This window comes from Sorex fumeus, unplaced genomic scaffold (genome assembly GCF_029834395.1).
Source record: "Sorex fumeus unplaced genomic scaffold, SorFum_2.1 ptg000044l, whole genome shotgun sequence".
Classification (NCBI taxonomy): domain Eukaryota; kingdom Metazoa; phylum Chordata; class Mammalia; order Eulipotyphla; family Soricidae; genus Sorex; species Sorex fumeus.
Window position 1 is genome coordinate 52,510,942 of NW_026606101.1, and position 66,568 is coordinate 52,577,509.

General features: G+C 41.7%; 2 protein-coding genes and 1 long non-coding RNA gene across 3 annotated transcripts; 1 reads left to right on the forward strand and 2 right to left on the reverse strand.

The window, feature by feature from the left end:
- Nucleotides 1-309: 309 nt before the first annotated feature.
- Nucleotides 310-8,443, reverse strand: LOC130030044 (uncharacterized). The gene is made up of 3 exons (XR_008793451.1): nucleotides 8,407-8,443; nucleotides 3,368-3,577; nucleotides 310-419 (listed from the first exon to the last, which is right to left on the reverse strand). It is a non-coding gene; the product is annotated as an uncharacterized LOC130030044 (long non-coding RNA).
- Nucleotides 8,444-8,686: 243 nt separating this feature from the next.
- Nucleotides 8,687-18,338, forward strand: AHSG (alpha 2-HS glycoprotein). The gene is made up of 7 exons (XM_056122079.1): nucleotides 8,687-9,005; nucleotides 12,034-12,144; nucleotides 12,582-12,666; nucleotides 13,565-13,728; nucleotides 15,086-15,187; nucleotides 16,510-16,593; nucleotides 17,696-18,338. The coding sequence occupies exons 1-7, from the start codon at nucleotides 8,778-8,780 to the stop codon at nucleotides 17,981-17,983; spliced, it is 1,062 nt and encodes a 353-aa protein (XP_055978054.1). The 5' UTR covers nucleotides 8,687-8,777; the 3' UTR covers nucleotides 17,984-18,338.
- Nucleotides 18,339-43,767: 25,429 nt separating this feature from the next.
- Nucleotides 43,768-54,751, reverse strand: LOC130030393 (fetuin-B-like). The gene is made up of 7 exons (XM_056121650.1): nucleotides 54,465-54,751; nucleotides 54,042-54,158; nucleotides 52,198-52,285; nucleotides 50,437-50,606; nucleotides 49,384-49,491; nucleotides 46,462-46,545; nucleotides 43,768-44,228 (listed from the first exon to the last, which is right to left on the reverse strand). The coding sequence occupies exons 1-7, from the start codon at nucleotides 54,690-54,692 to the stop codon at nucleotides 43,914-43,916; spliced, it is 1,110 nt and encodes a 369-aa protein (XP_055977625.1). The 5' UTR covers nucleotides 54,693-54,751; the 3' UTR covers nucleotides 43,768-43,913.
- Nucleotides 54,752-66,568: the final 11,817 nt, after the last annotated feature.

Consider the following 66,568-nt stretch of genomic DNA (forward strand, 5'->3'; position numbering starts at 1 on the left):
ATCCATGCCCATAATGTACTTTTGAAGTGGATGAATGTGTGTTCAGAGAATAAAGTCAATAAATGAATCCACAGAATCAACAACATTGATTCACTATTTGAAGGACCTATTCCAATCTCAGTAATCTAGTTGGTGGATTAAAAATTTGCCACATTTATCAAGGTGCAGTGAGTCACTTTTCTTTAGGGGTCTCCAAAGAGCCACTGGCCCTTTGAAGAGAAGACCACAGCTTTTATGAACATCTCCATGTCCAAAGACCCAAGAAGCCTTCTGGGGTTCATTGACGTGATGTTTTTACCTCTTCTTTTCCTTCTTGTTTGAAAAGTGCCACTCACCTGGTTTTGAAGACATCAATTTTTTTTAGAGAAACCAGCAGGAGGGATGGAATGGATGTGATTCTCTGTACTGACTAGCACCTCCTAGAAAATATTTTACCAGAAATAATGTAATCATTTACCTTTTATTTACTGTCTAAACCTGAGGTACAAATAATTTCAACACCAGCTGTTATCATTAAAGTCAACAGGTGAAAGTCTCTCTTGAAAAATTGATTTCCAGGGTTTTTCTACTGGCTAAATTTATATACATAAGTGCATGTCTAAGTTTTATTTTCTATACAAACTCTCATTCCTTTTGTTATTTTTCACCTACAGCATAAGATCCTGCTTTCTTTTGTTTACAATAATCACATTCACATTTATAGGCAATGTGTTAAAGCTAATAGCCTCTGTTTCTTCTGAGTTCTGTATTCTTTTGATATCACTTCCTCCTTTTGGTTTGGAATTAATATAGAAATAAAGTAACAAGATGAAAACAAGCTGTACAAACCTATGTGGTAAAGTTCCAGAGTCTCTCTGGCCCTCAGCTTTATCCTTATTAAAGGAGGGAAGATGAGAACAGTGCAGTTGCCACAGATAATTAAAACATTGCCTTTTACAGAATAAGGAGTTAATATCTTCAGTAATGATACTGATGTTTTCCTGAGGAGTAACTCTGCCCCCTTCAGAAAATGTCGATGTCCTCATATTTTCTTTGATCCTAAGGTAATTCTTTTGTGACATCCAATGTCTGCGAGTGTATCAAGGCAGCACTGAAGAGAAAATGGAAGTTTTCTTCTAATCAAAAGATAACAGAAGGAATCCCATGGTTTCTTATGTGATCATGAAGAGCTCATGAAGTTCTTGAGGCTGATTTCACACATGGGATCACCAACCAAAAAATAAATTTCCATGGAAGAACAGGAAGACAACATTCTACTCTGGGTCTGTTTTATGCAGCTTTCCCAAGGCTGGGACTAGGGTACTTCAAGGGAGAGGCCAGAAGCATATATAAAGAAGTGCCACCATGAGGATGAGCATCTTCTTAAATCTGGAGCCTTCATCTGCTCCCCTACTACTCCACTTACCACCTCTAATGCATTTCTTTTCTGGGTCATGGTTGAAGGAAAGCACTGGAAGAAAGCCTGGACAGCCCAAAGACAGAAGTCATCTCAGACAGAAGTCATCTCCTCTGATTATTACAGTTTAATATTTTTAATCATCTCATGGCCAGAATCTATAATTCCCAAACTTTGTTGCACTGGTGCTGAGTACAGTTTGCTCCAAAATTACTTCCCAGGCAGCTGCTACTAAGTTATCATCACAAGACACCTGGCAGGTCTTTGGATAAGTTCCACTGACTGTTTCCATTGACTGTTTTATTTTATAATGTTGGAGAAATAATTCTCAATCTGTATTCATAGGATAACATCCTATATATGTATATATATGCATATGTGTATATATATTTCACAGTTTTTGGTTGAGATGTTGCTGACCAAATGCATGAAGATGAGTTCCCTAAAGGCAGATAGTGCCTCTTTATCAGTCAGCCCTAATATCACAGAAACATCACAGAGAGTAGGGTGTTTTGGGATGCTGGGGATTGAACCCAGATCATCCATGTGTAAGGCAAACGCCAATCAGCTGTACTATCTCTCCAGCCCTGAGATTAGGGTTATGAGTGAAGAAACATCTGCTTATCAAAAATAAATACTTGGCCTCCTGGAACCTGGGCCCTTTCAGGCCCAAAAAAGGCAGAGCCAGGAACTGGCCCAAGATTTAAACACCAGCCATTTGTCACTTTCTACCTGAAGAGACCAGTTGTTCTTCTGGCTTTTGCTGACATACACATGTGGGTGTTTTGTGTTGTGAGAGACTGGCTTTCTCGCTCTGGCTTGTTGATTTCCCTCTTTTGCTCTTTCAACTAAGACCTACGCCCACTTCACAAGCAGAGCTGTCAGATCCAGTTCTCAGCAACTATGACCATGGGTTTACCCCATCCTTGTCCTTGCTCCTGGCTGGCAGCTATAAACACTTACTTCTGTCCTAAAAAATTGTTTGCATCTAGCATTACCCTCATGGAGAGGCCTGTTGACATTCAGAGGACTTCGCACCATCCTCAGCCGTCTTCTTGAATTTTGGTGGAAATTCTGCCATCTGCCTGGGAAATTCACCAGTCAGCACTGCCCAACTGTGAAGGTTGTAGATCCTTTCCAGTTTCATAGACCCTTAGATCTGTGATTCTTAACTCTCTCCAACAAGCCCATGATCTCCTCAATATATTATTAGGCGTGGTGTGAATAGAAACTACTGTTTCAATATTGTGGATAGAGATAGAATGTCCTGACTCTGTGCCAGGCTCTCTTCACTGGGGTATCTCAGAGGGCGGCGGGTTGAGTTTCCCTCCACACGCCAGCAGAACCCTGGCAGCTGAAAACCTCCAGAACCTAACCACACAGCCATGCTCAAGGTTGTTCTCCATAGGCTCAGACGAGCCTCACCTATGAGGGAACCTGCAGAAAAACTCAGGTATGCAGGACCTGTTACTGAGATCTCCACACTCACTTGGAATGGCACTGAGCCTCCTCCCCCAGCTCCCTAGTCTTCCAGTAGCTTGGCAATCGCACCCACAAACTGCCCCTGGCACCATATAATCTCATCAACAGCCAAAATCCAGAGACTATGAAATAAAGCTCCTGGAAAAGAGCAACATAGAACGTCCTGGATCATATGACCTCATTCGTGGCCATGCTTCCTCTTATACTCTAGCCCATTGATGTACCAAAAGTAGCACACATTTGTTTGGGTTTAACATACATGCTTGTAATCTCTTATACAAGGACTTAAAATGGCTCCAGGATGAAATACAACAATCTTCACACTCTTTTCTCTTGTGGTGGTGGGAAGGTCCACAGTGGTGGGAATAGGTGTTTGAATATTAAATGTAATGAACTATTATAAAAATAAAATTAAGAAATATATAGTGAATAGGGTCTCATATGAGATGAATGGCTGGAAAATGGAACAAATGCCAACCTTCTACTGACCTGCAAAGAAGTTGAGCCCACACAGAAGAAATGGATGAAGGTTACACTTCTGGGCAATTGAAGTCTTTCAAACTTTGAAATTGGTGCCTTTAGGACCAGTGAAATTTCTGCACCATCCCATTGGAAACTGCTGCAACTCTCTTGGATAACGGACCAAAGTTTCATCTGTTTTTGTTCCCACATTAAGTAAGTACATGTCTATGTTTCTTTCTAAGGAAACAAAAGTAATAAATAAATAAGGAGAGAGAATACAGTGGGTAAGGTTCCTGTCTTGCATGTGACTGACCCAGGTGGGATACTTGGCACCAAATCTGGTTCCCTGAGCCTTACCAAGAGTGATTCCTGAGCACAACCAGATGAGTCCCTACCAAAAACCAAAAATTAAGTATGGAACCATTTAATCTAACTTGATATAAAAGTTAGTGTATAGGAATTGGATATATCTAACAGTTTAGATGAAGAATATATTAATAAAATATATTTAAAATTAATATGTATTGAAGTTTAGGCCACATGGTTATAATAGTGTTTACTTTCATGGTTTTGATGTATGGTCACTGAACTTCCACTGCCACCGGAGTGCTCAAGACCATCAAAAACTGTTCTTATGCCATTTTGAGCCTGACTCTTCCTTTCACCTCACACTGCTTAGTAATCTCAGGTCTGCAAACAAAGGCTAAGGGTTTGTCACAGTTCAATATTATCTATTCCCTTGTTTTGTTTCTTTATAATTCAGAGATGAATAAGGACACCCTGTATTTATCTTTGTCTCTCTTACTTATTCTGCTTTACATGATGTCCTCAGGTCCCATGATGTATATATATTATAGTTTCTTTATTCATTCATCTGTCATTCAGCATATGGGTTGTTTACATATCCTGGCTTAGCGTTGCAAAGAACATAGGTGTGTATACGTCTTTTTGAATTCATATTATTGCATTCTTGGGCTAGACATAAGGAAGTGGAATTGCTGACTCATATGGAAGCTCTGTTCTTACTTTTTTGGGACTTCTTCATACTGTTTTCCATAGAGGCTGAACTGGAGGATATTCCCACTAAAGATGAATGAGGGTTCCTCTGTTTCCACATTCCCACCAATGCTGGTTTTTTCCAGTCTTTTTGATATAAATCTTTCTCTCTGGTGTGAGATAGTATCTCATCATCATTTTGATTTGCATTTCCCTAATAGTAAGTGATGATAAACATTTGGCATATGTGTTAAAAAACTTCTGATGCTATTCCCATGCTTAATATCCCACAAAAGCTATCAAGCAAGCAGAAGAGAAGAAAAAACATCTGAACTGATATATCACATTGGCTAAATAGTACAGATATAAACTGTTATAGTTGTGATAAGAACTTATCCAGGGAAATTGAGTTTTTTAAATGTCCAAATTATTTAAATCTTTCATTTCACAATAAGATTTTGTCTTGAAAGAGTTCTGAATAACAGTACATTTGCCTAGTCAGAGTGATAATACAATGGGTAGGGTGCTTGCCTTGTAGGTGACCAACCTGGGTTCGATCTCCAACATCCTACGAGGCTCCCTGAACCTGCTGGGAGACCCTTAGAGCAGAATCAGGAGTAAGCCTTGAACACTGCTGGGTGTGGGCCTCCCAAAAAAAGTAAATTGCAAGCAGTTGGTAATGACTTTATGGTTAAAAGTGCCTGCCTTGCATGTGTGAGGCCACAAGTTCTATTTCTTGTGTGCTGAGACCAGCACGAGCAACTTTATTACCAGGGGCTTCTGGCAATTCAACAGAGTCTGTGATCTCTACTGCACAACCAGGTATGCATAAGCACAAACATGTGCACAACACTGTTTTCCCTCCCCAAGCAATGCAACTTAATATATGCCAGTATCTCAGCAAGGAGTACAACCCTTGGTGAGCATTCTGACTAGAATGGGTGAGAGTCCCAGAGTTAAAGGAATGCTACTCCCAGCGAACATGTGTGAAGCATTGCAACTAAAAAGTGTGACCACCAGGGAGTACCAAAACAACGTGGTGTGCAATTCATTGTCAGCACAACTGCAGCAACGAAGGAAGGGATGGAGTAAATATTTGCTTCATTTTTGTTTATGATAATGATCAATGGAGAGAAAATTAAATGCCCAACCATACGAGAAAGATTAGATTAACAATGATAGACACAAACAAGCAAAAATCCACGACCCAATCGAGTCACCACAAACATGTTCTTAAATCTATTTAATGATATGGGAAATATTTAGGTTATATGGGGGAGGGAAAGGAGAACACAAAGTTATATATGCAATGTGTTCTAAATCAAATTTAAATTATTCTTTGCATAAAAATATTCTTTTGAGCAATAATAGAAATGCAGCAAGACATTCAACACTGTTTATAGATGATGAGCTTGTGGCTGAATTTTGTTTCTTGGTTTCTATGCTGCAGGAGAATAAGTGAGTTATTATTACTGCATTTTTTTAACCAGAGGCTTTGTTTTCCTAGCATCAGAGAATGCTTTGGAAATGTTTACTCATGGAATATCCAAGAACAAAGATAGTATCTCAGCAAGGAGTACAACCCTTGGTGAGCACTCTGACTAGAATGGGTGAGAGCCCCAGAGTTAAAGGAATGCTACTCCCAGCGAACATGTGTGAAGCATTGCAATAAATAAATTAAAAAGCTCCAAATCTAAGAGATGACTAGAAAGGATGATGAAACTTTGATTTTCTCCCTCACTCTCATGTTGAGATGGCAATAGAACCTCCCCAAGAACATTGGGAATCCCCAAACAGAGGAAACCTAAGCCTCACTTGCTGGGCAAGGGTGGGAAAGATGCAGAGGTCATGCAGAGACACTCACAATGCAGGGAGAAACCCTCATGTAGCAGTCTGGCTCTGGAGACATAGGGGATCATGGCTACAGAAGGTGTCAAGGCAGATGAGTTTGCAGAGCTTTATGATTCTGCTCACGTCCTTAGTGGGCACACAGCCGAATTTTTCCATGCCTCTTTTTTTGTGTAGAGTTGGACACACCTGATGGTATTTGGCGCTGCTCCTGGTTTGGTGCTCAGGGGCTCTCCTGATGATGCTTGGGAAACCATTTGGTACTGGGGATTAAACCTGAGTCTCTTGCATGCAAAGTCTGGGTTCAGTCTGTTGAGCTATCTCTCTGGCCCCAAATTTCCATGCTTAAAGGAAGGGATAGTACTTATCTGAGAGATGCCAGTAGTAAGGAAGTCTTGGTCCAAAGCTGAAATAAAGGGAGCAACACAAAAGAGTGTGTAATCCTTTTTCCCAGAGGATGAAGGGAGAACAGTCTTGCCATGGGTAAGACAGGGACAAGAATGCCATGTACATAGGTGGGCATGGAAGGTGCCTGAGGATGCAATGTGACAGGTTATCTGGCAGAGATACCAGCAGAGGCCAAGTGGCCAAGGTATGTGAGAACTGCCCCCTGCCATCCCCCTTTACACACACACACACACACACACACACACACACACACACACACACACACTTTTGACTACTACACCAGTGTTTGCCTAAGTCCTCACATACCTCCAGATTTTTTTCTAATTCCAGCAGGGGGAAAAGATTATAATGGATAAACTCAAAAGAGCTGGGTTTCAACCAAAGCATCTGGGAAATCAGGTTTCCCAGAAGACACTGGATTTAAAGGTGATCAAAGACAGCCCTGAATCATGGCCAGTGAAGTCATATTTCACACACCCGAGTTTATGCTGTATGAAATAGATCCTCGCTGCATTTAGTTTTGTGTCAGATTTTCAGTCACAACCACACTTTCATGATAAATGTTGTTTTAAAGAAAAACACAGCACCCCCAAAACTTTGCCTAGGAGTTGGTATTTTACTCAGTGAAGAGAATGAAGTATATAAAAGTTGCCCTGGGCTTGGGGGCCATTTTGAGAGCTGGTTTCTTGCTTTAGGGCCAAGAGCCCCCTCTGGGGCAAGACCTAGGACTCCTGACCATAATTCTGAGCCTCAGCAAAGAGATGCTGTATCAGCATGTGAGAGTGGGAGCAAATATGTAATCAGCCCCGGAAGCGCCCTTCTCTCCCTTATCACCCTGCTGCTGCCTTCCTCCTCCAAGAAAATCAATGTCATCAAGCTCTTGGTGGATCTCCCCCTCCCTTTTTTTGTTTGACCCAAATTTTGTTCTCAGAAGCAACATCAAACACCGGGACATCTCCGCCCCCACCCAAAGGTGACCTCTGAATGTTTGAAGAACGTGTTGGTCTCCATGTTAGAACGTCTTTGCTTCAGGCTAATCTAAAGCCGCCAACTCTAAGGATGTATCCCACCCCTTTCGCTCTCTTGCCCATCCTCTTTACACCTCTCATCTGGGATTGTCAAGGCCCACTGAAAATCAGTGCCCGGACCCTGACACAGTAGCCTGGACTGTCTGCTCAGGCAGTTCCCCCAGTCCTGCATTGGCTGTAAAGGGTGCTCAGGCAGTATCTTGTGTCCTTAGCTGACCCTGCAGTGCCCTCTGCAGTTTCCAGACCCAGAGCTCAGGCCAGAACAGGATATTAGACCAGGACTCATGCCTGCTGCACTGGTGCACTGGCTTCAGGATGGGGTGTCTGGGAAACTGGGGGGCCCTGGAATCACTGGCACCAATCACAGTCACCAAGGAAGTGCCAGTCAATACCCATCTGGAGAGTTATCATAAATGAGGCTTGGAGAAAGGATAATGAGAGAGTTGCGAACACTGCTCTGTACACCTTAGCCTTGCCTGCCTGTCTGGTGGGAGCTCCTTCCCAAACCCCCATTACCTACTGCCAGCAGAAATGCCTTCCTTCCTTTCTGCCTCTAAGGAGCTTACTCAAGATTCTGGTCTCTCCCAGAACTACGCTCCTTTTTCTGCATGTTCTTTACTTTTGTAGCGTCTGTGGGCTTCTCCCTAAACCCCTCTCATGGGAGAGATAATCCTCTTGACATTGGAGGAGTTGATCTAATGGCTGAGTGCTCCCCCCCCCCCCATTTCCCCATGGCATACTGGAGTCACTGTAGCACCAATACTGTGAAATTCATCACCCCCTCACCTCTGTCACACAGTTTCCTTCCATCACCTCCTCTCTGGTCTGCCATGGCCATGTCTCAAGCTGACTTTGGAGCATCTCCCTGCTCTCCCCTGCTCCGCCCCCTCACCCCCAGTAGCATTGACTTTGGCAAATGTCTTGGGGACCAGCAATGTCCTAACCTGTTTGCTTTTCCAGGGCTAATGTTTGCAGGGGTTTTCTTGGAACAAGAACAGAAACTATCCCATGTCCTTATGCAATTTTTCAGGCAGACTCTGACTGATAAATAAAACCCTTAGTCCCTTTATCCATCCACCTTTCCCAGAGCAACACTTGGGCTGGTCCTGAAGCTTCCAGCCACCAACCACTTGCCAGGGAGCCTTTCTGGAGTGACCATGAAGTCGCTCTTCCTGCTCTTGTGCCTTCCTCTGCTCACAGACTGCAGGTCTGTCCCGCTGAGCGTAAGGAATCCCACTGAGCTAGCAGGCTCTAGGGAACTGGACTGTGATGACCCAGAATCAGAGCAAGCAGCCCAGGTGGCCGTGGACTACATCAACAGCAACCGTCAGCTGGGCTACAAGCACACTCTGAACCAGATCGACAAAGTGAGAGTGTGGCCTCGGGTAAGTGAAGCTGCTGAGCAGGAGCTAAAAGATAACCTCTCTCTCCTCCAGCACAACCTCAGAAAGATGAACGCTCTGATGCCCAGGAGGGCAGGAGGTAGAAGGAAGAGGTTAAGAAAGGAAACATTCAGTTCTGTGTCCCTGAATGGGTCTCTGGAGGGCGCTGGATGGACATTAGAGAGGGAGGTAGACAAAAACACTTTTAATGATATTTTTGAAGATCACAGCGTTTTTGAATCTATGACATTGCTAGAAAAACTAGGGCTCAAAAGATTGAAATCTAGTTGCTTAATTACCAATGACTAGAAATCACTTGCATTTCTCTGCTTCTGTGTCTCTGGATCATGATTGAGAATGAATGAAATTAAAATTAGCCTTTGACCTGCTATGTGCCAGGCCCTTCAAATATGTCATTTTCTTAACCCTATTTACACCCTGGAACCCTGTGGGTATAGGTATTACCTCTGACTTACCTAAGAGGAAATCAAAGCTCTGGCATGACAAAAGAAGAGAGAGAATGAGAGAGAGAAAGAGAGAAAAAGAGAGAGACAGATACAGATACAGAAAGAGACAGAGACAGAGGGAGAGAGAGAAGGAGAGGAAGAGGGTGAGGGAGAGGGAGAGGGAGAAGGAGAGGGAGGAGAGAAGAAAGGTGCCTGCCATAGAGGCAGACTGGGGCTGGCATGGGGGGGGGCAGAACTGGAGATATTGGTGCTGGGAAATGTACACTGGTGTAGGGATGGGTGTTGGAACACTGTATGACTGAAACCCAATCATGAACAGCTTTGTAATGGGGTATCTCATAGTGATTCAGTTAAAATAAAGAAAGCTCTGACATATTGGGGCATTGTGGGGACACAAGAAAATATAATTGGTAACTGTTAGACTGGAATTTTTGATTTGCTTTGTTTGGGGGCTATTGCATCAGTGCTAATGGCTAACTCCTGGCTCTGCACTCAGTGGTCACCCCTGGTGGGGCTTGAGGGAACAGATGGGATGCGGGGATCAAACTGAGATTGGCTGTGTGTAAGGTAAGTGGCTTTCCCACTGTATTAGCTCTCAGGCCCCCTGGCTAGAATCTTTAATTCCAGATCTATGTCCCCTTTTCTATCCAAACTGCCTCCCAAAGATACCCACTTCCAGGCAGAAAACTGTCACAAAGAGGATTCAATAAATATCAGACTTGAAAAACATGTCTAGCGAATCACTGGGAGATTGGAGGTGAGGGTAGATTTCTTTTAATGCATTTTGCATTCTTATTTTGGAATTAGATTTTTGGAGGAAGTGAACCAGCTGTACTCAGGGTTGACTCCTGGCTCGGCACCTAGGTATCACTTCTAGCAGTGTTCAGGGAATGGTGCCAGGGATTGAACTCCAGTTGGCTGTGCACAGTAAAGTAGCCTACACACTATACTATCTCTCTGAGCCCCGAATTTGACTTTATTTCTGATGCAGGATAATTCTTTCAGCATTCATTCTAAGGTACGAACTAGTGTCGAGTGTTATGAGAGATAATAGATTGAACCATATGAAATTGCATTTTTAAATATCAAAAGTGGTCCAACTCATGGCGTTTTTATGGTTCAATATAAATCTAAGGTAGCAAAGGTATAGGTGTTGAAGTTTATAATCTAAGAAGTAAAACAAACATTAGGGTGTCTACTCTGATTGACATGGGTCTCACAATGCAACCAAATATTTGAAATTAGGGTTATCCCAGATGAGTTTTAGAAGTGCTACAACCGTAATGAAGAGAGTGGTGGTTTTGAAGAAATACTGGCCAATTAAAGAAGAATACTATTGGAAAAACAGCATGTGTATTTGGGGGGGGGAGAGAGATGGAGAGAGAGAGAGAGAGAGAGAGAGAGAGAGAGAGAGAGAAGGAGAGATCTGGATTAGATATTGTGATTGTCAACAAAGGATGAGTTGATGAGGTCTTTCCTTGAGAAATCTAGGGACACCTTGCTCTTATTCAACACAGGTGTGAGACTTAGGGTATTAAATGAGGCACATCTGTACCTCATAGAACAGCTGTTTCCAGGAGAGCAGATGTTAAGGAGTTCAGTGATTCAGCCTTTGCTGAACTGAAAGGAAGAGAGTAAAATGCACATGGCACCTTCTGAATTTTCTGGGATTTGAAGAAAGGATTCAGAAAGAGGAGAATTGGCAAAAACAAGCACAAAGAGAGTTGCAAGCTCCCACTCCCACCCCCCATCCCCCAACCCACCTCCTGACTGCCTTCACTTCATTTGTCACATGGAGGCAGAAGCTTTGCTCTGTGTCCAGCAGGGAGCTTTAGAGAGCAGCAACTTTCTGTCCAGGAATAGACAAGTCCATGGACAAAATCCAAAGGACAGCCTTTTCTTTTAGGAAGAAAATAGATAAGGAGAGAGAAAGAAGGAGTAGGTGGAAGGACAGAGAAGAGAATTTAGGGACACTATAATATTATCTGGCAACAACTTTATATTGTTGCACCACTGAAAAATATCCCAAACTGACTTTCTCGTAGCACCACTGAAAAGGGTGAAAGTTCAAAAACTAGGGTAGGAATGCTACTACAGCAGGGAGGGCGTTTGCCTTGCACACGGCCATCTCAAGTTGTGTCCTCAGCATCCGATATGTCCACTGAGTCAGCCAGGATTGATCCCTGAGCATAAGCCCTGTGCACTGCTGGGTGTAGCCCAACCCCTCCCCCCAAGAAAAAAATCAAATGGGCATCCATATTCATGGTTTGCCTCCCAACAGAGCTCGGAGTAAGAACTGGCCCCTCCACCCATCCAAGCTTAAATCCATTTCCTTCTGCAAATACCACTGAGAAAAAATGCAAGAAATGCAGCTCAAGTTTCTATCCTCAGGTCAGGCCTGGAGTTAGGCTGAGTTACAGGCTAACCAACAATATGGCTGTCTTTCCCCCAACCGCTTGCAAAGAAGGCTGCTGGGGTTTCCAGTCCAAGGCAGGCTCGTGCAGTAGCCTGCTCTGCCGGATGGGAAAAGAGGCAACTCACCTCTTCATTCCATATCTCCACAGAGGCCCAAAGGGGAGATCTACGAGCTGGAACTAGACACGCTGGAAACCACATGCCACGCACTGGACCCCACCCCACTGGCCAACTGCTCTGTGAGGCAACTGGCACAGCACGTGAGTATGACCCTCTCAGGTCACGGGTATGTGTATGTGTATGTGTGTGTGTGTGTGTTGGGGGCAAGCTGACCTGGCCTGTCATGGTTCTCACAGAGCTAGCCCACTGTTTCTGCTTCCCAGTGTGTTCCCAACATCCAATCATGTTCTCCCAGCAACCATCATGTTCCCAACATCCATCAAGTTCTCCCAGCAAGCAGATTTTTCAAGTGCATTGGATACCTCCCTTGGAGGTGGTTGTTAAATTTGGGTTCACTTTCTTGTTTTGAAGTCCCCCATTGTAACCAAAGGGTATAAGGTTTTGACATAAGCCCCCTGCCCCCTCCATGATCATGGCTTTGTGATGCTCGCCTTTGACAACCCGGGAAGGTCCTTCCAGCATGGAAAGTGGAACAGCCAGTGCTTCTCTCTGGCCCTCACTGAGTTTCTGTCTCCAGGCTGTGGAAGGGGACTGTGACATGCAGTTGCTGAAACAGGACGGCCAGTTTTCTGTGATTTTTGCAAAATGTGATTCCACTCCAGGTAAAATCTGATCCTGATTTCTTGGTAGAGAGAGTAAGGAAGGAATTGAAATTGTTTTCAATAGAAGTAGTTTATATTGCTTGTTTGGTAAGGAAAAGCCAAATGCCCTGGATCTGGGAAACTAGTTTAATTGATTTTTAAAAATTTTTATTGAGATTCTATAGTTTACAATGCTATTAATAATGGTTTCTCAGTAGATAAAAGAACAAACATGATAGCCTCTCAGTACCTATATTGCAAACCATAATGCCCAAATGTAGAGAGAGAGTATGGGGGAAATTGTCTGCCATAGAAGCAGGGGAGGGTTGAGATGGGGAGGGCGGGGATACTGGGGACATTGGTGGTGGAAAATGTGCCCTGGTGCAGGGATGGGAGTTCGATCATTGTATGACTGAAACTCAGACATGAATGTTTGAGTTTTAACTGTATCTCATGGTGATTTAATAAAAAAATAATAATGGTTTCTCATGCACATAATATCCAACACTATATCCATCACCTGTGAACTCCCTCCCTCTCCCAAAGACCCCAACATCATTCCCTCCCACCAATGCCCCTTAACTCAATTGTGCAGCTCAGTTCTCCCATTATGTAGCCTTTGGAACTTTGCTGCTACCTTGCAAAGTTAAAGGGTCTTTAAACCCCACCTATGAGAAATCATTCTGTATCTACCTCTTTGAGAAACCATTTTAAGGAGCTGTTCTCAATGAGGGTGAAAAGTGCCCCCAGACAAGAAGAGGCTCCTGCAGAAATGTCCACAGGACAGGAGCCCACGGAGGGGTCAGCAGAGAAAATGCCAGAAGTCATTTGATGTGCTTCTGGGCCTTGTGACACAGGCATAGCAGGGGAGAATGCCACAGAACGTTGGTGAGTGAGCAGGCTGCCTCTCTGTGCTTAGACTCTGCCGAGGATGTGCGCAAGGTGTGCCCGAACTGCCCACTGCTGGCCCAGCTCAATGACACCAGGGTGGTGCACGCTGTGGATGCTGCACTGGCCGCCTTCAACGGGCAGAGCAACGGCTCCTATTTTCAGCTGGTGGAGGCTTCCCGGGCTCAACTTGTGGTAAGATGGAGACCTGTGTGACTTAGGGGCCAGTTTGGTGACTCTTCTGGAATGTTTGTGATGGAACAGGGCTGAGGGAACAGAACGAGGGCAGGGGCAGCGACGGTGGGGTGGTGGGAGAAACGCGAAAAAAAAGGGGGGGGGCGGGGTCTCAAGGGCTATGAGTGCCCTGAGAGAGACTTTGTCTCCTTTCCCAGGTGAATGACTGTAACAGGCCAGCAGGCATCTCCCCAGGGCCCCTCCCTGTGAAAAGTGGGCTCCTTGTTTGGAATAAGAAATTCCCACATTGGGGCTGGAGCAATAGCACAGCGGATACAGCGTTTGCCTTGCACACAGCCGACCCGGGTTCAATTCCCAGCATCCCATGTAGTTCCCGGGCATCACCAGGAGTAATTCCTGAGTGCATGAGCCAGGTGTAACCCCTGTGCATTGCCGGGTGTGACCCAAAAGCAAAAAAAAAAAAAAAAAAATAGAAAAGAAAAAGAAAAAAAAGAAGAAAGAAATGCCCACATTATCCAGAGCATCCCCTGTGGTTCTCTGGTGTGCATCCCTACCACATCCACCCCTCCCCTCTTCACCCTTGCGCACTGGCATTGTCCTAGACGTCAAAGTCACAGGCCTACTTATACCTAGAGGCACATAACAAAGAATCCTTAAGTGCCTCTTTACTCACTAAAATATATCTGTACTATAGAAAGTTCTGCATGTTGAAATGCTGCAGCTTTCTAATGCGATATTCTGGATACAGCTATAGTGTCCTTGGAAGTATATTGGGTAGGTGGTAGTCCTGTTCACTGATTCATAGATTCTTAAACACCCCACCCCAGACTCTCCATAGTTTCCAGGAATGACTTAGCGCAAGGAAAAGAAAAATGCACGCATCTTCCATAACCTAAACGTTTTCCCCCTTTCCTTGCCACTTTCTGTTTTGTTCTGCTCTGTAAAGTAGAAAAGAGAACTATATCTTTTCTTTCCTGCCCCATCTTGGATGTTAAAGGAAGGCAGCCCCAAGAAAGAGAAAGGATGTGGGAGGTCTAGGGCTCCCACACAGCTCAGTGTGGTCTGAATTCCTGTCTTGCTTAAAAACTCACTCCTGCCCTGAATAGTAGCCAGTAAATACTTACACCAGCTTCAGGGAAATAACCACCTAACTCAACAAACACTTCAGATTGCATTCTACAGTTGCCCTGCGGAAGCCATCAGAGCTGTGCTCCTGGCCCCACGCTCTGGGCTGTGTGCATGAACTCCTTAGCATTGTGCAGTGTTGTGGCCTTCTGTGCTTCTCTTCAGCTTCCCTTCTTCCCTTTTTCGAACTAAGTTGTGTTGCCTCACAAATATTCTCATTTATTCTCATCAGACTGTTCCACCCTCTACCTATGTGGAGTTTGCTGTGGCTGCCACTGACTGTGTTGCAAAGGATGTCACAAACCCAGCCACGTGTAACATGCTGGCAGAGAGGGTGAGTAAGTAGACCAGGACCAGGGGACAGCAGAGCTGTCTTAGAGCAACTTAGCATCCTGAGGCTGCAGAAAAGAGAGAACAGTGCAAAATACCAGGTCCCGATGCCACTGGGTCACAAGGAGCCTTCCACTGATTCATCTCCTTTAGGTCAATGAATAATCTCACCCCTTGAGAGCCCTGGAGTTAAGAGAGAGTCCGAGGTTATTTTTGGATCAAGCCAACTCATGTCCAGCTGCCGGCAGTGTGAAGTGTGGGCTGCCAAATATACTGCTATAAATATGTTCAAGTCCTTGAGTCAGATATTTCAAGTTCTAGAAATTTATCCTATTAAAAAAATCAGATATGTTTGACAGAAAAACAGTCTATAAAGAAGATTTCTATCTCTCTAAATATGATACAAAGTGATTGCTCTGCAAAGGATCTGAATGCCCAACAGAAAGGGATCATTCAATAAAGAATGGCTCATTGAAAAATAAAAAATGATGCACTCTAAAAATTACATTTCAGAGAAAATATACATGAACAATGTAAGAAAATATTAACATAGTGAGGTAAAAAAAAGATATAAATGATAGAGTCACAAATATCTGAATTTTGGAATTATGTTTAATAATATTTCAAAATAAGAAAAAATATATGCTACTAACACCGATTCTCCACAGTTGCCGCCATATTTTGAATTATGGGGGTGATCTCTCTCTCTTAAAACCTTCCTATATTTGGGGTTGGAGTGATAGCACAGTGGGTAGGGCATTTGCCTTGCACGCGGCTGACCTGGGTTCGATTCCCAGCATCCCATATGGTCTCCCGAGCACCACCAGGAGTAATTCCTGAGTGTAGAGCCATGAGTAACCCCTCAGCATCGCTGTGTGTGACTCAAGAAGCAAACAACAACAACAACAACAACAACAAAAAACCAACTTCCTATATTTTCTACAAGATATGTATAATGGTATATTATAAATATATATATTTTTGCTTTTTGGGTCATACCCGGTGATGCTCAGGGGTTACTCCTGGCTCTGCACTCAGGAATTACCCCTAGCAGTGCTCGGGGGATCATATGGGATGCTGGGAATCGAATCCAAGTTGACCGCGTGCAAGGTAAACGCCCTACCCACTGTGCTATTGCTGCAGCCTCTATATATGTTTTATAAAAATCTATCAAAAAAAGAGGAACTGGAATTTGTGAGGAACATTATCATAAAGAGGAACTGGAATTTCCGTCTCATGCTTTGACATGTGAGGAAGAATCAGTGAATTGGAAGAGAATGCCACATTTTGAATAAGTTCATTTAACTCCTCTTTCCCTATGGGCAGCAATATGGCTTCTGTAAGGCCACAGTCACTGAGAAGGTCAACGGGGAAGATGTTGCTGTAACCTGCACAGTGTTCCAAGCACAGGTAATGGCATCTGAATATCCTCATCCTCCTCTGCAGAATTCATGACCCTTAAAATTCATGCAGTGTCTCTGTAACTACTGGTAATTTGCTGCCTCTCATAGGCACCTACTATGAAAGTTTGTGCTGGGTATGAGAATCAGCAACACTTGGAAGAGTGTGAAGACCATGACTTCCTCTCCCATAAGCTGGTGTCTAAGGGCAGAACTATAATGTGTGTGCCAAAGGCCCTTTGAGCTGTAGGCCTAGCAGCTCCTAGGGGCTGCAGATGCAAATGACAAAGAGGGACATGCTCCTGGCTCCAGGTTAGCCAGGAGTTGGAGTGTTTTTGCTGGTGGGGGTTTTATGTATACAACTCCAATATCCCCTATACCATGGATGGGAAACATCCAGCCTGCAGACCATATAAGACTAGTGAAATCATGTGCTCTGAACCTTGTGCAAGACAGGACAGAAATATGCTTTTTATTGGCTGCCTGTGGTCCACCTGCCTATATTATGTGGCCCACAAATGATGCTATTAATATCCAAATGGCACTTGGCATTAAGAGTATTCCTTAGCCCTGCAATACAATAGACTTTTGGTGAGTCTAGAACCACAAGAAGCCAGATGCATCTCTTCTGTAACTCTGATAACAATCTTTTGCATCCAAGTAGTTTTTCTTAAAAAAAAGTTCTGGAGAGAGAGAGAGAGAGAGAGAAAGAGAGAGAGAGAGAGAGAGAGAGAGAGAGAGAGAGAGAGAGAGAGAGAGAAGTACCTCTAGAGGCAGGGCTATTGGCAGGAGGGGAATTGGGTACATTGGTGCATTGGTGGTGGGAAATGTAAACTGGTAAACAGATGGGTATTGGAATATTGACTGAAACCCAATCATGAACAACTTTGTAACTGTGTATCTCATGGTGATCCAGTTTAAAAAAAAGATCACAGGCTAAAACTAAATTATTCAAGCAGTGGTAACAATTTTTTTAAAAAATGTTTTCTTTACTCATAAAAACTATTACTGTTAGAGAATTGGGTGAGTGTCAGGTGTGTGGGTCCTCTAGGCTAAGATGAGGAAGGGAGAAGTCTAAGGAAATGTTTCTTCTTCTTCATGTGTTTCTGCAGCCCCAAGCAGATGCAGGGGCCTCCAACCCAGTGAACTCAGCTTCGCCCGCACCTTCTCCAGCTGACCCAGCCCCGGCTGCCATTGTGGTAGGACCCGTGGTGATGTCAGTTCCCCCAGGACCTCCACTGAATCGGGAACACTATGACCTGCGCCATTCCTTCTCAGGTTTCACGTCAGTGGAGTCAGCATCAGGAGAAACATTCCCCAAAATGAAAAAACCCAAGTCAGCTCCTGTTGGTCCAGTGGTTCGCCCGTGCCCTGGGAGAATCAGATACTTTAAGGTCTAAATGAAGGTCACTGTCACTGTCACTGTCCTCCCGTTCAGAGATAAGAATTTTGGGCACTCAGAACACAATCCCTATGTGCCCAAGTACCAGGAACCTTGTCTAATGCTAGGGCAAGTGCTAACTGACTCAGAGGACAGAAGCAAAGGGCAGAATGGTGAGTTTGATGGAAAGCATTAGGCTGACAACTTAGTTCTCATTGTTTGGATGCTCACTCAATATTGTTGTGGTCTCTTTCTTCTGGGTGACCTGAACTGATAATTGGAACTGTAACTTTTAGAGGTGCTATTTTCAAGTTTATACCTGCTTATTAATAAAAGTGCCTGAGGAACCTTCCTTAAAAAGGTTCTAAGCTCTACATGGTCATAATTATTCACTACTTTATCCAAGATCATTTGTGCAGTGTCTTTTCCTAATAATCACACAAATCTCCTTAAAAACAGAGGCTATTTTCTGATCGCACCAAGTCACATCTGGCCACTATAAGCGTGAAGTGTAGGCTCTCAAATACATTTCATACAGACAATGCCTGATTTCACAGTTCCAGTTCAGGCCTGTTTCTTGATTCCACCTTTGCATTTCCAAATGTCTCCAGGATTTCCTCATTTGAATTTATTTAGAATAACTTCCTATGGGATTTATCTAAGAAATGTGTACCCGAAGGCTCAAGATTAATCAAAATGTGCATACTCAGGGCTGGAGTATGGCACAGCAGGTAGGGTGTTTGCCTTGCACATGGCTGAATCTGGTTCGATTCCCAGCATCCCATATGGTCCCCCAGCACCTCCAGGAGTAATTCCTGAGTGCATGAGCCAGGAGTAACCCCTGTGCATCACTGGGTGTGACCCCCCCAAAAAAACTCAAAACATGCATACTCTAGAAATATTTCTTCCTAAGAAAAACTATATGTTAGGATGAGTTATAAAATCATTAAATACACTGTACTTCTAGTACATTTTATTAATTATACTCTATATTTTCTCAACAGCATCTTTAATACTTCATCTTTAGTATTTTGCAAAATGCTTTCTTCTAAGTTAGCACCCTTGCATGTCTCAATTATTTGATTTTTTTCAGCTTTTGCATGACATCTAACACATCTTTCAAATTTATCAAGTTTCAAGTGTACTTGTCAATACTTGTACCACCAATACTAATGAATACAAGGTTTGGATGGGCCTCCTGCACACTTGTTGTCACCCTAGGGGTCACGGAGGCAGTGTCACTGAAATCACACTCAATAGCGTGGCTGGTTATTGAACTCACAGCCACACATCTGCAAGGCAGAAACTCTTACATTGAGCCACACTTCCCACATCTTCATCCTCAGCTTTTACCTTCCAAGTAAATGTTTCAGTATATCATGGAAGTTACCCATCTTTAACCTCCTTCTCTCTTGTTTAAGGGGACTGAGTTTCTACCAGGGGCTACAGTGCCCCCTTCAGCTTTCACTCTCCCTAATCATTTTCGTCTACAGATTGTTTTCCACACCAGCAACAGCTTTCTTTTCCCCACTGACCACAAACTCTTTAAGATAATCCTCAATGCCTCCCACTTTTTTCGTCTTTTTTATTTGGATTGCTTTGTCTGTTGAGGGAGCATTATGGTTCTATATATATTTCAGTAGATTCGTTTCATGTTTTTGAAAAAACATCACTGGAATTTTCATGGTTACTACATTGAATCTGTATAATACTTTGGGTAGGGCAATCATTTTAACAATATTGATTCTTCTGACCCATTAACAAGGAACGTCTTTCCATTTCCTGGTGTCTTCTATTTCTCGCAGCAGTAATTTATAAGTTTCACCCTATAAGTCTTTCACCTCTCTTGTTAAGTTGACTCCTAGGTATCTGATGCTTTGGGGCACAAATTTGAAGAGAAAAGTCTTTTCAGTTTCTTTTGCTTCTAGTTCATTATTAGCAACACAAGCATTTTCTGTTTACTACATAAGCCACAAATTTTCAATTTTCAGCCAATGCACCTACTAAGATTAGCTGATCAATTTTTTATTGTGGACATGGAAATAGTTATCATTTTTTTGTTTTTGTAAACAGAATGGCTATAAAGTTACTATGCTAAAAGTTTACAAGTCATGATTGTGTTTAAAAGGTAAAACCTCAGAAATATCCCTAATACTCCAATTGTTAGGGCGCAGATCGAAATCTCCATTTAACGACAAAGAGACTCCAGAGACTGCAAACAGCAAGCAGGGTTTATTGCAAGATTGGCTAGCCAGGGTCCCACCGCCTACACAGACACGCAGGTCCAGCAGGTTGGGTAAAGACCCTGAGCTTCTCCAAAGGAGATCTTATATAGGCCTTCATCGACCGTTAGAGCATGTGTGGCGCGGATGTGGTGAGAAAGGGACCCTCCTTCACTGCTGGTGGGAATGCCGGCTGGTCCAACCCTTTTGGAAAACAGTATGGACGACTCTCAAAAAATTAGAATTTGATCTGCCATTTGACCCAGCTATAGCACTCCTGGGAATATATCCCAGAGAGGCAAAAATGTATAGTCGAAGTGACATCTGCACTTGTTTGTTCATTGCAGCACTCTTTACAATAGCCAGAAACTGGAAGAAACCTGAATGCCTAAGAACAGATGACTGGCTAAAGAAACTTTGGTACATCTACACAATGGAGTACTATGTAGCTGTTAGAAAAGACGAAGTCATGAAATTTACATACAAGTGGTACAACATGGAAAGTATCATGCTAAGCGAAATGAGTCAGAAAGAGAGGGATAGACATAGAAAGATTGCATTCATCTGGGGAATATAAAGTAACAAAATATGAGATTAATACCCAAGAATAGCTGAGATCAGCACCAGGAGGATTACTCCATAGCTTAGTGGCCAGTTGGGCATTCTAGGGGAAAGGGCAGCTCAGATAGAGAAGGGAACACCAAATAAAGGGTGTTTGGAGGATCCTCCCAGGAGGGGAGATGCATGTCGAAAGTGGACTATGGACTGAACATGTTTGCCACTTAATGCCTCTTTTGCAGACCACAACACCCAAAAGGAGAGAGAGAACACAGGGGATTGCCCTGCCACAGCGGCAGGGGGGGATGGGGGGATGGGGGTGGGGGGGATATTATCCATGGTGGTGGAAAATGGGCACTGGTGGAGGGATGGGTATCTGATAATTTTATAATCAAACCCAAGCACAAAAAATTGTAAATCTACAACTGTACCTCATGGTGTTTCACTAATAAAAAAAAATTTAAAAAAAACTTTTAAAAAAAAGAGCAGAGCCCACATATTTCATAGCCAATAGATTTTTAATAACCCATATTTTCCTGACCAATCCAATTAAGGGTACATCACTTCTTAGCCTATAGTTTAAAGATCAGCATTTTGCATCAGTGCTTAGGAACTGACAGGTCTTTAGGGCAGTTCTGGGTCTTGCAACATGGGTCTTGTGAGAGACATCCAGTTATCTGGTCTGACTCCCACCCTTCGAGTACGTGTATCTGAATTCCTTGCTCAGGGGCAAAAAAACCAGTTACTTTGCAGTGCAGGCTCCTGAAAGCGGATCTGAAAAAGCTTATCTAGACCTGTTCCTTGAAAAAAAGCAGTTATTTTGCAATGCAGGTTCCTATTAAGCTAAGCTAAATTAATTCTGGTGGTGGTCCATTTTGGGCCTGTCCCTCACACAATATGATATGACTATGTCAAGATATTTGGAATTTGTCAAATTGATTTCTAAATGAGTTAGTTTTACTGACCACACTGCTAAAATATGACTGAAACCAATATTGGTCATCACTTGACATTATCAATTTCCTTGCCTAAAGGATATATATTTATAAACACATAAATATATACTTAAATTTATTTAAATATTTATATAAATATTTAAATATATATAAATTCAGCTGTAAGGAAAGATGAAATCTTGCCTTTTGCAACAACATCAGTGAAATTGGGGAAGGTGATACTAGGCAAAGTCAGAAAGATAAAGACAAATTCCAGGTGTATTCCCTCAAATGTGGGATATAAAGAATCAAGTCAACAGCTAAAGGCAAGAAGAAACAAGGCTTTGTGCTCGACTGCAGACTGAGGTTTGACAGTGATCATATGGGGTGCCATGGAGTGAACTCAGGTTGGGCATGTGCAACCATAGAGCAAATGCTCTACCCACTGTACTGATGCTGCATCCCGCTCAAGTCATTTCTTTCTATTTTGGGGGGAGGTCACATCCAGCGTTGTACAGGGGTTACTCCTGGTTCATGCACTCAGGAATTACTTCTGGCGGTGCTCAGGGGACCATATGGGATGCTGGGAATCAATCACGGTCAGCTGTGTGCAAGGCAAATGCCCTACCCGCTGTGTTATTGCTCCAGGCCCCCAAGTCATTTTTTCAACCACCTTCCCAGAGTGAACTCATTCACTCCTCCACCTTCAACTGCTGATGCTTATGCTTTTCCTGTTTCAGCTTTTGGCCATATATCTAAAATTTAGCATCTCCCCTTCACAACTTCAGGCTCTTCTAGATTTTTCTATGAATACTATTAAATATGACTATTAGTCATATTTTAGCAGAAATCAATTTGACAAATTCCAAATATCTTTAAACAGTTCCAAATAATCAGCAGCACATACCCCGACTCTGCTCACATAGGTTGAACCCTCACAGGTCATTCTTAACCCCAGTGTCCCCCTCAGTAACATATTGGATAGTCATTAGGTCTTGAATATCTCTATGCTTCCTCTCTGTGCTATCACCTCTGTATCTGTTGCAAGGTCACCTCTAATGTCCTCACTTCTCATGGCTTTAAGAGTCAGGGTCAAAGAAACAAGAACAATAGTTGATACTGTTATAGGGAATTGGCTTATGCAACTGTTGGGGCTGGCTAAAGAGTCCCTGAAAGGTTATCACTGTATCAGGAGGTTGAAGCTGAGGTCCATGTTCTGGGCATTTGGGAAGATGGATCATTAAGTATGGGGCCAGAGCAATAGTACAGCAGATAGAGTGTTAGTCTTACACATGGTTAATCCAGCCTTCACGCCAAGCACTCCCTGAGTCCCATTAGGGTTGATCCCTGAGTGCAGAGCCAGGAGTAAACCCTGAATACTGCTGAGTGTGATACAAAAAGAAGCCAAAAAAAGAAAAGTACACATTTTTTCATCACAGGCACAATGCAAACAGGCAAAACCCAAATACAGGAATAGGTATCTCTGAAGGTATCTTTAAGCAAAAAAGACTTTCATCACTGCTGAATAAATGATCTTTCTGAGAAACATCTCTTTAAAACCCTGTATGCCTCCTAATACTTTGGGAATGCCATAGAAATCTTTACAACACAGAAGTTCCTCTGGTCCCTGACTTATATTCTAGCTTGGTAATTATTCATTTATACACCACCATTCTAATCGCTCTTTCTCTTTTCTCTCTATACACTCTCACTTTTTTACCCCTCTCTGTCCTCTGCCACCAATTGGTAGCTATCGCAGCTCCTCAGCTTCATTAATAAAAAAAATAACTTTTAATAGTTGGTTCTTGGTTCACTCAAAATTAGTAATGCATGAAAAATTTAAATATCTTTAAAAAATTTTACATGTCTTGGGGCTGGAGCTATAGCACAGTGGGTAGGGCGTTTGCCTTGCATGCAGCCGACCTGGGTTCGATCCGGCATCCCATGTGGTCCCCCAAGCGCCGCCAGGAGTAATTCCTGAATGCAGAGTTAGGAGTAACCCCTGAGCATCACTGGGTGTGACCCAAAAAGCAAAAAAAAAATTTTTTTAGATGTCTTAACTTCACAAACAAACAAACAAACAAACAAACTCTGGACTGCCATAGTTGGCAGCCTGTCTCATGAGTTGTGGGAGAAGGCAGCTGGAATAGAGAAGGGATCACTAAGACAATGATGTTTGGAGGAATCGTTTGGGATGGGAGATGTGTGCTGAAAGTAGATAAAGGACCAAACGTGATAACCTCTCAGTATCTGTATTGTAAATCATAATGCCCCAAAGTAGAGAGAGAGTATGGGGGAAATAGTCTGCTATGGAGGCAGGGGGAGGTTGGAAAGGGAGGGAACACTTGGAGGAGGAGGTATGTTGGGGACACTGGTGGTGTAGAATGTGTTCTGGTGGAGGAATGGGTGTTTGATCATTGTATAATTGAAACTCAAGTATGAAAGCTTGTAACTGTTATTTCATGATGATTCAATAAACAAATTAACACTGGGTTGCTCCATCCTGAAACTTAGAAAACCTTAAAATTTCACACATCTTGTACTCAATCCAGATATTCCCTTATATGGGGAGATCCCATTGTTCTTCTAAACCAGGCTGTCCATTCTCTTGTAACGGGACATGGTATCTAGTATCCATCAAATACCCCAGGAACAAATGATTCTCTAGATTTTTCTATGAATACTATTAAAAACCTGCACTCATTGAAATGTCTCCTCAGGGATTGTATTTGTGTTTACATTCCAGTATATAATTTCCCTGAATTCTTCTTGCTTAAAATTCAAGATCTTGATCAAGTCACCCCTCTGCCCTCCCCCACTTCACAGATCTAATTTCAAATCATTCTTTCAACTTGTCTAAGATGTAAAGAGAACATGCTTTTGTTTCTCTATCCCCAGTATTTAATGCAGTGCCTGTTACAGAAGAGGTACCTCAACATATGGCAGAAGGACATCACTTGAATGGTGAACTTTCTTCATTCCTTCAAAGTCCTTAATCATTTATCTACTAAACATCAAGAAACCCAGGTATTCAAGCTCTCTGCTCTTTCAAGAAAGGGTTTCTTTAACTATGCTTGTGGTATTCAAATAAATATTATTGGTTACTTGCTTATATAATGCTGGTATGAATACTCTTGTAATACTATTTTTTTGGAGGGTGTTGCGGCAAATTACTTCAAAACTTTACCATTCTGAATGGGCTTTAACTCAATGGTTCCATTCTAACAATTTCATTGAGAAAATACTGTCAGCAAAGACATACCCATAAAAATAGTAGCTATAGTATTGATGGTGTTAAAATATTAGAAACAGTCTATATGTCTCTCAATAGAGTTACTTTGAATACTTGAATTATCAGTGTGTAGTAATTAAAAATTAATGTTTTATTTATTGTCCTAAAAATTCATTCTCTATTATTGTTGGATTTAAAAACAAGTTACAACCTTGTGGGTTTGGCATATTATCTTATATTAAATTGTGTTATATGCATGGAAGAATCACTAGAAAGGTGTCCATTAAGTGTAATAGTAGAATTTTAAAGAAATTTCTTTTATTTTTATACACTACACATAAATTGTTTGGATAATAGTCTTCAGTGATTAAAAATTTATGATTTTCCCAAAAACACACAGCAGAAACACCATCTTCACTCCTATGCTCATTGAAGCACTATTCACCATAGCCAGAATCTGGAAACAACTTGAGTGCCCAAGAGCAGATGAATGGATAAAGAAACTATGGCACATCTACACAATGAAATACTATGCAGCTGTTAGGAAAAATGAAGTCATGAAATTTTCCTATAAATGGATAGACATAGAGAGTATCATGATGAATGAAATGAGTCAGCAGGAGAGGGACAGATATAGTATAATTGCATTCATTTGTGGTATATAAAAAGAAATATATCATAGACTAATATCCATGGCCAAGAAAAACAGGAATTTGGAGGACTAGTCAATGGTTGGAACTAACCACAAGTGTGTGTGGGGCTGAGGGTAGGTAAGACAGAGAAGAGACCAATATGACAATAATAGCTGGGAATGATCACGCTGGATAAGATCTGAGGGTTAAAAGTAGGTAAAGAGATATTCTTGATAACGTTTCAGTATCAATATTGCAAACCACAATGCACAAAGTGTGTGTGTATGTGGAAGAGAGAGAGAGGAAGAGAGAGAGAGTAAGAGGAAGGGAGGGAGGGAGATGGAGAGGGAGGAACAGAGGGAAGAAGTAGGGAGGGAGAGAGGGAAAGGTAGAGAGGGAGAGAGGAAGAGGGAAGCAGAAGGAGGGTGAGGGAGGGAGGGACGAAGGGAGGTAGAGAAGAAAAGCACTTGCCATAGAGGCAGGCAGGGGGTGGGGGTGGGAGCTGATGGGAGGGAACCTGAGGACACTGGTGCTGGGAAATATACACCGTTGGAGGGTTAGGTGTGTTGGATATTCAATCATACTGTATGACTGAACTCCAATCATGAACAGCTTTGTAAGGTTCTATCTCATAGTGAATCAATTAAAAAGTTTTAAGAAATAAAAATTTATGATTTGTTGTGGCTTATATTTAATTGATTATAATAAGTGTAGTTGTAATACATAACAAATGTTTGATTTCATTCATACTACTATATATGTATTATTTATTTTATTTGTGAGAAAATTGAGAATTAGAGAAATGAATTGTGTCTGAATTCACTCAGCAGTGACAAATTCCATTCAACAGTTCACTGTGCTCTGGCCTTTCCACACCTCAGCAGAGGCCACATTCAAATTGTCCACTCTGAGGCCAGGACAAGAATGACTAGGGTGAAATCAAATTTATTCAGAGGGACTTTGGTCTCTGATGTAAACCCAGAGATCCTTGTATTAGCAGGAACTGGAACAACATGTAGGTGTATATTGACTTTCCTTCTCCTTGTTAATGGATAATAGTTTATTTCTTGTAGTTTTGTTGACTCAGTAAGATCTCCGAAGAGGAACAACAAATACCACCCACTCAACACTAAAACCACTGGGATTAGGATTTAGTGTTCAAATTGAGTTGGTTGTGTTGGCTCAGGAAATCATTTAATTTCTCAAGACTATTTCTGGGTCTTTTACAGAAGTGGGAGTTTGGTCTTCCTAATCTGGATGAGAGTTATCTTCAATGGCCTATGATTCTGTGACAAAATGCATCCAAAACATATCTGGGAGTAGGGTATCTTTTCATTTTAGTCATCATTTATTTTGAAATGCAGAAAGTTTTTTTTTATTTGATGCAGGATACAGTCCCATTAGTTTACTTTTGCTTCTCTTTTGTATCCAATCATTGAAAATGCATGATTTTCATTTCAGAAGTCAGTATCATGGATAACCATGCTTATATTTGCCCTAATACGTAATACAGATTGGGCCAATAGTGGGGTCTTGTATCCATTTTCAACTAACTTTTGTGCATAGCATGAGATGGAATGGAGAAGAAGTGGGGGGGGGAATTTTTTTTTTTTTGCATGCGGTTAACTAATTTTCCTACACTGTTGAACAGGCTTGTCTTGCTCACATCATGCAACCAGATCCTTTCTCATAGATTAACTGTCCACAAACTTGAGAGCTAAACTCTGTGCTCTCAATTCTATTATGTTGGCAGGGGTTGATTCTACCTTTATCCACACAATTTTTTTTATTACTATCTGCATATAAAATATAATATAATATAATATAATATAATATAATATAATACAAAGTCAGAGAGAGAAAAGTCTCCTATCTCGCAGGTGTTAAAATCTCCTACTTTCATCATGCTTCTGTCAATATCTTTCCTTAGGAATGCTAGCAGTCTTTTTATTTTTTAATGAATCACCGTGAGATAGTTACAGACTTACAAACCTTTTGTGATTATGTTTCAGTCATACAATGATCGACTATCCATCCCTTCACCAGTGCCATTCTCCACCATCAATGTTTCCAGTAACCCTCCCTCCACCCCCACCCTGTCCCCTTGCCCTCTGCCTCTGTGGCAGGCACAGTTCCTTTTACTCTCTCTCTTTTTGGGTGTTACGGTTTGCAACACAAGTAGTAAGTGGCCATCATGTTTAGTCTATAGTCTACTTTGAGCACTCATCTCCCATCCTGAGGAAGCCCTTCAAGCATCATTTACTTGGTGATCCCTTTTTTTTTAAGGCTTTTAAAATATTTATTTATTTGCAAGTTAACATGTGAATAGGAAAAAGAAGCAAAGAACAGTCATCCACAATTACACGCAGTGATCTCAGCTGCCTTTTCCCCCAGCATGTGAGGCTGGCTTCCAAGCCGTGGAGCAATGCTCCTGGCCCTTATCTCTATTATCTTTGGGTGTTAGTTTCCCATACTGTTACTTTATATTCCACAAATGAGTGCAGTCATTCTATGCCTGTCCCTCTCTCTCTGACTCATTTTACTTAGCATGATATTCTCCATGTTGACCCACTTATATGCAAGTTTCATGATTTCATCTTTTCTAACAGCCGCATAGTATTCTATTGTATAGATGTACCAAAGTTTCTTTAATGAGCCGTCTGTTCTCAGGCACTTGGGTATTTTCCAGATTCTGGCTATTGTAAACAGTGCTGCAATATACATACAAGTGCAGATGTCATTACTATATTTTTTTGCGTCTCCAGGATATATTCCCAGAAGTGGTATTGCTGGGTCAAATGGCAGCTCAGTTTCTAGTTTTTTGAGAAACGTTCATATTGTTTTCCAAAAAGTCATTTTGGAAAAATGCTGGCATTCCCACCAGCAATGAAGGAGAATCTCCTTCTCCCCACATCCAAGCCAACACTAGTTAGGAATGCTAGAAGTTTCTTTATGCATGTTAATGGTCCCTTGTTTGGTGCATATATTTTTTATGAGTCTTAAGTCTTCTTGATGTAGCAATCTGATGATAATTTTGTAATAACCATCTCTAAGCCTTATAGCACTGTAGCACTGTCCTTCCATTGTTCATCGATTTGCTTGAGTGGGCCCAGTAATGTCTCCATCGTGAGACTTGTTGTTACTGTATTTGGCATATTGAATACGTCACAGGTAGGTTGCCAGGCTTTGCCGTGTGGGTGAGATACTCTCGGTAGCTTGCCAGGCTCTTCGAGAGGGGTGGAGGAATTGAAAACGGATGGGCCAGGCCGGCTGTGCGCAAGGCAAAAACCCCACTCCTGTGCTATCGCTCCACCCTTATAACCCTGTTTAATTTTTTTTTTTTTTGGATTTTTTTTCCCTTTATTTTATTTTATTTTTTTTAAAGTTGTAGATTTACAATTTTTTGTGCTTTGGTTTCAATTATACAATGATCAGATACCCATCCCTCCACCAGTGCCCATTTTCCACCACCATGGATAATATCCCTCCCACCCCCATCCCCCCATCCCCCCTGTCTCTGTGGCAGGGCAATCCCCTGTGTTCTCTCTCTCCTTTTGGGTGTTGTGGTCTGCAAAAGAGGCATTGAGTGGCAAACATGTTCAGTCCATAGTCTACTTTCGACATGCATCTCCCCTCCTGGGAGGATCCTCCAAACATCCTTTATTTGGTGCTCCCTTCTCTATCTGAACAGCCCTTTCCTCTAGGATACCCGGCTGGCCTCTAAGTTATGGAGTAATCCTCCTGGTGCTGATCTCAGCTATTCTTGGGTATTAATCTCATACTTTGTTACTTTATATCCCCCAGATGAATGCAATCTTTCTATGTCTATCCCTCTCTTTCTGACTCATTTCGCTTAGCATGATACTTTCCATATTGTACCACTTGTATGTAAATTTCATGACTTCATCTTTTCTAACAGCTACATAGTACTCCATTGTGTAGATGTACCAAAGTTTCTTTAACCAGTCATCTGTTCTTGGGCATTCAGGTTTCTTCCAGTTTCTGGCTATTGTAAAGAGTGCTGCAATGAACAAACAAGTGCAGATGTCACTTCAACTATACATTTTTGCCTCTCTGGGATATATTCCCAGGAGTGGTATTGCTGGGTCAAATGGGAGCTCAATTTCTAATTTTTTGAGAATCGTCCATACTGTTTTCCAGAAGGGCTGAACCAGTGGACATTCCCACCAACAGTGAAGGAGTGTCCCTTTCTCGCCACATCCACGCCAGCATCGGTTGCTTTTGTTCTTTTGAATGTGGGCCAGTCTCTGAGGTGTGAGATGGTATCTCATTGTGGTTTTGCTCTGCATCTCCCTGATGATTAATGATGTAGAGCATTTTCTCATGTGCTTTTTTGCCATTTGGATTTCTTCTTTGAGAAAGTTTCTGTTCATTTCATTGCCCCATTTTTGGATGAGGTTGGATGTTTTCTTCTTGTGGAGTTTAACCAGTATTTTGTATATCCTGGATATCAACCCCTTGTCAGATGTGTATTCGGTGAATATCCTTTCCCATTCTGTAGACTGTCTTTGTATTTTGGTCACTGTTTCTTTGGAGGTGCAGAAGCTTCTTAGTTTAAAATAGTCCCATTTATCTATCTCTGTTTTCACTTGCTCGGCCAGTGGCGTGGCATCTTTGAAGATACCATTAGCTTCAATGTCATGGAGGGTTTTGCCAACTTTATCTTCAATGTACCTTATGGTTTCTGGTCTGATGTTGAGGTCTTTAATCCATTTTGATCTTACTTTTGTACATGGTGTTAGGCAGAGTTCTGAGCCTATTTTTTTGCATGTAGCCGTCCAGTGATGCCAACACAATTTATTAAAGAGGCTTTCCTTACTCCACTTCACATTACTTGCACCTTTATCAAAGATTAGATGAGCATATGATTGAGGAGAGATGTCAGTGTATTCAACCCTGTTCCATTGGTCTGCAGTTCTGCCTTTGTTCCAGTACCATGCTGTTTTAATTATTACTGCTTTGTAGTACAGTTTGAAGTTCGGGAGGTTGATTCCTCCCATTTTCTTTTTCCCAAGAATTGCTTTAGCTATTCGTGGGGGCTTATTGTTCCATATAAATTTCAAGAGTGTTTGCTCCATTTCTTTGAAGAGTGTCATGGGTATCCTAATAGGCATTGCATTGAATTTATACAATGCTTTCGGTAGTATTGCCATTTTGACAATGTTAAGTCTCCCGACCCATGAGCAGGGGATATCTTTCCATTTCCTCATGTCCTCTTTTATTTCCTGAAGTAGCGTTTTGTAGTTTTCTTTGTACAGGTCCTTTATTTCCTTAGTTAAGCTGATTCCTAGGTACTTGATTTTCTGGGGCACAATTGTGAATGGGATTGTTTTTTTCATGTTGCTTTCTTCTCTCTCACTGTTTGCGTATAGGAAAGCCATGGACTTTTGGGTATTGATTTTATAACCTGCAACTTTACTATACGAGTCTATTGTTTCTAGGAGTTTTTTGGTGGAAGTTATTGGGTTCTCTAAGTAGAGTATCATATCATCTGCGAATAGTGAGAGCTTGATTTCTTCCTTTCCTACCTGAATGCCCTTAATATCTTTTTCCTGCCTAATCGCTATTGCAAGTACTTCCAGTACTATATTGAACAGCAGTGGAGAGAGTGGGCATCCCTGTCTCGTCCCTGATCTTAGAGGGAAGGCTCTCAGTTTTTCCCCATTGAGGATGATGCTTGCTGTAGGCTTGTGGTAGATGGCTTTAATTATGTTGAGGAAGGTCCCCTCTATACCCATTTTGGCTAGGGTTTTCATCATAAAGGGGTGCTGGATCTTATCAAATGCTTTCTCTGCATCTATTGATATGATCATATGCTTTTTATCTTTTCTTTTGTTGATATGGTGGATTATGTTGATTGATTTCCGAATGTTAAACCATCCTTGCATCCCTGGGATGAATCCTACTTGGTCATGGTGTATGATCTTTTTAATGAGTAGTTGGATTCTATTTGCTAGTAGTTTGTTGAGGATCTTTGCATCTGTGTTCATCAGGGATATCGGCCTGTAATTCTCTTTCTTTGTGGTATCTCTGTCTGCTTTTGGTATCAGTGTGATATTTGCTTCGTAGAAACTGTTTGGAAGTGTTTTTGATATTTCAATTTCGTGGAAAAGCTTAAAGAGCATTGGGAAAACCCTGTTTAATTTAAAGTCTTTGTTTTCTGATATAATTCTGGTCATTCCTGTTTTTATTTTATTTTTATTTTTAAATGTTATTTTCCTGCAAGATTGTTTTACAGCATTTTAGTTGAATCATAACTGTTTAGGACATCTCTTCTAAGAAAAAGGTTGGATTTAGTGTTCTTATCCACCCTGCAACTCTAAGCTTTAGTACTGGTCAGTTCAGGCCATTAACATTAAGGGTGTTATTGAAATGATGAAATGATGGGATTTATTACCATCTTGTTGTATGGATTCTGAGTGTTTATGAAATTTGTTTTTGCTTCTTTGGCCATTTTTATTTTCTTTTCTTGTACTTTGATTTCCTGGCAATTGCAGTGCTACTAACTCTCACACAGACCTCTTATAGTTTAATTCTCCCTCTCAGAGAACCCAGCAAGCTACCGAGAGTATCCCGCCCACACGGCAGAGCCTGGCAAGCTCCTGTGGCGTATTCAATATGCCAAAAACAGTAACAATAATGGGTCTCATTCCCCTGAGCCTTTAAAGAGCCTCCAGTGTGGCACCATTGAGATGGATGAGTAAGGAGAGGCTGCTAAATTCTCAGGGCTAGGATGCATGCAGACATTACTGGTGCCTGCTCGAGCAAGTCAATGAACAACAGGATAATAGTGATACAGTAATACAGTACTGTGATACAGTGATACAGTACTTTGATATCTGTCTTTTATGTAGTAGTTGATTCCAATTGCTTCTTTTTGATCGTATCTGCTAAACATACTTGCCTAGAGATTTTTTTTTTTTTTTTTGCTTTTTGGGTCACAACCAGCAATGCACAAGGGATACTTCTGACTCTGCACTCAGAAATTACTCCTGGCAGTGCTCAGGGGACCATATAGGATGCTGGGGATCGAACCTGGATGGGCCACATGCAAGGTAAACACCCTAGCCGCTGGGCTATCACTCCAGCCCCTATAGATTTTTTTAATTGAATCATCTTGAGATACATAGTTACAAAGTTGTTTAAGATTGAGTCTCAGTTATACAATGTTCCAACACCTGTACCTGTCCTCTCTAGTGCACTGTTTCCCACCAATGTCCCAAGTTTCCCTCCTCAAGTCTTCCCCCACCCCTCCCCCACCCCCACATCCTGCCTCTATGGCAGGCATTTCTCTCTCTCTCTCTCTCTCTCTCTCTCTCTCTCTCTCCCCCTCCCTTCCTCCCTCCCTCCCTCTCTGTCTCTCTCAAACACACACTGACACACAAATACAAACACACACACACATACACTTTCCTTTTAGGTGCTGTGGTTTCCAACACTGCTATTGAAAGGGTTTCATGCATAACATTTACCTCCTTTCAGTTTTTGTCCAGAGTGATCATCTCCAACTACCTTTGTCATATGGGCCCTTCTCTGTTCTAACTGTAATACTTTCTATTACAAGTCAGTCCTTCTTTGCCCAGAGAATTGCATGTAATTTACCTCTCAAGTACAGAGTCTGTTTCTCCCCAAGCTCAAAGCAATTAAGCACTGTACAAACCTCAGTTATTCCTGTCCTCCTTTCTCCTATTTTGTTTTTAATATATTACTCTTAGACAGGGTCACTTTGCTTTTTAAAGGAAATCATTTAGAGTGTCTTTCAACACTTAGCTAGTAATGTTGAGTTGTTTTTAGTTGTTGTTTGTGTGTAATGTTTTGTGTCACTCTTTCAAATCTTGAATGATAATGTTGATGCATAGAGTATTCTTGTTTTATTTATCTGCTGCCAGATTCTTTATGTGTAAGTTTCTTCTTTTTTTTATGTAGGAGTACTGCTATTTATTCAGCCACTGATTAGCTGATTGAATTGGGCATGAACTCCACCTTACATTTTTTTTCATAATTTTTTTTTTCTTCTTATATTTATTTACTGAATCACTGTGGGAAAAGTTACAAAGCTTTCAGGTTTAAGTCTCAGTCATACAATGATCAAACACCTTTCCCTTCACCAGTACTCATTTTTCACCACCAAGAACCCCAATATACCCCCTCCAACCCCTTCCAATGCCTGTGAGGCAGATGATTTCTACTTAACTCTTCTCTACATTGATTGAATTCGTTATTTCGACAAAAGATGCACCATTATTGTTTAGAATTTCCCCCACCCCCAACAATCAGAATTGCTGAAAAGGCATTGTGAAATACTTTGTTTTCTATAGCTGGTTATGAGAATCATATAATGATTTTGGATTTATGCAAAGAGCCAGATAATTATGAGATTGATTTCTGTGCATCTGGTGTTATTGCTGTGCCAGAGAGCCACTCGTGAGGGGCAACTCACGACCTTGGTAGGGCGTGAAGGATGAGCCGGTACCGCCCCCCTTCCCATGAGACTGCAGTTGCTCTGTCACCGCAGGCTCATACCTGACTTTCCTATAAGCTCTGAGGTGGTGGCCACCTTGCTGCTGGGGGGGAAAGGCGAAAGGGAGCAACACTCTTTCCATCCCAGGGAGAGATGACGCCGTAGTTTTACGCATGGTCCATTCACTTTTCTGCCACAAACTGCCGGGCTCTGGACTAAGTCCTTTTGCCTCTGGAGCCATGGCCGTGCTGGAGAGCCGCTCATGGGGGGCAACTCGTGATCTTGGTAGAGCGTGAAGGATGAGCCAGCACCACCCCCCCTTCCCATGAGACTGCAGTTGCCCCATCACCGCCGGCTCATACCTGGCTTTCCAATAAGCTCCGAGGCAGTGGCGATCCAGATGTATTTCTGCCAAAAGCCACTGGGTTTTGAGATTTGTTTCTGAGTCTCTGGGATCATGGCCGTTAATCAGCCAGAATCAGGAGCCAGAGAGGCTGTTTGTAGGCGGCGACTCAAGGTCTCGTTGGAATGGGGAGGAAAGGGCCGGTTCTACCCCCATCCCATGAGGCCCTGCGTGTCTCGTCACTGCTGGCCCAAACCTGACTGTCCAGTGGCCTCCGGAGGATAGCAGTCACCTGGCTGCCAGGGAGAACAGGCAAGGGCACGAAAGCTATTCCCACCTGGAGTGGCCCAGCGTCAGTAACCTACTGTAGGAACAGGACGCATTTCTGCCAAAAGCCTTTGGGTTACGAGATTCATTTCTGAGTCTCTGGGATCATAGCCATTAAGCAGTTCGATCAGGAACCAGAGGGGCCATGCCTCCAATTATACAGCTGAGCCAGAGGTGGTTTGTGGGTGTGTCTCCCACATATCTAACTTTTGGCCATTTACTTTCTTGGTAAACTTTGCCCCAAGTTTTTGGGGTCTGGCCAAAGGCACAGCAGCAATTTGGGGGTATCTGAAAGTCTGAACGCACCATAGGGCTGTTGATGCACTTGTCCTGCAGGTACAGATTGACCTGCTGGCGGCACCATACCCACCTAAGTTTCTTCTTTGATCTTTCATTCTCAGGATTCTATCTTGATCTTTGGCTTTTGTCATTTAATTTACACTGTGTCTTGGATTTTTTCTTTGGGGTTTATTTTTGTTTGGACCCCTTTAAGCTTCTTGCATATGGACATATGACTTCATTCTCAGATCAGAAAAGTTCTGAGCTCTAAAAATTTTCATCAACTTTTTTTTGACCATTGGTTTTTATCCATTCTCTCTTTTCTCTTTATAGTTCTATTAAATGGGGAGACTTCTTTAATTATGATGTTCCTTTTTATGTTCTCCCATAAATGGCTGATATTATGATAACTTATTTCCATTCTCTTTATATTTTCTATTTTTTAATAATGGTACATCAAGAAATATCATTTATATTATCTTCCAATGCCCTGACTCATTCCTCAGTTTCTATTACATTTCTGATGAGTCTTTCAATTGAACTTTTTTGTTCTTCTTCCATGCTCTTCAGTTCAATAACTTCTGATAGCTTTATCATACTATCGCAAAATTTCTTTTTCTGTTGAAAGTCTATTTTATTGTTACCCACAATTTGGTGATCATCCTTACCATTGCCACCGTGAACCCTCTCATCCAAAGTTATAGAGCTCTGGGTGCTTGGAGACCAATTCTTTCTTTAGTGTTCATCCGTTAACTTTGCTCAAAGGTTAAAGTGAGAACAGGATATCTAAAAGGGGACAAGCTTGACAGCCTTGTGTCCTGACTTTCAAAATGTTTTTAGGTTTCCTGCTTTTCTTTACCCTTTCCATTCACCTCCCTCATTAGGTGGCATAGATTGAATTCTAAGGCCCTAACTATATTTGGCCCCTATTATGGGATGTCACAGTAACAACTAAACTGTCCTGATGGCAGTGAATATGAGTTTTTTACAAGAGCATATATGTTAAGATATTACCATAATCAAATAATGCACAAGAGGTCACTCAGGAATCCCCTGAATTATATCAAAGGGAGAGATCTTGTGGGGAGACATAAAACTAGGTGAAACTTTTCTTCCACCATAAATTAGGCCTTAGTGTCACTCTGACAAACATCTGGTTTAAACATCAGAGAGATTTGTTATCCTACTTTTCCTTTTTCTGCCTCTACCCTCAAAGCTTCACCCTCTACCCTCAAACTATCAACCTAGAAGTGTGATCTCTCGGGACATGCTTCTCTGCTATCTGCCCCCACACCATTCCCCGACACACACACACACACACACACATACACACACACACACACACACACACACACACACACACACATTCCACTACCAAGATCATATATATTAAAAGGCATCCTTTGAAATTTATTTCCTCTTTATTTACTGGAAATCAATCATGAATGTGGCAGAAAACTTTTCACCTAGGAACCCCTAGTGGCTTCTACTTTCTTTTTTTTTTTCTTTTTGGGTCACACCCGTCAATGCACAGGGGTTACTCCTGGCTCTGCTCTCAGGAATTACCCTTGGCGGTGCTCAGGGGACCATATGAGATGCTGGGAATCGAACTCAGGTCGGCTGCGTGCAAGGCAAGTACCCTACCCACTGTGCTATCACTCCAGCCCTTAAAATATTTTTTAAAGTAAAGGAAACTTAACAAGTCTCTTGAACACTAAAACTTGGCATGGTGGTTATCATAATTTAGAAATAAGCAAATGATTTAAACATTGTGTTCTCTGTTCAATATCTACTAATTAGAGATAGTAGAAAAGGACAATATAAAACATTCTCCCACTCACTTCAGGTCAATAAACATGTTTTAGTCTCCTTCTGCTTAATCGCCTTTATACTGGTCCCTCTTCCCAGCTCTCTCCTCTCTCTTTCCACATACATCCTTATTCTCATAGAGGTAAGAGTATTCCTCAGGTTAGCTTGTACTTTATAACAAGACTGGTAACAAGAGGTATTATATCCTGGAGGGTATATATATATATATATATATATATATATATATATATATATATATGGTAGACTATGAGGCAATCGAAGACTATGAGGATACTAAGATGATGGAACTCTGATGACTGGGATTACGACAAAAACTATAACTATGATTGTGCTATAAGGGAGATATCGGATTAGCCTGGGGAGGAGAGAGAAATAAACTGACTATCAACCAGCCTGGAGCCATGTTTCTCCATTAACCCAATCCTTCATTCATCTGTCGCTGGGGGCCAGCCAGGGGAGTGATTCTCATCCACCAAACACTCCCCATGCTTTTGTTTTGAAACTCACAACATGTGGCTATAATCATTGCCTTCTTATGGGGGCAGGTAAGAATAACTGGAGGTGAAATTTATCTGCTGCTCTCAGGAAAAAGGCCAAGACCTAGATGCCCGTCTGTGGAACTGCCTTTTTGAAGGACATTAATCACACTTTCTACCTTTTTTTAAAAAAAAATCACAATTTGAAGCTCTTCTTCAAAACATAAAAATGTTTATCCTTCGTGTAGCTTTGTGCTTGCTTGTGTCTATATGTATATGTGTCTTTCTATATTAAATTTCAAAATGAACAGTAATTTGTATTTTTTTTAAAAAAAATATATATATATAGAAAATGTGGGCACCATGATTTACAAAACCCTTAATTATAATTTCAGGCTTACAGTGTTCCAATTCTATACCCAGCACCAGAGCCAGAGTCTCTGCACGGGTGTTTCATAGTCCTCCATCAACCTCCAAACCACCCTGGTAGGTAAATTGCTTTTTAAATTGAATTACTAAAGTTTGGATCCCATGTTTGCAGTAGCAGTAACACTCCTGGCTTTGATATACAGATTTTTCACCAAGTTGTCTTCACTTTTTCAAATGTAAAAAAAAAATCTAATAGATGCAATGATGGGTTCTTTAACAGGTGTTTAAGATAAATTTAAGATCCTTGTAAAATATTTATCTAAATGATAAATCCCTGTGGTTTGTGTTCCCACTGTGTTTACCACAGGCACCAGACACAGGTCCGTGACAATTGACTCAAAAGGGGCTGAATAGTTGCTTGCTTGTTTGTTTTTAATATAATAGCACTTTTTAAAAAAATTCCCAAACCCTGAGTTGCGCAGTTTAAAAAATAGATCAAACCAAGGAGACAGGAGCAATCAAGGTTGGATATGGCTTAGGCAATACCCAGCTAATACTTCTTTGATTAGCTTTGGGGCCACACTTAGTAATACTCAGTGTACAGACTGTGCTGGTAGTTTCAGGGTTTGGATGTGTGTCTCCAGTGCGCAAAGCATGCACTTCAGGGACCAGACAAATAGTACAGAGGTTAAGGCATTTTCTTTGCACACAGCCAACCCAGGTTTGATTCTTGGCCCCATACATGGTCCCCTGAGCACCGCCATGAGTTACGCTTAAACACAGCAGGATGTGACCAAAAATCACTTATCACTTAATCACTTAACTTCCCGTTAGTCGTCGATTTGCTCGAGCGGGCGCCAGTAACGTCTCCATTTGTCCCTGTCGCGTGCTAGTGTAGCCCAATGGCATCTTTTCGCTCCGGGAACATGGAGGGCCTCAAACCGATCGTTCATGACCTTGACAAAGAAGTCTGACCATCTGGTAGGTGGGCGGCCACGCGGTCTCTTGACATCCCGTGGAATCCAAAAATAAACAAACAAAAACAACAAAATGCAAAGGCCCTTCAATTGCGCCACTATTTCCTCAAATGGAAATCAGAATGACCTTTATGTTTATGGGTTATATTTCGAACTTCTGGGTAGAGAGATCACATGACAGTTTTGTCTGGTGCCAGAGACTAAGCCCAGGGCCTCACACACCAAAGGTAAATACTCAACCACAGAACAAGAGCCTCGATCCTCAGGTAATACTCAGTATGTGCTTAAAAGGTCATAAGAGGAAAAAATCCCTGCTGGGACTCAGTTTCTTCTAAGCTCTGATATTCAGGAAAGTAACTTTCACCACAAACTGCTTCCATACAGATCTATCAGCAAATATGTAGCTGAAAGGAGAAATATAGGAGGTATTGAAGATTGGGTTTCAGTTATATAATATTCCAAAACCTGTAGGATAACACTGTTTTGTCCTTCCTGCATAGCCTCAGGTAGTTTAGGTTTATTGGGTTGCTCCCATCACAGTGCTCCCATTCCTCTGTGTTTATTTGTAACTTCTTTCTTTGTGCTCTGTTGACTTGTGAATATTTTTTTTCTCTTCTCCCTAAGTCCTTTGCATATTTTATTTAGAGCAATGTCCTTTTTGTATGGACACAAGAAGACATGCTTTTGTAATGTGACTCTCAGTGATGTTTTCCTCCTGGGCATCTGTTCTCTCACCTAAGACTCAGCTACCTTTACTTCTTACTACCCCCAAAAGTAGGGTCCCGACGAGGGACTGGATGAAACCAGGGCAAACGGTAAGCTATGTGCTACCCTGGCATCGAGATGGGCCTGGCCAAAGCGCCATAATGCTTAACTATAAGAGCTTGGTCATGGACAAATGCTGTCATTATCCAAAAAGTAATAACTAGATTTGGACCCAGCTAAGGTTCACTTGATCACTTGATATCCCGTTACTCATTGATTTGCTCGAGCGGGTGCCAGTAACGTCTCCACTCATCCCTGTTGCATGCTAGCATAGCCCAATGGCATCTGCTCATTCTAGGAACACGAAGAGCCTCAAACCGATCATTCAGGGTCTTGACGAAGAAGTCTGACCATCTCGTAGGTGGGCGGCCACGTGATCTTTTGACATCTCGTGGAATCCAGTAGGTAATGGCTCTAGTCCAGTGGTCGCCCCTAAATCTCATTATGTGTCAGCCCATCTGATTTTCGATGCTTTGGACATAGAAATACAGCATCCCTGATTCTTGAGTGTTAATGGAGGTTGGAACTCCGGATTCTTTTTCTCATTTAAGTGAAGCGTGATACTCCAAGCATGGCTCTTTCAATTCCTTTTTGGGAGACCAGAATAGCGTTCTCATCCTGTTTTCATAGGGCCTAGGTCTCTGAGGCGTATGTTAATGTAGGAAGAACAGTGGAATCGAAGAGATGTGCCCAGAGCCGGAGGTCCTTCATCTTCTTAGCTATTTCTTCCATGCTCTTGAAGGCGTTCCAAGCTGCTCTCTTCCTTCTGAGCAACTCAGGTGCCAGGTCATTCGTCATGTTGATTTCTTGACTTAGGTACACGTAACTGTTGCATTTGGAGATGGTCGTCCCATTGAGAGTGAATGGAATGTCAGGAACAAGACCGTTTCTCATAAACATTGTCTTTGTGAGATTCAGCTTTAGTCCAACCTTTCCAACACTCATGGTCGAAGTGGGCCAGCATTTGTGCCGCTTGACTGATGTTTGGTGTTATTAGAACGATGTCACCAGCGAAGTGGAGGTGCTGTAATTGCCGACCATCTATCTTCACTCCCATTCCTTCCCATTCTAGTCGTCGCATGATGTTCTCGAGGGTGGCACTGAAGAGTTTCGGTGAAATGCTATCACCCTGCTGAACCCTTCTCTTGATGTCAATGATCACCTCTCTGTAGAATGGTGAGATCTGGTAGTGAGTCTGCAATACAGCTCACGGAGGATCCTGATGTATTGAGTTTGTACGCCCTGACTGGCTAGGGCTTCTATGACCACTTCCATCTCAACAGAATCAAAGGCCTTCTTTAAATCAATGAACGTTAGACAGAGTGGCATCTTGAACTCCCGAGAAACCTGAATGAGCTTGGTTATTGTGTGGATATGGTTGATGGTGCTGAATCCTTTTCAGAACCCGGCTTGCTCACATGGTTGTCGTTCATCTAGTGTTCTGCCAATCCTATTCAGGATGACTCAAGTGAACAGCTTGTAGATGTCAGACAATAGGCAGATCGGGCGATAGTTGCCAAATGTCGTGGATGTCTCCTTTATTGTATAGTAGTACAGTCCTGCTGGTTTTCCATTGGGACAGAACCTTGCATTCAGACAGGTAGCATATGAAGAGCCAAGCCAGTGTATTGATGAGTACTGACAGTAGGTTCTTCAGGTGTTCAGGTCTGACCTTGTCTGGACCAGGTGCTCTTTGTTTCTTTACCGACGGACGGGCTAGCGTGTCGGATTTCGGAAGGGAAAACATTGGGAACAACATATCCATCCAGCAGAATTTGGTATGTGGGCAAGTGGACGTGGCTATTAAAGAGATCTGAGTAGAAGTCATGAATAATCTTCTCCATTGCTCTTCTGGAAGATGTGATAGATCCATCAGGACGTTGGAGGGCAGTCATCTTGTTCTTGTAGTTGGTGAAGGACAGGCGGGCGTTATGAATGCTTTTCCTGGCTTCTGCCATATCTATCAGCACTGTTGCTCTTCTCTCTTTGAGTCTTCTTTGAACGTTTCTCTGCACTGCTTTGTGAGCTCGGATGTTCACTTGCGGTTGCCTGAGGCATGTGCCAAGCCACGTTGGTGAACAAGCTCAAGAGTTTTTGAAGACAGGCATTTTTTTGTGGTTAACTCTCTCTTGGCGTTCCTCACACAATCATGGAGGTTCTGAACCAGTTGATCGTATTCCTGGTCAATGTTGTCAATGATGGCATCTTCCCATGTTGTCACAACAGAGCCAAAGAGCTCCCAGTTGGTGGTCATTTTGGGAGTTCTCTTCTTAAACTTTGCAGCCCTTTCTCCCCGCTCTGTGAAGTAAAATTTTGCATGAAGGAGCCGGTGGTCAGATCCTGTTTGGAATTTTGGGACAACAGCGACATCAGTCAGGCAAACTGTCTATTGAATATGATGTGGTTCAATTTCATTGTGGAACTGTCCACCGGGTGACTCCCATGTCCAATGTTTAGATTCGGCCTTCTGGAATTGTGAGTTACTATGGATGGTCTTGGTCGACATGATGAACTCAGACAGTCTCTCACCCTGTTTGTTCAATTCTAGGCCATGGGTCCCGATGTGGAATTCTTTGGCTGATCTTCTCGGTCCTATCTTGGCATTAAAATCACATACAATGATCTTGTAGAAGGTGTGGTCTTCTTTACAGAACTTCTCCAGCTCCATGTAGAACTTCTCAATTCCTCCTTCACCATAATTGGATGTTGGTGCATAGACAACAAAGATAGAAACTGCCGGCAGTGAGCCACATCTATTCAAGTGTAATCATCTGATTTGGGTTGTTAGGCATTTGAATGAATCAATGCTCATGACTAAGTTCATGTTGACAAGGACACCAACACCATCGACGCCTCTTTTGTCACATGTTCCAAGGAACAGTTCTTCTCCAGTGTCGAAAACAGCATGATGTGATTGATGTCTTCTCGTCTCAGTCAGACCAATGATGTCATACTTGATCTTTTGTGCTTGTACCATCAGGTCCTCGATGGATGCATCAGATGCCAGCTTATGTGCGTTGAAAGTACAGACAGTCATTTTTGTCTTTCTTCGTTTTGGTAGCCTAGTTCGGACTTGAGATGTTATCAGTCTCTCCTTCCACATCCTTCTCAATACGGCCGTATTCAGGGTCAGGGGAATGAGACCCATTGTATTTACTAGATTTGGCATATCAAATACTCCACGGATAGCTTTGCCAGGCTCTGACGTGTGGGTGGGATATTCTCAGTAGCCTGAAAACACAAATAAACTTTACAGGTGTTCCTATTCAGGCATATGTGCTGGTATGATACGCTCAGTAGCCTGCCGGGTTCTCTGAGAGCGAGAACTAGAGAATAAGAAGTTGTGCGGCCGCATTTGCTTCCTGGAGCTTGGTGTTATAGTCTCCGAATCCTAGCTGTTGGATGGGGTTACACGGCAGTTGGTGGCTGTAATTGTCTAGCTACTGGACATACTACCTGCTAGAGTTAGGAATGATTAATCTGGTCTGAGTGCTGTAGTCTGAGTCTGTGGCAAGATGTTCCCAGGAGAGCTGCCCTACATGTTATCTTTTACTGTGTCCATACAAAAATAGCTAGTAATGATATGTTGATAGTTATTGGACTGAGGAAAAGAGAAAAACACCTTAAGGGGTATTTTGCCCTTGGGCAGTCAGGAAGGGCTTTGGAATATCCTAGGTGGTGTTCCCTTTGAACTTGATGGGCCCTCAGGAAGGGCTTTCTTATGTTGATTTGGCTACCGGACTGGGGGCAGTGTCAGCCTGGAGAGAGAGGTGAGTGGGAGAAAGGAGTTGGAGAGCAAAGAGGGCTGGAGAGAGGAGAGAGCAGGGCAGCATGATGGACTGCGGAGAGAATAGCATGGGGAACAGAGAAAGAAGAATGTAGAAGGGGAATACAGGAGCAGGCACGTGGAGAGAGAGAGCCCAGGCTGCAGGATGGAGCGTGGAGTGATGAGCGGGAGAGACAAAAGGAGATGGGAATGAGGAGCAGTGTGAGACCAGAATAGGCAGCTCAGAGAGACTGGAGCAGGCGCATGGCAAAAATGGAATAAATGACAACTGATCAAACAACTGGCTTGACCCTTGCTTCCTCTGCCGTCTGCCCCAGGGCCTGGGCTGCCCTGGCTGGGTGAGCGGCCTGGCCCACTGGGAATGCAGGCAACTAGGGGGAGAGCCATTAGCCCCACCCTGGCTGGACCAAAGATTTTTACGAACACCCATCCTTTCACCAGTGTACATTTCCCACCAATACCAATGTCCCCAGTTTGCATCCAGCACACCAAGAGCCTGATGTTTGGCTGAGGCCTTGGAGGTCTTAGAATCGAGCCACCCAGGATACAAGTGAACAGTGTCCTGTCACTATTTCACATCCAGCCAATATGCCAAGACCAAATATGGTACCTTTTTATTTATAACTTTGTACATCTTGTTTATCTCTAGCACCATCTCCACTACTGCTGTGGGATTCTGGTCCCCTGGAATCGCCTATGTGGCTCTCAGGGGGGAAGAACAAGGTGGTTCGCATCCTAGGCTGGTCCTGGACACTCAGCAGAGCGCTGTTCCTTTGAGGGAAAAGGTAGGACAAGCAGTTTCTCCTCCAAAGGCCCAGTGAAGAGGAAGGAGACATCCAGGGCCTGTCCTTCGGGATCCGTGGTTAGGTCCAGATGCACAGGGAACTCCTCCACTGTTCTCTGGTCCGGTGACTGTTCAGGCCTCTCGTGATCCAGGCTAGGAAGTTTTTGGACTGTTCCTTTTGGACCTTTCTTGGCTTCTGCATCTTTGTGCCCAGGGTCTTGCACCTTGGGGAGCTTTGCAGCCTTTTCACCTTCAGCAACAGCATCCTGAAATAAAGAGACTTTCCATGAGGGGCCTCCCCAGGGAAATTCCAGCCCTACCTGGGAGCTGGCTAAGCTGTGCTGTGCCTTCCCATGGGAAAGTTTTACGGGGAGATTAGACTGGGGGATGGGCCTTTGTTAAAGTGATAAATGTTAAAAAGGGAAATTTCAGGGTGTCAACAACTCTTGGGAACTTGATGGAAGTCGTGCACTTAGATCTGAACAACAGTCCAGAAAGGGGGGTATGGTGCCACCAGCAGGTCAACCTGTACCTATGGCAGTCAAAAACCTCCACAACCTAACTGCCACCATGCTCCAGGCTGCTCCCGATGCACTCGGGCCAAACCTCACGCATGAGTGAAGTCCTGTGTAACTCAGGTAATGAGGAATTTTGGGACCTTGGACTCTGGGCTCAACGGGACCAGGAGCGGAGGTCCTCTGAATGCTTTCCCCAGTTTCTCACGACACAGGGGTCACCCCCATGAGCCTTCTCCTTCCTGCACCAGATAATCATTATTGACCACCGTCCAGATCACATGGCTGCTTCTCCCAAAAGAGAGTGTAACATGAGGTCTCCATAACCACGCCACTGGACTGCGTGCCAGGCTGCTTCACACAGGGCGCCCCAGAGGGGATTGGGCAGGAACCCTCCCTGCCCCAAGGGACCCAGCTCTGGCAGCCAAAACCTCCACAACCCAACCACCGCCATGGTCAGGGCCGCTCCCCATGCACTCGGTCAAGTCTCACATATGAGTAAATATATTGCAGGACACATCATAAAACATCCCTACCCATTCTCCATAATTACCACACCACGTTTGATGGGGTTCAGATAGTAGGCAACAAATCATAGAGGCAAATATATGCATATATGCATATATACATACAATCAGATATATATATCAAAGCTCACATCACCCAAACTTTTACAACATGTTAGGGATATCCTATAGAATGTCTTAATGGCTTCTGCGAAAGTGGAACAATCTTCACACTGATTCCTATATGAACACATTTTTGGAAGCATGTTCAGCAGTTTTCCATAACAGACAATATGAAATAAATTCTTTTGGTTGTGTTTTGGAACAGGGATTGGGGTTTGGGATGGAAACATCTCGAATTTGGTGGTTGGAAGGTATAATGGTGGTGGAATTGGTGTTTTAATATCGAATGTAATCAAACATTGTAAACTAACTTATAAAATTTTAAAAATTAAAAAAAATTAATGCGGAATTCATGCCCAATTCAATCAGCTCAATCAATGGCTGAATAAATAGCAGTGCTCCTACATTATATATATATATATATATATATATATATGTACAGTCTGTACAATTGGTAAGGTGTACTATATATATATATATATATATATATATATACAGTCTGTACAATTAGGAGCAAATACATTCCCAGACTGTACATATATATATATATATATACAGTCCAGAGAGGACAGAGATCTGTTCCAGTCCAAGGGAGCCGCCTCCATGCTCCAGTAGAGCCATGGCAGCCACTATGTGATGGTTTCTGCTTTCCCAGGTCACACTTGTCCTCACCACCTAGGGCCTTGCACACACTTCTCCCAGGGATGCTGGTGCAGCATTCTTAGAAAAGAATGACACAAAATAAACTGAAACCGAAGTGGCTGATGTCAACCATCCCCCCAGCCTGATTCATGGGAGTGCTAAGTAAATCCTCTGCAAAGGAAAAGGAATATCCAGAATATCAACTTCTTTGTATTGGTCAGTGTAAGGGTCTTAGGAACATGAAATCTTTTGCCTGAGAAAACTGAGGCATTCAAATTAACAGGTCTCTATTGTGAAGAATAACTTACTCCATGGGACAGCAGCTAACCACATCATTTAGCTAAACAAATAAAATGAAACCGAATCATTTCTGACATCTACCCTTTGTGTGTGGGATAAGACACATGGAATAAAATGGTAACCAAGAATGTTGGGAAGATGAAAGCAGAGGATGGAATGGTGTCAGCAAAACTGGGAATAATTGCCTTGTGGGCTGGAGCAATAGCACAGCAAGTAGGACGTTTGCCTTGCATGCAGCTGACCCAGGCCCGATTCCCAGCATCATATATGGTTCTCTGAGTACCACCAGGAGTAACTCCTGAGTGCATGAGCCAAGAGTAATCCCTGTGTATCGCCGGGTGTGTCCCCCCCATAAAAAACAATAATCGCCTAGTTCTCATAAAGGTAAATGATTAGACCGAACATATATATACCTGTGGTTCAAAGAGGTCACACTTCACTTCAACAATCTGCTTTCTTTCGGCTTTTAACAGAGAGCCTTTGCAAAGACCAACAGGCTAAAGAAAGAAAACACAATGGTGTACATTACAATTATGAAGTCTTACATAGAAATTAATGTTCTCCTTCTACAGACACATGCTAACCAAAATTTTATGTTCCTACCATATAATAGGCCAAAAAGTGCTAATTCCATCCAGATCACTCTTAGAAAAGAATGACACAAAATAAACTAAACTTGGTAAGGATCAATCAGGAATTGGATTATCAATTTTTGAATAATATAAGATTATTTATAGTGGGAAAAAAATCTTTTTTTATATAACTCTTTCCTCACCTTACCAATAATACTTACAATGTATTTGCTCCTAATTGTAGACAGATTACTTAAATTATACTATCTTTTACTGCCTCAAAACCATATAAGGAGAAGGTTAAAAATTTCTGAAGGTGAAAAAATAATTATTGCAAATTATTATTATGGAATAATAATATTTCACTCTTTCCCCTCTCCTCTTAATCCTCAAGTTACATAAGGTTCAGAATTATTTTTGCAGAGACTACTGGGATGGGTTCTATAGTTTGGCTATAACAACCTGGGTTGGATGTACTAAACTTTTGCAAATTATTGGTTAAGATGGTGTTGAAACAGAAGATTCACAGAGATGGAACTTTTGCATGTACTTAACTTGGGACCTCTGGAGTTAGGGACCATACTTTCTATGGAGATTGATATTTCTTAGTTTTCAGAAGTAAGAAAACAGATTGTGATAATGTTCTATATTAAAAACACCAGAAATGAAAGTGTTGGCAAGACTGGAACCCTTGAGAAAGGAACTCTTTCACATGATTGGTGCAAATGCAATCCACTCATTCTCTATGAAAAACAGTACAGTGAATTTCCAAAATATTAGAAACAAGTCTGTAAGATCCAGCAATTTCACTCCCAACTATCTGTCTGAAGAACACAAAATCACAAATTCATCGTGTACATTTGCATACCCCTGTTCATCGCAGCAAAATCTACAACAGTCAGGTATAGGAACAACCCTGGTGCCCACTGAGAGATGAGAATCTAAAGAAGCTGTGGTATATGCACACAATGAAGTTCTATTCATCCCTAAGAAAAGATAAAATGAAACCTTTTCTTTGTGGAACAACGTGATGGAATTAGAGCATACCATGCTAAGTGAAATAATTAAGGAATAAGATAAACACTGCGCTATCTCACTCGTACATCAATAGAGAGAATCCTGAGAGAATTTTTGCATCAATAATATTTTATTTTATTTCTGTGCAACAACTACAAAATCTAGTGGTATGAAATAATGATTCTGCTGATCTGGACCTTGCTCAGAGGATTCTGACTGACCTCACTCAGGTCTATGCAATTAGCCGTTGAATCACTGGGAGTTTGGGATTCTGAGTAGTCTCATTAATATTTCTGGCTGTAGGCTTATCATCTGAGGATACCGGGGTGATTGAGTCATATGGTCTCACATTATCTAGCAGATTTGTCTGGGCATGTTCTTATGGCGGTAACAGTGTTCCAGTGGAAGGAACAAAAATATTCAAACGCTCCTGAGGACTAAACCTGGACAGTACACAAAGATTTCTGCCATATTTTATTCATTAGATCAGGTTGAACAGCCAGCCTGGTACTGTTAAGAATCACTTGACAGAGTAGGCTCTATCTGTGTTGAGATCTGAATGCCAGGAAGCAGTTGGGAAGTAAATATCCAATCCAATCAAATCAAATAAATACAAAAGGCTTCCAGAGAGGGTGAGTGGAGAAATGAAAGGGTGATGAAGTACAGTGAATTGTAGTAGAGTGATACCAGTGTGGGGGTGTGAGAGGGATGGCAAACATTTTGAAGAGATTTAAAATTATACCCCTAAACATTTTCATAAACACCAACATGACGTCAATAAAAATGTTTATGTTCAGTGCATGAATGTAGATCCCAAACTACACAACAGTATGATTTCATGTATTGATGTCTTAGAAAATAGATATTTATGAAGACGGGATGGAGATTAGTGGAATAGCAGTTTTTTAGGCTTTTATGTGATAGGAAAAGAGAAATAATTAATAAAAGTAAATTGAGTTTCTTTGGGGAAAGAAGAAAATATTGTAAAATCAGATGGTGCTGATTGTATCACAGTTTTGTATATGTTAAAATTTCACTAAAATATGCAAATTATGGGCCTGAGCAGTAGCATAGTGGCTATTTGTCTTGCATGCATCGTTCCCAGGCATAATCATTAATACCACATATAGTCCCCTTAGCCACACCTGGAGTGATCCCTAGACACAGAGCTAGAAGTAAGCCCTGAGGATGCTGGGTGTGGTCCCCAAACCAAAAGAAAGAAAATAAAATATGCAAGTGAGAGTGAAGTTTATGGCAGTGAATTATGCTGTAATAAGAGTTTCTATATTAAATAAGTAAATGGGCGAGGGGGGTGTGAGGGGCTCTTGATGCATGTTATTTCCTCAGTGAGTTTACTGGTGGCAAGGCAGCCTGCCCTGTGTTGGATACACTGAAGGTCTGTTTGATTTTGTTCTCCTAAGGAGAGAGGCAGGGAAAGAACACCAGACTGTATTCTAAATGCAGTTCATTTTGTTCAGATGAAAGCAGAACCATCATAACCAATAAGGAGATTCATGTCCATCTCACAGCCTTTTATAGCAATTTTTTTAGCAAAGATATCACATTGCTGATGCAAACTGACCTAAAAATATTACTCATGTGAGCTAGCACAGTTTCTACAAAGTAATAAAAGGGTCTCATGCAAAATAACATTAAGCGTAAAATTCATGTTCAGATGTATGCTCAGAAATGTAATCAATCTTGGCACATAAATATAATATTTTGAGGACATTCAGAAATACTCACCGCTGGGTCTGGGGACTGAAGTGCGCAGGTGCTGTCCATTGATTTGGTACACGGTTGTGGTGTCTCTTTGATCAAATATTCCACAAAGTAAAAAGGACCAACCACCCACTGGTATGAGACAACAATTGAGATACAAAAACAATTTTTTTGCATGTGGAAAATTAGTCTCTGTTTACAGCATTTTATTGACTACATTACATATTTCCAGAGTCATTTCAAAACAGTAGTCCTGTTCTCCTTGAAACTCACCATGATCAAAGTTTGTATTATTATTCTGTTCTTTCAAAAGCAAAGAATATGTATATATATATATATATATATATATATATATATATATATATATATCATCTTCCCTTTTTAAGGACTACAATGGGCTCTGAAAATTTTCCCATGGTTAGCACCAGGGCAGGCAGGGTGCTTGATTGCATGCAACTAAGTCGGGTCAGAATTGCTGCTAAAAATGGTCCCCCAAGCCCCACTGGGAGTGATTCTTGTGTGCCGAGCCAGGAGTAAGCCCTGTGCACTGTAAGGTGTGCTCCCCAAACAAAACAAGAAAAAAATCATAGAAAATTCTTTGCATGGTTGAGCTTATTTTTCCTCAAGCATATTATTATTAGATTAAGTTTGCCTCAGTACTGTAAAGATCACCAAAGTCTAATGTAAATGGGCCTGCATTCCCCTAAATAAATAAACCCCAATATTCCTCTGCTCCAGGATTTCGCATTGAAAAGAAGCAAGTCTGCTAATTGATCCATGGTCTATCAGGAATGAGAATATATCTCTAAGTAGGTTGCCTAAGTACAAGAACAAGAGAGAAGATTTTCTTTTTGCCTCAAGGCCAATGAAGGGAAGTGTAGAAATCTCTGTCTTTGAGGAAAATAAATGAAAATCATCAGAACCAAAACATGATTGTTGTGCATGAGGTCTACCAAAGCAAAACATGAAGAAAATACTCTTGATTTGTTATCCAACAGCTTAATAACCCTCAGCTTAGGGTCAATGGTAGCAGTTCAGTGACACATTGTTGGTATAATTGAGGTATTTTCATCTTACCTGACCGGAAACCTTTGTGACTTCAACGAAAGAATACTGCTTTGAGGTGCTCTCTTTGTTGTATTTTGCAAGAGACTTAGTAACAGCTTCCAAAACCTTGGGATCTGAACCATCAATGTTCAGGGGGCCAGGACAGTCAGGACATGTCATCTGAATTGATCTTTGAGAAACTGTTTAAACCAAGAAAATGACTGTAACAAGTAGCTTTTTTAATTCTTAATGATTTTTAATATTCTACAAATCATGTAAAAATAACCAACGTAGAGGAGGAGGAGTATAAAGTATAAAATTGTACAAAGGAGTACAAAGTATGAAATTGTCACTTTAGGAAGAAGTGAAACGTCATTTCCTGGAAAGAAGGGAAAGGAAGGGAAAGTCATTTTGGAAAGAAGGGAAAGTCATTTTCTGGAGAAAAAGTTAACTGTCAGCAAAGATTTCTATGCTATGAGCATACAGGTATTCAAAATTTAAAACAAATAGAAGATACAGTTACTTCCTATACAGTTATTACTTTTGATGGTAATGAGACAGGACAAGGAAACCCCCTGTGAATGTTAGTTTTAAAACTTTCAAAGTAAACACATTGTTTTGCTCAAATGTGGTCTCACTGGATGTATGCTAGAGATTTCCACATCCTATGAGTCCCTTCATAATTTTAGAGATGCTTTCTGACCTCTTATATCTCTGGTACCTATGACAAGAGATATGGGATTTCTAGATATCTACGCTTCTAGATATCTAGACTCATTGATGTCTAGATATTTCGGGGGAGGATGTCTCTGATTTATTAAGGCAATAAATAAATGTGTGACAGGAGAAAGCTTATATGACTAATAAAACCTTTTCTCTCTTCTCCTATTCCTCAAAGGACAAGCACTGTTATCACTTGGTGCTTATTAGAAATGCAGAAGTCAGACCCTATCCCCAGACATGAATTAGAATCTTCCCTTGAACAAGATCTACATAGGGATTCACAGGCACATAATAATTTGATAAGCAGCCAAATTCTGCTTCCCCAAGCCATCCATAGTGCTCACTCACCCAGTGTGACAGCATCTTGATAATTCAAATGTCATTAGTTTCAGACTCTTTGTATTCCATTTATTCATTATAGTTCTAAATAACACAATGAACTTATTATATATAACTATTAGAGTGATATTGAAGGGAGGTGAAAAGAGAAAACAATATATATATATGCAGAATCCTCTAAACCAAGAAGTATGTGCTCCTTTAATGGTTAGACTAAAGTGTTGTAAGAATGTAGAAAAATAAAGCAATGTTCTTTTCTTGAATGCAGAAAATTATGGAAGAATCTTAGGGCATTGCAATAGCCCTAAAGGATATACATGAATTTCAAGAACAAAGTGGTCAGGAGAGCATTCTCTTCACAGGGAGAGACACAAAAAGACATGGAGATTGGGAAGTGTAACATCTGTCAACTGAGTAATCCAGATAACTGAAATTCAGGGGGCACAGGAGAGAAATAGTGCGAGATGGCAAGATGGCTACTCCTGGGCACTATTGCACAATCCTGACATTTAGCTCAGGTGAAGCATTTTGCATTTTAGATCCAGTACATGCAGCAGGTAATCTTCAGAAAGATTATGTGTGAAAAGAGAAGTGAAAATATTAAATGTTTGAAGAATCTGCTCTTGCAGTAATGGAATTTAGGACAGAAAGCTCCTCTATCTCATGGATAGTGCTGATTCAGCGCTTTCTCCACAACTTTTATTAAAACAATAAGAGAGATGGTTTTACCTGGTCGAAGAGTACAATTATAAGCAACTGTATAGAGAACTCTTCTTGGTATGTTTGCGTAAAACAATGCTTTGCATTGGCCATAAACCTAGGAAAAAAAATTTTAAGACAGATTAGAAAAACTGTGCCTTTTTCAATCCTTCCAAGTAAAATTGGCCTTTTTTTGGGTAAATTTTTTATGTATGTATCTTTATCTTTTTCATTTAAAAGTTTTTATTTAAAAAGCAGTTTTAAATGAGGTAACGTTGGTTATCAGAAACAGAGATGTCTATAGGTTTTAGGTTATAATGTTACCTCACCACATCCAAAATGAAAATTCTAGTATCTTTCCACCGCAGTGCATTGGTCCTTTGTGAATTAATTTACTAATAAGTTCTTTACTTGGTTCTGGGACCACATTTTGTGGAACCAGGAGCTACTCCCAGGTGAGTGCTTAAGAGCCATATGGACCCAGGCGGGCATCCTGCATGCAAAGCAACAAGTGTCACAGTGCAAACAGGCGACTTGCTTTCAAAACTAATAGGTTCAGTTTGAGCAATTTAATTATAGAAATTAATTTGATATTTCAACCAAGTATTTTACTTATTAGCACAACCCTGTAACTATAAATTTTTATTAAATATAAATCTAAGAATAATTGCGAATAAAATGAAAACTTTTTTTTTTCAGTTCACTTGTAGTCATCAATTGGCTAAATTCTGTTCTTTTGGGCAGCAGAGGAGGGGGCTGTATTTCTCTAGAGATGCTCAGGAAGTTCTGAGGGTCCTTCCTGACAATACCCAGACAAATGGACAAGAGGGTGAATGTGAGACCAAAGGATGAGATATTGCTTAGGCCATTCCTTGCTGGGGATTGCCTGGGACTCCCTGGAGGTGCTTGAAGACATCCAGGGCCCCACCCAGCTGAGCCTGGGAGCTTCAGGGCTGCAACCAGAGGCAATTTAGGGACCCCAAGTCTGGGATCAAACTGGGGTCTTCCCAAGGTGTGTGTTATAATCCCTGTATGGTCTCTCCAGCCTTAGTATTCAAAAATTTGTTCATTTTAAATAATTTATAGTGACCGGAGAGATAGTACAGTGGGTAAGACACTTGCCTTGCATGAGTTCCAGATTTCAGTTCTGGGCACCCAACATGATGATCCCCCAAGCAATGCCAGGAGTGATTCCTGAGTGCGGAGCCAGCAGTAACATTTAAGCATTATTTGGTGTGGCCCAAAATCAAAAACAATAATACCAAAGAAACCAAAAATTTATTTTGGTCATATCTAGCAGTGTCTCCATCCTTCACTTTGGAGGTCACTGCAGTGCTACTCAGAGGTTGGTGTGGTGCTGGGCGCACAGCTAAGGGCCTCCAGCATGCAAAACACACACTTAACCCTTTGAGTTAGGCCTCCAGGTCAAGGGACAAAATCTGAAACCCTGGAGATTCTCTGACTTATCTGGAAATTTCAGCCTCAGCCCTTTTGGTCCACAGTTCTAAACCATATTCATTAAAACAAAATCAAGTGAAAGAAATAAAAGAAATAATTTCTCCTTTCCTGCCTTCTATCATCGTCCTTAAACACATGCAAGGAATGCTTCATCTAAGTGTTTTTTCCTCTGGCTTAGATCCTATTCATGGGCTCTGGTGGTAGAAAGAAAAATTGAGGATGACTTTCCAGTACTGTGCCGAAACCTCTCCAATTAGTTCAGCTCAGCGTCATCCATAGGATTGGAATTACTACATGGTGCCCAAGACCAGGAGCTTTCAATGATGCTATTTTGCTGATGCCCCACCTGAGCAATTTGCATTCTGCAGATGAGGCACCAGTCTCTCCCCTGGAAGTTCCCAGACACAGGCACTTACTGTCGCATAAAAGGGCCAGCCCTCACAGTCCTTCCATGACTTTCGGCTGAGCACATGACTGCTGGTCTCTAACACGTCCAGTGTGAGATAGAACAGAGAGCCCCCGGGTTCGTCATCCTGTGGGCATGGTGAAGAATTAGAGCACATTCCCCATGAAGCACAAACCCCAAATGATGAGTCCCCAAAGTTTCTGTTCAAATGACAAGGTCAAGCCCATGAAGTTTGTGAAACTTCCTCTCAACTGTAGAACACAGACAAGTGTCAAGTGAGATAAATAAATACCAGTTCTTGTCCCCAAGAGGAGAGCAGAAACTTCTGTGTGTCTCTCCAATTTGGGATCGTCTGCCCACACATGTTTCAGGGTTCCCCTCATTCACACATCCCCGACCCCACACCTGTGCGACACCTGCCCCCTCCACTCACCTGTCTCTGTTCACGGACATCGCTCACTCGCTTGAGGCTGAGGATGTAGCCTTCCTTTCGGTCCTTGTTGATGTCCTCCAGGGCAAAGCCAGCAAAGGACAGCACATCCGAGTCATTGCAGCCACGAGAGAGGAAAGGGAAGAGGTTTTTGGTGGTCTGCTGAGCTGGGAAGGCAGCGCTGTAGCTTGTGGCCAGCGCGCAGAGCACCAAGGGGAGCAGTAGACCCATCCTGCAGGGAGCACGGACTGGGTCAGTGTGTGGAGTTGCAGGAAGCAGTTGTTTATAAGGCTCTGGTGGACCTACCTGAGCAGTTTTGTAATTTCTGCTGAAATAGTTAGTGACCATGATCTGGAACATGATATTTTTTTCTATCTCTTTAAAATCCTAATGTGGTTTTTTCTTACTCAATACTTGAGATAGGTTTGCCAATTTTTCTAAACTTAGACCTCTGGCATTGTATAAATATGTCAATGTACACAATTAGGTTTTGTAATCTTTTCTCAGGAATCATGATGAATGCAGTTCTTAGGAGGTCATGATTTTATCAGGTTAACCTCATGTGGTCTTCAGCATGCATCTGATGGGGGTCAAGAAGAAGGAAGGTCAGGAATAGCTCTAGACGTATGATTTGGGGAGGATGTGAGGAAAGTGGAGCATAAGATATACCAAAAGGTTGTTTTGATGGAAAAAGTGAGGAGCCAGGATTTGAACAACTATTGTTTAATGCCTCCAGGACATTCAGGTGGCATGTTCAGTGGGTGTTTACCACCAAGTGAGAGAAACTTAGGCTAGAAATAGGTTCTTAGAGTTGAGAATTTCAACCTTGAGGATTAAGTCACAGTGAATAAGTCTAGGGGAAAGGTTAAGGACAGAGATTTTGTACAATCTTACCTCTCAATTTTTTTATATCAAATCACATAAGATACAAAATCACATAGCTGTTCATGACTGAGTTTCGGTATTACAATATTTGAATACCCATCCCTTCACCAGTATCCACTTCCCTAGACCAAAGTCCCTAATTTCCTTCCTGCCTTCCAGCCTGCCTCTATGGCAACCAGTTTTCTTTTCACTTTTTAAGCAGTATGATTTGCAATATTATTACTGAAAGGGCACCATGCATATTACTTTATCTCCTTTCTGCAGATAGCTCTTGTCCAGACTGATCTCTTCCCTCTCCTGTCATTCTCATAGTAGTTCCTTCTCTGTTCTAACTGCTCTCCCCGAATTGTGGCAAGCTTTCTTCTAAGGACCAATCTGCCTGACCTTCATTTCTGCTGTCTTTTGTGTATTATTCCCATACTATGTTTCTTTATATCACAAATGAGTGCAATAATTTTTTTTAAATGTAAGCTTATTACTATTTATTCAGCTATTGATTAAGCTGACTGAAGTGGGCATGAACTCCACGAGCACAGTTATTCTATGTTAGTCCCACTCTCTAACTCATATTACTCAGCATAATATGATTGTGTAGCATTCCACTGTGTAGTTGCATACCATAGCTTTTTTTTATCCACTTGTCTGTTCTTGGGCATTTGGGGTGTTTCCAGATTTTGGCTTATTGTGAATAGTGATGCAAAGAACATAGGAGTACAAATGCCTTTTCTGCGTTGTGTTTTGGGGACCTTAGGGTATTTCTCGGAGCAGAATTTCTGGGTCATATGGAAGCTCAATTCCTAACTTTTTTAAAATTCCTAACTTTTTGAGAAATGTCCATGTCCATACTGTTTTCCAACAATCACTTACGAATTTAGAGACCAACAGTGAATATTACAAATGATACTCAAATTTTATTTTACAAAAGTGCAGTCCTTTATAAAATGAGCCTTGTCCATAACAAAATGCCAGTCTAAAATAAAAAAAGCCAGTCTTTCCTAGAAAAATTTGGGATTCTCTTCCCAGTGTCAGAACTAAGGCTTTCTTAATCTGTGTATGGTATGCACAAGACAAACAGTTAAAAATGTAAATGGGTATATGCTTTATCAGCATTATTCCAAAGAATTTTTCCCTCCATTTTTAATTCTAAAACATTTTTTTAAAAATTATTGAATCACCTTGAGATAGAGTTACAAAGCTTTCATGATTGAGTTTCAGTCATAGTATAATTGAACAACCATCCCTCCACCAGTGTACATTTTCGACCACCAATCTCCCCAGTATCCCTTCCATCACCTCCACCTCATCCCACCCCCTGCCTTTATGGAAGTCACTTTCCTTTTTACTCTCTCTACTTTTGGCATTATGGTTTGCAATAGAGATACTAAGCGCCCATCATGCTTGATCCTTTGTCTACTCTCAGCACATATCTCCCATCCCCGAAATCCCTCCAACCATCATTGACTTAGTGGTCCCTACTCTTTCCCAACTGCCTTCTCCCCCCACCACATGAGGCAGCAACTTCCAATCCTCCTAGCTCTTCTTTCTACTGTAAAAGGATTTTATTTTGACACCTGAACAATAATCTCCTTTAGGAAACCAAGTGAGGAAACAACTACATGATGACTAAAGTAGGAGGTCTTCAATGTACTCGGAATTTTCCAGTGTGGTTCAAATATCTTAGAAGTTTGCCATTCATGCTTCATTCCTCAAACTCCTGCTGATGACAACACAAGATCACAACCATCCTGTTATTTGTCGATTGCCTTGAGCAGGCCCCAGTAACATCTCTTTGATCCTAGCCGTGAGATTTTTAAGGAAGTGCCATATTCAAGGCTCTTTAGGAGAATGAGACCCATCATTGTTACTGGTATTTGGCATATTGGGTACCCCACGAGGAGTTTGCCAGATTCTGCCGTGTGGGCAGGTTACATTCGGTAACCTGCCAGTATGTCCAAAGTAGGAATGAGATAATAAGATGTCGCATGGCCGCAAATGCAGCCACGCACTTCCGGGAGCTGGGTTTTGTAGTTTTGTACAAAACTCCTGCTGAAACAAAAGAAAATAGCATTACCTTTTGTGTGTTTACATGTGTGCCTGCATGTGCTCAGACAGCATATACCTTTGACAGCAACACTTTTATCAACTTCTCAATAATATTTAGTGTCGTGCTTATGTTTAAACACTAAAGACACATTATTTAGTTATTTTGGCTTGGGGGCCACACATTGTGGTGTTCAGGGATTACTCCTGGATCTGTGCTCAGGGATCACTTCTGGAAGGCTCAGGGAACAATTTGGGGTGCTGAGGATTAAACCTGGGTTAGCTGTGAGCAAGTAAAGTGCCCTACATGTGAACTACTTCTCCAGCCCTAGAGAAATCTTTTTTGTATACTTTACTATTGATAAATACTGAATTATCCTCTTATCTTGATAAAGCTAATCTAGTACTTATTTTTTTGTTTGTTTTTGGGTCACATCCAGTGATGCTCAGGAGTTACTCCTAATTCTGCACTCAGGAATTACTCCTGGCAGGGCTCAGAGAACCAAGTGGGTGTCAGAGTTAGGCAATACTACACTGTATTTTCGTGCTACAATTGGGGATTAGTTTGCATGTCAAAATCACTACTAAAAAGCAGAACATTTTAAAAATTTGACAGTCAATAAATAGATCACAAAAAGTAAACTTATTTATAGCTTGAGAGATAAAAGAAGTCTAAGTGTTGCCTTATATAGCCTCAGTCAGGAACTTGTATTGCATTAGCATATACGGCTTTTCACAGCGTCTGTGCATGCATTACATATTATGTATCACATATATTAATTTGGCGGCCACAAACAATTTTAGTGTGAGATGATTTGTATATATAGAGTCTGCAAGTAATGAAAATTAATTTATACATACTCTCATGGACTGGAGCGATAGCTCAGTGGGTATGGCGTTTGCCTTGCATGTAGCTGACCTGGGTTCGATTCCTCTGCCCCTCTCAGAGAGCCCGGCAAGCTACTGAGATTATTTTGCCAGCACGGCAAAGCCTGGCAAGCTACCCATGACGTATTCGATATGCCACACACAGTAACAATAAGTCTCAATGGAGGTGTTATTGGGCCCGCTCAAGCAAATCGATAAACAATGGGAGAAAAGAGCTACAGTGCAGTGCTACATACTCTCATACACACAAGTGCTTTCTCAGTCTCTTTCTGTCTTTTTCTCTCACTCTGAATGATTTGGAGTCACCTGAGAGAGACAGGAATCCCTGTCCAAACTGATTGGAAATAGGAGTCCATCATCCTAGTATCCTCATAGTCTTCGACTGCCTCATAGTCTTTCTCTACTCTTACCCCTTACAGCATAGTTATGTAGAAATTAGGAAGGGTGTGGGTACACATAGGTGGGGTTGAACATTGTCAGAAAAACTAACAGATATAAAGCCACTCCTTCACTTTAGGAGAAGTTCTAGGGGATTAAAAGAACAAAAATCCCATCTGAAAGTTCAGTACTCTAGATTACCAGATCTGCTCAAGGGCTGGGATTCCATCTAGGGTATATTGCTTTCTCCTTTCCTCAGCTAATCTCCATTTAAACAATCATAGTAAATTTACTTCTTACTAATATTTCTAGTCATTTTGTATGAACACAGTAAGAGATATATTAAGCTTAAAGATTGACTCTTCCTGTGACATCTCTCTCTATATCCCAGGCTATAGTCCTCAGGGCAGGTTAGTCTTTCCTAACCCCAGTAGGGTCCTTATTCAGTTACTTCTCTTTGGATCATGACAGAAGTTTGTTCCATGACTGCGCTCTTATTATACTTCATATGGCACTTAGGTTGTCCCATTCCGATGCCAGGGTAGCTTACAGTTTACCCTGGGTCCTTCCTTGTCCCTCACTGGGATCCTCCTTTTGGGGGTGTTAGGAAGTAAGGGCAACGAGGCTTAAGTCAAGTAAGTTTGATGGATGCCCAGGAGTAAATATTATGTAGAGTCAATTAACTCCCATGCTACAAAAGCATAGCATGAACTGTCTTTCATATCATGAAAAAGGACATTGCTAAAGCATGCAAAGGACATAGAGGAAAGAGAAAAGTAATATAGGGTTATAATTGCCTGATGGAATTAAGTGTGCCTCGGGAGCACTGTTGTAGGAGTAGCTCAATAAACTTAAGCTCCCTGCGGGAGGATCAAGAACAACCCAATATTGTTCAACACATATGATGTAGACTCAGCCTCTTTTCAGTCAGGGTCTGGCAAATACATGATGCAAAACCGTGGCTCAGCCAAACAGACTTGGCTCAAAGTACTAATTTTTACATTAAAAAAAGTTTTATTTAGGCACAATGACATACAAAGCTGTCAACAGCTTTATATAATCCAAGTCGAAAGATAGAATTTACCGATGCTTGTGTGTATGTGCTGAGAGAGAGGTGGAGGAGAGAAAGACAAAATTGCAAATAACAGGAAAAATACTCATGGTGGGGCCAGAGTTATAGTAATGGTGGGTAGGGTGCTTTCCTTGCAAGTGATCAAACTGAGTTTGATTGCCACCCCATATGATACCCCAAGTCAACCAGGGGTAATCCTTGAGCTCAGAGCCAGGAGTAAGCCCTGAGCACAGCTGGGTATGCACTAAAAAAAAAATCATACTTATACTTGAGTTGCAGAGTAATTAGAGTAATTGGTGTCTAAGAAATTAAGAAAGAGGGTTTTTCTTTGTGGGATTTGTCACATTGCTTTTCAAAGATATTTTACTTTCTAGATTATGGCTGGTTCTGGAGGTCTTCGGCTGCCGGGGCTCTGCTAAGAGCGGGGAGGGAAACTCTACCCGCCACCCTCCAAGGGGCCCTGGTGAGGACAGCCAGACGTGGGGGCAGGAAACATTATATATCACATATATAATGGAAGACAGCTCAGCTATAGTAAAAATGACAACCTGTCCTTCTGTAACAAACATGAATGAAACTAGAGAAGGTCATGCTAAGCAACATAAGTCAGGAGATGGACATTGTATGACTGAAACCCACTCACCAACAAGTTTGTAACTGTGTATCTCAGGGTGATTCAATTTAAAGAAAAGAGGAAAATATTGTGATTTTCTGTGATATACAATTAACTGCCACACAATGTAGACATGCTTTCATTTCTTATTATAATATAGATGGTCCCCATTTTCACAGATCACAGATCATCCTGTTATTCGTCGATTGCCTCGAGCAGGCCCCAGTAACGTCTCCTTCATCCTAGCCCTGAGATTATATTCAAGGCTCTTTAGGAGAATGAGACCCATCATTATTACTGGTATTTGGCGTATTGGGTACACCATGGGGAGTTTGCCAGACTCTGCAGTGTGGGCAGGCTACATTCGGTATCCTGCCAGTTTGTCAAAGTAGGAATGAGATGTCATAATAAGATGTCTCCTGCCCCCGTGCCTGGCTATTCCTCGCCGGGGCCCCTTGGAGGGGAGCGGGTTGAGCTTTCCTCCCCGCCCCGACCAGGGCCCCGACAGTCGAAGACCTCCACGACCAGCCACCACCATGCTGAGACCACTCTCCGCACACATGAAGGTACTGGCAGAGGGACAAAGCCACGCGGGTTCCGGGGCCGAGATCTCCAAGCCTACTCGGATTGGAGTCGAGCATCCTCCACCCAGATCCTCCAAATTCCAGTAGGCGGGGGTCACACCCACCACCTGGCCCCCTGGTGCCGTGTAATCCCATCAGCAGTCCCCATTTTATTTATGGGAAAATTGAGAATCAGAGAAATAATGTGCCTGAAGTCAGTCAGCTAGAGATAAATTTCATCCATTCATTTAGCAACTCTTGAGTTCTGATGGTTCCACAGAGAGCTGCTACTCAGTGGCAACTCACCTAAGAGTTCTCCAACAAAGAGGTGCTATTCATATTGTCCTTCTCTGAGACCAGGACCAGATAATTGGCTCATGTGAAACCAAATTTATTCTTTGAGGGACTTTGGTCTCTGTTGTAAGCTCAGAGATCCTTGTATTACTAGGAGCTAGTTCAAATTGCGGAGGTGTGTATTGACTTTCCGTGTAGTAGTTAATGGGTAATTGTTTGTGCTCTGAGTTATTGATTCAGTGAGATCTCTGAAAAAGAACAACAAATACCACCCACTCAGTAAGAAAATGACTGGGTTTGGGGTTTGGGGTTTGTAGTTAAAATCTGATTGGTTGTGTGGTTTTAGGCGTCATCTATTTTCTCAGGACTGTCATTTGCAGAAATGGGCTTGATCTGCCCAATCCAAAGATCGCTTTGGTCTTCAATGGTCTAGGATTCTATGATAAAATACAACCACACACGACATGTAGAAGGGAATCTCAGAGGAAGATATTTTAAACTTTAGTCATCATCTCTTTTGCAGTACAGAAAATAATTCGTTTGATGGAGTCTCATTTGATTACTCTTATTGTTTCCTTAGCCAGTGGCATTGATTCATTGAAGAAACACCTTAAGTCTACATCATGGAAAGTCCTGTCTATAATTTTGCTGATAAATTTTATAGATTCTGGTCTAATATCAAGATATTTCATACGTGAAAACATTCTTATTTTACTCACCATGATTTATTATACTGTCAATGATAGAGTTTCATGTACACATGTTCCAACTCCATATCCCCTGCAACGGTGTTTGTATTTCTCCACCACTGTCACACACACACACACATACAATACACACACTCATACTCAAACCCCTATTTTCTCATTATGGTAAACTCAGTTCTGTACACCACAGATCCTGGGATGTTTTTATTCTTTTTAACACATTTTTTTAAAATTAATTTTTATTGAATTACCATGAGATACAGTTACAAAGCTTCCATGAATGGGCTTCAGTCCTACAATGTTCCAACATTCAGCCCTCCTCCAGTATACATTTTCCATCCCCAATATCCCCCATATCTCTCATGCCAACCCCCCCCCCAGCAGCCTGCTTTAATGGCAGGCACTCTTTCTCTCTCTGTCTCTCTGTCTCTCTCTTTCTCTCTCCTCTCTGTTTTCTCTCTCTATCCTTCTGCGCATTTTGTTTTGAAATGCAGATACTGAGATGCCATCATGTTTGGTGCTTTATCCACTTTCAGCACACATTTACCATCGAGACCAACCCCTTCCAACCATCAGTGTCATAATGATCCCTTCTCTATCCCAACTGCTCTCTGCCCCAGCCCTTTAGATAGGCTTCTAACCATGGACCATTTGTTCTGGCCCTTGTTTCTCCTATCCTTGGGTGTTAGTCTCATACTATGTACGTTCAAACTTTTCCAGGAAATTGAAGAAGCAAAAACACTTTAATATATTTTCAAATCGTTTTTTTTCCTGGCGTCAGTTACATTTTTGAGGGAGTTATTTTGTTTGTTTGCTTTTCTCTTTTTACATATGGTCAACCGGCTGGAGCGATAGCACAACGGGTAGGGCGTTCGCCTTACAAGCGGCCAACATGGCCGACCCGAGTTCGATTCCTCCGCCCCTCTCGGAGAGCCCGGCAAGCTACCGAGAGTATTCGATATGCCAGACACAGTAACAACAAAGTCTCCAATGGAGACGTTACTGGGCCTGCTCGAGCAAATCGAAGATCAACGGGAGGGCCTTTACCTTTACCTTTTTTTACATATGGCCAACCAATTTTTCAAATACCATTTCTTGAAGAGACTTCTTTTTCTACTTAATACTTTTTGTGACTTTATCATAGTTTAATTGCCTGTATGCCTGAGAATCTGTCTCTGGATTCTGTCTCAATTCTATTCCCTTGGTCTGAGATTCTATAATTTAGTTTAAAGTTGGGTAGAGAAAAGCCTTCCATATTGTAATCCTCTGAAAATCCATGAATAGGCATTGTGTTTTCATTCTTTCTGTCTTCTTTTATTTTGTTTTGTACTGTTTTATGGTTTTCTTTCATCAAATTTCACTTTTTTGCTAAGTTGGTTCTAAGATATTTGAGAATTAATTTTGAAGGGTTGATTTTAAAGTTTTTGCTTTCTTTTATTGTTTTCATATAAGAAAGTGGTAGATTTCTGGGTGTTTACCCTTTAGCCTGCCACATAATTGTGTGGATTTTAATTTCTAGGAATTTTTTGTAGATTCTTTAGAGTTTACTAAGTGACCATACAATTGAGAAAATAGAGAATTTATAAAAATTTATAAGAATTCTGGAGTTAAATTTATTCTGATTCTAAAATTCATGTCACCTGAAAATAGTGAGAGTTTAACTTCCTTTTTTCCAATCAAAATGCCTTAAATATCTTTATCCTGTCTACTTGTTGTGGCAAGGACTTTCCATAGTATAATGAATAATAGTAGTGAGAGAGAGGACTACCTGTATTTTGCCTGATCTTGGATGTAAGGATTTCAGTTTTTCACCACTGAGTATGATGTTAGTTGTGGGTTCATGGTGGAAATTTTAATAACTGTATCGAGGAAATATTCTTCTATATTTATTCTATAGAGTATTTTAATTATAAATGGTGTTGACTCTTGTCAAATATTATCTATGTATCTATTGATGGGCTGGAGCGATATTACAGCAGTAGGGTGTTTGCCTTGCACGCAGCCAATATGGCCAACCCGAGTTCGATTCCTCCGCCCCTCTCAGAGAGCCCGGCAAGCTACCAAGAGTATCTCGCCCGCACAGCAGAGCCTGGCAAGCTACCCGTGATGTATTCGATATGCCAAACACAGTAACAACAAGTCTCATGATGGAGACATTACTGGGCCAGCTCGAGCAAATCAATGAACAACGGGAGGACCATGACTGTGATCTATTGATATTATCGTTGTTTTTTTTTCTTGCATTGATATAATGTAGATTGGTTGAGTTGCGTATATTAAGCTATCAGCTTTTGGAATCTGTGTGATATTTGCCTCACAGAAACTGTTCCTTCAGCTTTCTGGAATAACCTGAAAAATCTTTGGTTCACTGCAGGAGGTCTAAGTAACCCTGTGGGGTGTGAGGTAAGGAGCCATTGCATGGTGATGTTGTTCTGGAAACTGTGAGAAAAGAGTCAACCTGGAGTAAATAGGCATCGTCTGATGGGCAGGCTCATGTAGAAGATGAGGGCGTTGAGGGAAGCTGGGGGACTCAGTACCTAGAGACATCGGGGGGAAGGCACGCCTTTGACCTAGAACAAAGATCCTTCAGAAGATGAGTCTTCGAATCCTTCAGATACTGGGAGAGGGACAGAAAGGTTGGAGACTTAGTTGGAAGGTGGGGGCATGCAGCTTTTATACATTTTGCAGTACTTCTCTCTTTCTCTCTTTCTCTCTTTCTTTCTTTCTTTCTTTCTTTCTTTCTTTCTCTCTCAGGTTCTTTTCTTTTTTCTTTTTCTGGCGTAGTGTTAAACAGTTTATTCAGCACCATTTGTTGAAGGGTGTTTCCTTGATCTAATTCATACAACCGTTTCTTCTCATAGTTTTTTACTGTCCACATATCTGATCTGGACTCTTAATTCTAATTTATCCACATGAGAATCTGTCTTTATTCCAGTACTACACAGTTTTTATTAATATAGTTTTATGGTCGAATTTAAAGTTATGGGGAGAAAAGCCACCAATTTTCTTTTCTTTTTTTTATTGAGGCTCTTTATTCCTCCATATAAATTTTAGTGGTATTTGTTTCAAGTCACTAAAATATGTTATGGGAATGTGAGGATCTGTATTGGATTTGTGTATATGATTTTGAGTAGGATGGTCATTTTCGCAATGTTAACTATTCCAGTTAATCAATAAGGATTTTTTTTTTGCTTTTTGGGGTACACCTGGAGATGCTCAGTGATTACTCCTTACTCTGTACTCAACAATCACTCCTGGTCGTTCTGGGGGACCATTTTGGGGCCATATGGGATCCCGGGGCTTGACCTCATGTAGACTGCTGGCAAGACAAATGCCCTATTCACTGTACTACTGCCCTGGCCCAACAAGGAATATTTTTCAAATGTTGTATCTTCTGGTGTTTAAAGTGCTTTATAGTTTTCTTTGTAAAAATACTGCCCTCTTTTGTTGATTCCCAAGTCTTGATTTTGGGAGGTGCAACTGTTCATAGGGTTTATTTTAAGCTTCTTCCTCTTTTACCTGATTATTTGCTTGCATATGAGATACAATGGAACTACCAAGTCAGATGGTGCTTGGTAATTCCCAGTAACAAGCTTCACAGAGATATTCATCATGGAGCATGTGATGGCACACATCCCTCTCCAGTGTGGTCAGGGATGCCTGCCTCTTCTCTGTGCCCCCCACAGCATCCTGGTGGGAGGGTGGACAGTACATGTTACTCAGTTGTCATTACTTGCAGATTCTATATATGCAAATCACTCACCAAAATTCATTTGTAGCACCAAAATCAATATTTGTAACACACTGTTGCTTTCAGAAATGGGGTAAAAAGTTGAGTCTTTTACTATGTATCGAACACAATGGTCACTCAATACCTCTATTGCAAACCACAACACCCAAAGGGAGAGAGAGAACAAAAGGGAATGTCTTGCCACAGAGGAGGGGTGGGAGGGGAGGTTGGGGTGGGGGAGGGTGTGAGGCATGCTGGAATCGTCTGTGGTGGAGGGTGGGCACTGGTGGAGTGATGGGTACCCGAGTACTGTATGACTGAAATACAAGCACAAAAATATGTAAATCTGTACCTGTACCTCCGGTGATTCACTAATAAAAAATAAAAAAATAAAAAGTTGAGTCTTTTACTGTGATGCATATTCCTAACTGAGGTCAAAGAAGGCCATTTAAACTACTTCTTTCAGCTCTCTATCTATATGCCAATTTGTTTTTTGTGTTCTATTTACTACCACATATCTTGAAATTTTGTGCCTTCTGTTGATGATATTCATGTGATAATTAATGTGATAATTATTCTCCAATCAGAGCACGAAAACACTGTATAATATTGCACATAAAAAGAACTTCCTAAGAACAATGGTTTTTTTTTTTGCTTTTTTTTGCTTTTTGCGTTACACCTGGCGATGCACAGAGGTTACTCCTGGCTCTATACTCAGAAATTGCTCCTGGTGGTGCTCAGGGGACCATATGGGATGCTGGGAATCGAACCTGGATTGACCATATGTGAGGTAAACACCCTACCTGTTGCGCTATTGCTCCAGCCCTCTAAGAACAATGTTTTAAAAGCATGTGTTAGATAAACTTTATTCAGGTATGAGGATGATTAGGTTATTAATAATTACTAAAATCTAGCACTGCATTCTCTGCACTGTCCT

Bases quoted from the DNA above. Each gene is read 5' to 3' on its own strand.
- AHSG (XM_056122079.1), top strand. From the start codon at position 8,778: ATGAAGTCGCTCTTCCTGCTCTTGTGCCTTCCTCTGCTCACAGACTGC. The intron at 12,667-13,564 runs GTAAAATCTGAT...CTCTGTGCTTAG, and splicing joins AAAATGTGATTCCACTCCAG to ACTCTGCCGAGGATGTGCGC. The intron at 15,188-16,509 runs GTGAGTAAGTAG...CCCTATGGGCAG, and splicing joins GTAACATGCTGGCAGAGAGG to CAATATGGCTTCTGTAAGGC.
- LOC130030393 (XM_056121650.1), bottom strand. From the start codon at position 54,692: ATGGGTCTACTGCTCCCCTTGGTGCTCTGCGCGCTGGCCACAAGCTAC. The intron at 52,286-54,041 runs GTAAGTGCCTGT...TTTTTTTCCTAG, and splicing joins GCTGGCCCTTTTATGCGACA to GTTTATGGCCAATGCAAAGC. The intron at 50,607-52,197 runs GTAAAACCATCT...TGGTTTAAACAG, and splicing joins TAATTGTACTCTTCGACCAG to TTTCTCAAAGATCAATTCAG.